General features: G+C 32.2%; 1 protein-coding gene across 1 annotated transcript; it reads right to left on the bottom strand.

The window, feature by feature from the left end:
* Positions 1-31,288: 31,288 nt before the first annotated feature.
* On the bottom strand, positions 31,289-41,249 carry LOC143049422 (uncharacterized). Its single transcript, XM_076223067.1, has 7 exons — positions 41,135-41,249; positions 38,637-39,020; positions 37,370-37,615; positions 35,964-36,212; positions 33,956-34,186; positions 33,070-33,157; positions 31,289-31,887 (listed from the first exon to the last, which is right to left on the bottom strand). Exons 1-7 carry the CDS (start codon positions 41,184-41,186, stop codon positions 31,644-31,646), a joined length of 1,494 nt encoding a protein of 497 aa, XP_076079182.1. The 5' UTR covers positions 41,187-41,249; the 3' UTR covers positions 31,289-31,643.
* Positions 41,250-72,089: the final 30,840 nt, after the last annotated feature.

Raw genomic sequence — 72,089 nt, 5'->3', positions numbered from 1 at the left:
TGTATATCTTTTATCAAGTCTTTTTATTACTATTTGCAAACGTATAAATTATTCTAAATCATAGGAATGTTCTGGTACCTAACAGAAAACCCTGGCCAATTTTGGCACAACTTTTTTGAACTTTTGGTCCACGATGCTGTTCAACTTTGTACTGGTTTTGGCTTTCAAACTTTTGTATCTCGGCGTCACTGGTAAGTCTTGTGTGGAAAAAAACGCACTTCTGGCGTATTAAATTTTAAACCTGGTGCCTTTTGTTAGCTATTATTCGTGTGTTTCTTTGTCAAGTGTGTTCTCCTTTTTATTTGTATTGTAGTCCTGTAATGTTGTGTTGTTATTATAATGTTATATTTAACATGACCATAAAAGAGGGAGGTTTGGCATGCCACAAAACAAGGTTCAACCCACCGTTTTCCTCTTTAAAAAATGTACTGTACCAAGTCAGGAATATGGTCATTGTTATATTATAGGCAGTTTCTGTGTGTGTTACATTTTCACGTTGTTTTTCTTTTGTGTCGTTTGTTTCCTCTTATATTTGAGTGTGAATTCACATTATTATAAGTCGTGTCACGGTACTTTTCTATCCCAAATTCATGTATTTGGTTCTGATGTTATATATGTTATTCTCATCGGATTTTGTCTAATGCTTAGTTCGTTTCTGTGTGTTTTACATATTAATGTTGTGCGTCATCCTCTTATATTCAATGCGTTTCCCTCGGTTTTGGTTTGTGACCCGGATTTGTTTTTTTTTTTCTATCGATTTATGAGTTTTGAACATCGGTATACTACTGTTGCCTTTATTTGTTGCATTTTTTTCAATAAATGTTTTTGGGGGGAAATGTCTGTAGCATTTCATATTACATATTAGAAATGTATATCAATATCTCATTTCAGATTTCTTATTTTAGAATCTACATTCCAAATTCCCATTTAATTTTTCCTTAGAAAGGCACAGGGCCTTTAATATAAGAAGCTATTGTAACATTCAAAGATCATTAAGAAGATAAAGAAAGAAATATTTTTCAAAGTCAATAGTCCAATTGTATGTACTTAAAATGGCTTTGTACTCTGAAATATTTACTACCTCAGCATGACATGTACGCAATTATAAATTAGAAACTCCAAAAGAAGCGAGACCGTGATGTCGAGATAGTAAGCGTCAGATGTTATCATTGCGTCATTCGGCATGCAAATCCAAATTCAGTCAACACGTAACATTGAAGATAAGACACGATGGGTAATTCCATAGACCAGACGGCAATTGTAGTTTCTAACGATTAAAAAACCGCATACGCATGTCACAGGTGAGAGTAGATGGTCTTGGAGTATTTAGGTTCTAACGTTGTCTATCATCTTGATTACGAGTTAATTTTTTTTTTAATTTGTATATGTGTCAACATTTACTAATAAAAGAGGGGCAAAATATACAAGAGGGACAGTCAAACTCCTAAATCGAAAATAAACTGGCTATGCCTTTTCTAAAAAAGAAAAGCGCACAGAATACACCATAGAAAAAATAAAGACTATGCAACACGAACCCAACCGAAAACTGGAGGTGATCTCAGGTGCTCCGGATGGGACAGCATATCCTGCTCCATATGTGGCACCCGTCGTGTTGCTCGTGTTATTAAAACCCGGTGATAAGTCTAACTGTGTTTACGATATGTGAAATACCCGAACGTATAAGAAGTCTGCATGTTGAGCTATATTTACGAATGATGTCCTTATACAGATGATAACATTTAGTAAATGTTTTGACAAGTTTGTGATATCGAAAACCGTGGTGTAATAATTTTTCAGTAATACATAAATTTGTCTCCTTAAAATCTAAAACATTGTTACATACACGAGCGAATCGTACAAGTAGAGATATATAAACACCGTAAGATGATGACAAGGGAACGTCACCATCTAAATATGGATAATTAACGATAGGAAATGAAAAATCATCTATTTTATCATAACTTTTAGTACTAAGCTTTCCGTTAATGATATAAATATCAAGATCGAGGAAAAGGCAGTGGTCATTGTTAGTATTATCCTTATTTAAAGTAAGTTCAACAGGATACATTTCTTTAGTAAACATACTGAAGTCGTCATTATTTAGAGCCAAAATAGCATCCAAATATCTAAAAGTATTATTAAATTTGTGTATCAGATGTTGTTTCGATTCGTCTTTGCTGATTTTTGTCATAAATTGTAACTCATAGCAATACAAAAACAGGTCCGCAATAAGTGGTGCATAGTTAGGTTTGTTTTGGTTACAAATTATTGTCAATATGATGGACTCGTATGCCACTGTCGTACAAGTGAGAGGTTTATTTATCTATAAAATCAGGTCAAATCACCATTTTTCTTACATATAAAGGACGTTTCGGTAAGAAGTCAGGAATATATCAGTTAAAATTGAGAAGGGAATTGAGGGATTGTTAATGAGACAACAATCCGACTTTATCATAGCTAGAAAATCCCGCCCTCAGAGGCGGTCTTAAGCTGTCCTTTTACAAAATTCTGTACTTGTTGAGTGGAAATGGACGTCAAAAATAATTCCAAAACATATTTTTTTTTAATGAACTTAAATTGAAATAACTTAAATTGCTTTTCACTATCTTGGTGTGTTTGAGATTTTCATTTTTTTCGTTTTGAATTTTGCATTGAGGTATTTTATTATTTCAATACTTTAGGACACATTCACGTCGTATCAGTCATCAAATATGTGATAACTACAGTAAAACGTAAGTTTAGTCGATTTCAATTGTTTTCGTTATTACTCTGTTTGCGAAGTGTTTCGAAAAGACTATTATTTGGTAAACGATGTCCAAATAGTGTGGATCGAGCTTTATTAATGACATAAATGTGTATTCAAAATTTATGTTACTTTTGAAACTTTTGAAATCAACAAATAGAAAATTAATAACATCACCTTCAACCCTATATAAACATATCAAGCCACTAAACCCTAGAGATATGTTGTCAATCAAAAGTTTGATATGATACCATCCTCGATATATTTGTTAAATGAAGACGCTTCTTTTGTCGTTCGTTTTAGGATTTTTATAACGTTTACGTGTCAAGTGAAAAAAGGATGTTTTTATTGTCAATTTTCTGTTGAGGAAGACGAGAAGGATGGATATTTTGATTTTATAAACTGTTTTGTTTATGATGTACATGTAAGCGTTTATGTGGGATCCCAAGTTTTGCTGCGAATTTCATCTTTTAAAGTTTTGCATTTCATGCATTTACGAAAAATACAATTCAATGCTTTGTCTGCAGGAGCAAAATTAGTTTTCTTGTAAATTGATTATAATGCATTCAAAACCTAGGGTTACTTGAATGGTAACACATCTTCTCTTGTCAAATTGTAGATGCATGACCGAACCGGGTTTATTTTCTTTCAGTTAAAGTGTCTTGTATAAAGTCATCTGTCTCGTTCCTCATAAATTTTCTGACATACAGCGGTTCAACTCCATCAATCAATAACATGAAGTTCTTCTTTAAGTTGATTGGCTAGATAATACAATATATTTGGCTATCAACATCAGTTATTCATTGTTCCTGGTTATATCATGTCCAGCGGCTATTAGTAATGAACAAAGCAATCAGGAAGTTTACATTTTACTTCCTTTTTATTATATTCAGATAAAAAGTTGATAACAAATATAGTGATATAAAAGTAATGCTAATCACCTTTTAAACAGACTCATGACATTGACATAGTAAACAAACATCATAGAATCAGGATCAATGCGATCCATTTAACAAATATGGGAAGACTTGCTGTGCAGTCGAAATAGCTTGTATCTGCTTTATATCTATCTGATGATTTTAGTTCTTTTCACCTTATTTCTATTGTTTGCTCTTATGTTGTACTGTTACACCACTGCTACAGGTTTTGAGGAGGGTTGACGCCTTCAAACTAGTTTAACCCCATCACATTATGTATGTGCCTGTCCCAAGATCGGAGCCTGTTGCTGTATATCTGTTATATTATTTTTCTTAGTTTTCTATTTTGTACATACATCAGGTCGTTAGTATTCTCGTTTGAAATGTTATATATTATATTCGTCAGGTCGTAGCCTTTTGAATCTACCTTCGAGGTATGGGTTCAACACTTTGCAGAATACCCTTTTTTAATTTCTGTTTTATTCAGTCTCCTATGGAGAGTTGTTTCTGGGAATAAGACCACATCTGCTTATTTTTATATAAAACTAATGGATGTTTTTGTTTGTAGAACTAAATACTAACACGTCCAACGGCAAATAACACTGTTCAAGCAATCATTTTTCAATATTGCTAGCACAATTAGGACGATTGCAAAACAATGGCTTATGGGACTAAGGTTATCACAAAACAAATTTAAAGTCCTACATATATTAGACTCAGATCGACGTCAGATCGACCTACATTTTGATCCTTTAATCGACGCCCAATGTGACGTCATGTATTGCAAAATATATCAATCATTAAGAAAACATCACCTGTCCAAAATGTAGATACTTTTTTTCATTCTGTCCAGTTATACATGTTATAATACAAACAGACTGGATAGGTAACGCATATGAAAACAAACACCACAAAACAAGAACCCTGTAGACGAACCACGAGTAACTGGACTATACTGACAAATAAGACATAATGTGAAATGTACCGAGAATACAGAATTAAAGCTACAATTAAAGTAAACTGTGAACATTCATCACAAGATAAAGATAAAAGGACAGAGTTGTGACTTTCTAATACTCAATTCTCTTTAAATGATGTAGATTTATATGTTAGAACTTTGTATATTATTGCTCGTCTATTCGTCGATTATCGTGTTTGATCGACTTCTATGATATCTTCTGCATTTTGTATATAATCTTTCTCATTTATCAAATAATACAAAACAAGATTAAGTGAGTTGATATAAACTGATCCTTAAGAAAAGATATACTGGTAACAATTCATTACAATCTTATCTGAACAAAACATTTGACATAGACTGAACAAAAAATAAACAAACGATATTACAAACACCTTTATACAAATGGAAAATTGTGTAAACAGCTGCAGGCAAAATGCAAATGATGAGATAGAATAGACCAAAAGCTTACCTGTCACAACTTTCTATTCTAGAAGTCGAAAAAGCTAACAAAGCCATGACAAAACCGAAAATCGTCAATCGGACGAACAAAAGCATACAAAGACTTATAAATGAAAACAATATGCAAACGGCAGAAAAAAATGCAAACGAGCTAGTATAGATCAAACGCTTACCTGATATAACAGTAAGTAACAAAATTCTTGACAACAAATATGTACAACTAGTAATCTTCATGTTAATTAATGATACAAACAACTATCTGCATTAATGAGGAAGTACACTGTGCAAAGATAGACTGTGTGTAAACTTTATACCAGTAATTGTGGGTGACACTTATAGGTCAAGTTTATCAGCGTTTAATCAACTAGTTTTCCCTACTTTAATTAACTGTAAGTAGTTTATATATAAGTATTTTCAAGTTATAAGTACATACATTTTATCAGTGTCTGAATAAAATTCATTTACATTGTTAATCTGGGTATGTACTTTAAGAGTTGATTTCAATTAAAACAAATATTTGATCATTAATATGGATGATTTGGATTATCAAATTAAAAGGAGACAATAAGAAACCACTTCTTGAAACATCAACAACCCGTCGAAAGAAGCGAAAACAGCCAACGGCAACCAATGTGTATTCAATACAGCGATGACATCCCGAACCCAGAGACGTGCTTTAGCTGGCCCTTAAACAAAAAAAGTGTACTTGTTTATTGACAATTAACGTAATACTAAATTCCGAAATATACAAAAGTAACTAAAATTAAAAATCATACAAGACTTGCAAAAGTGAGAGGCTCCTGATTCATAATGTGTTAAATATAGATAAGATAATGTAGTATGAGTGACAATAAGACAACTCTCTACGAAAGTCACAATGTATAAAAAGTTTACAATTGAAGGTCAAAGTACGGTATTCAACACGGAGTCTTGGCTCACAATAAACATAAAGCTATGAAGGAGTCAATCATCAATCAGGTGGATGTGTAAGTCAAATAATTCAGAAAAGTAAATGATAGTAAAAAAAAGGTTGTACGATTGTGTATTTTACAGTTTGAACCCTATCGTTTAAAATACAACTGTGGAGATACCTTTCATTTTTGTGTACTATTATTTTTCAAGATATTTCAGTCTTGCTTCTTTACTGATCAACAACTACCCTTATTCGATGCTGGTAAGAATAAATGTATTTACATTTTGAATATTTAGCTTAATTTTGCCTCCAAATGACCTTAGATCGACTCCGAATCACTTTTTAACTCAAGCATCAATCACTTTTTAATTCTGACGTCATATGATTTGAATTATGATGTCAAAGTTTAAAGGAACCTATGTGATTTTACGTAATGGCGAACAAATTGGGATACAAGTGTAAATACGTCTATTGTCCATAGGAGCATAAGGTTAACACAATTCGGTAGTCTTTTACTTCAGATTTTTTTTATAAAAGAAATTATCTGAATTAGCTCGCTTTGAATGGCTCACTTCAAATAATGTAACAAACAAACTATGAATTATGAAAAACTCATCGAATTTACCAATCTTATTTTTGCTGCATTAAACATTTCGTCAACGTACACGTCAGTTGTTCTTGAATCAAATAGTATGATTGCAAAAAAAAAGATTAGAACTAACAATCCTATTTGTTTTATCAATGAACGATTATAAACATAATGTATATGTGATTAAACGTTACTACTGAATTTTTGTGACTTTCAGGTGTTTTGGGCCTCTTAATTGAAATCCACAGAAATTTGTTTTACACATTTGTCAAAATAAAGCCTTTGTCATGCTTTTTTTTCAAAATATATAATACAAAGTATGGGTCGGTGGAACCTTTTTCACGCTACAGGCTGTGCAAATTTGTCAGGTTTTGTATAGAATATTCATGGCAAATCCGATTTTGTGTAATCAAAAGAAAACAACACCATAGGATGTTAAGATAAAATATTAGAAGATAAGATGAAGAAAAATGGGGTCAGCGGACTTGTTTTCTTGTTAAATGTTCAAAAAGGTTAATTCGAAACATTTACTATTATAGAATTACTTTATCTGAGTTATCCCCCCTTTTTTTTTAGAAAATACAGTCGTAAATATGTTATACATAATTTTCTATATTTACAGTAACAGTCTTACGCATGAATTACATACTACTCTAAAAATTTGCACATTTCATTAAAGATCTTGAACAATTGTAATCTGGTACTTCAAAATCCAAGATGGAGGGAGACACCCGAGCCACCTTAAGGGTAAATCATTGTATGCTATGCATCAAGTCTCCTACTTAGTCTAAATATTACGTTTAAATAATGCACACTTCGTTTTCGAAACAAATTGTTTTAATGCTGTTCCTTTTACGGTACTTTGTTGGACATTATTTTGAACGATTGATACTTAATATTGTTCTTTTTCATATGAACGCAGCAAATATGAAACAACATTTGATTAATCCGATGTATCAACGAAAATGATGGATTATTACGAAGGAGATATTCAAACCATCTTGCAAGAGACCATATGGTCCGATTAAACGACCATGACACCTTCCCGAAAAAGAAGAGATATATGTAAAATATGTTATATATGTTTACTTTCAAAACACAGAAATCTGAATAGAACAAATAACCAATAACCTTGGTTTTCAAAGCATTCGTTCATCGTCATGTTAATGCTCAAAAATCATTCATGAGGTTGGCGGCAACATTAATTTCAAATTAAAAACAAATCATTTTTTTTTTCACTAGCTTAAAATAATTTATTGTAATGCAATAAAAATGGTAAAAATAGTTTTGCTCAACGTAGTTAAAGAGTTGTCATTGTCCATAGTGATTTCCATTGCATTTGTAACCATCGAATTTCGTATTTTGCCATGGAATGGTCAAATCATGTTTGAGTTCTTATGTGCATTTGGTATCTTAAGTCTGTTTTATTTGTAATGAAATATATACCTTCGGTAGAGACAGAACGTTGTAATGGCAAAGAACGCCGTAAATTTGTAACCAACAGCCGCAACAATAATTACAGGTAAACTGGCATTATCATCATCTAAAAATTACAAATCAAACTAAAATCGTATCTAACTTGATAGCAGCTTCATTTCATTTGAACTAGAGTTGTGTAAACTGTGATCTCAACAGGAACTATCTACAGAGAAAGTATGTAAATAGAATAAAAAACCAATTGTTAAGAGAACAATTGAAGGTCTTTACACAAAAAGAAGCTAGTTCCGGTTTATTCAAAGTTGAAAATGGCATCCAATCTTATTAATTAGTTTCTTCATACTGATGGGATAAATAAGTGGGTTTTTTTTAAATATATATTCTTTTGAGTGAAATAAGGGAGATAATTTGCTACATCCGGTGAAGTAAATGTCCCTTCCGGTCTCATATGATAGCTTCTTTCACACCGATTCCAAAAATATATAGTTCTATATACCTTTACCTATAAACCAGGAAATATTTGGCCACTTCCAGTTTATCGAAAGTCACTTTTAGTTTATAGTGATAAGAAAATTTATTAATATTATAAAATATATGGATTCTGAGTACTTTTGCATGAAAAAAGTGCAAAAAATGCTACTTCCGGTTTTCAAAAGGTCACTTCTGGTTGTCATTTTTCAAGGTCATATGTCACCCAACCATTTTGTAAAAGGTCATATGGCTTTATGACAAATCTCATGTAATTCATGTTTTTACTAATCAGTTAAATTCTTACTTGAGTAATGTATACACCTACTTTGAGTGTCGACACAATGATTCTGTGAGCAAGTTGCATTAGATTTATAAGATACTGTTGTCGTCTTGTTGTAGACAAAGCAATAATTTTGTTGGTAATATACAGCTTCACAATCTTTATCAACCAGACAATATGTTCTACATTCATCAAAAGATGTGTGTTGTTTCCCATTTGTTTCTATCAAATCATCATCTGAACCGCCCTTTTCTACCTGGTCGTTCATTTTGCATGTATATATTGTTCGATCTGCAAACAAAATGTACATTCACATTTTCATTGGGGTTAAATCTAGGCAAAAGGTAATTATCAAAACACTAAACCAATTTACCTATAATGTGAGTTGTTTGTGTTCACACGTTGTTGTATGATAGTGGTTTGACAGCACAAGATGAGAACAAACTAAATATCTTTAGCCATTGCCTCAGCTTTAAAAATAGAACAACAAGCAACTTATTCCAAAAAAAAAAGACACTAAGCACCAATATAAGAGTCTTTGCAGTAACTGAATAAAATTGAGAATGGAAATGAAAACTAGTTCGAATCATTCCACCTAATAAATTAATCAATCTTCGTCAGAATCAATCATCCAACGGATTTAGCGTATATACGACTTGAACAGTCCATGAAATACATGACCTTGTGCGATGACCAAACAGGAATAACCGTATCGATATCTTGGATTTAGGATCATGAATACTTCTCATGAACTTGCATTGCCTCTCAGTAAGTCTGCTTAGTTTCTCTCTATCTTCTTTAGTTTTTGCTCACAACACAAAAAACCACCAATTTTAGGGCTATCACTCATATAACAAGTCTACTAACTGTATTGGTTAAATATGACTTTTTTGAAAATATTGCCATGCTATTTTTTTCCTAAGTTTAAGTGTTAATATATCTATAACATTTTCTATCATATAAACGCCAAACAAAATGGTATAAATCGGCATTAAAGGTCAATAACTCCAATAAGGAGTCGTCGCACGATTTCCTACATATTATTTTTGATTATAGATCTGGTCTTGCTGATCAGTTTTGCTTATTCACGGTTCTATTTTTATTTCTCATTTAATTTTATAGGCCAAAACTCAAACATTTGGCAAAAATCTTCATCAAAGGGCTATAGATCTTGAAAGAAGTCAAGCTATAAATACAGGTCATATGAGGTCCGTATCGAAGCTGCCTCTACTTATTCATTGTCTTTAAATGCATATGGCCAGGGAGATTAATAAATGTAACAGTAGTAAACTGCTGTTCAAAAGTCATAAATCGATTGAGAGAAAAAAATCAGGGTTACGAACTAAAATTATTAAAATGTACAGGAAAAAACTAAAACTTTAATAGAATACAAGTTTTGATCATATAAGTGCCATTGTGTTTATATTTGTCATTTTACAGTTCCCTCCAGCTACAAATCTATTGAAATGAAACACAATGCATATAACGACTTCTGTACTTTTGCCGTAATCATGTAATCATATATTTTCCCAAAATATTTACTACCAGTTTTAAAACTTACTAACTACTTAAATATAAATCAATATTTTTTTTCTGGTTATTCAGTGACTTATTAAATGCACTAACGATATTTTAGATAAAAGTAAGTATTTGGTGTCTTTGTTAATAAAAATGTTATTATCTGGTACATAGCATATATATTCGTAAATATATATTTAGATATTTACATACAGTATCCTCTAGGGTAGTCACTATCTATAATCCGTGATTTCAGTGTCAGACTTCCTGCAGATATTGCGCTCGCACCAGGCCCACTTGAACATTCAAACAACTGCAAAGATCGAATAGTATCCGTTGTATCCACATGCTCAATATTGACTGCAAGTCCACAATGTAGTCGGTCGTGTGTCGAATTGGTTGTTCCGTCTTGCTTAGAGATGTTTATAGTAACATTAGTAGCACTAGTCTCTAGATTAACATGACATTTACAGTTATTTTGTTGTTTCGTTATACGTAATAATATGCTGTCATCGGGTTTACTTCCATCGTCGCTCCTTTTTTTCACCGAATTGTCTGTGCAAATATCTGATGCTAAACCAAAATAAATCTATTATAATAGAAACATATTTTTTTTCTTACATACTTTATTTAAACATATGATAACTTTCCAAACCTACTATTCTTTATGAAATAAAGAATGCATCCCATTTTACTCTTCCTTAACTGAACATCGTCCAAAAATAGAATAATACAAAAAGAAGGGCCGACCCTCATTATTGATAGAAAATAAAAATTCTTTTGTGAACCGGAAATATTAAAAGCAAAGTAACAGCGACTATACTGATGTCCTCATTTCAAAATCACAGTGAGATCCATAACTATGTTTAATCCAACATTTCTACATAAAACAAATGCTTCTACCAAGTCAGGACTATGGCATTTGTTGTCCATTCGTTTGATGTGTTTGATCTAATTGGCAATTTGCTTAGGAACTTTCCATCCGGACCTCGGAACTTTTGTTATTTTACTTTTTTCAACAAGGTCTAGAATATTGTTCTTCGTTAAACCTTTTATTCTCTAAGGGGATTATATCATTTCTTTCTGTCTCATTTGCGTTTACATTTTTGTCAAGTTTAAAACGACATTTGCCCATTAGAAGTATTTCATTGTAATATGAAATTTATATTTCTGTTACTATATAATATATAATTAGTCAATAACTAATAGGATAAGAATTTAATCTCTTTATTCATTGAAGCAGAAAATTGAATTACTTAACCATGTTAAAAGTGTTATGCTTATATATGAGTAAGCAACATTTGTTCTCAGTTCATTCTAAATCATTGTTATACACAATATCTGTTTACACTTGGTTACTTTCCTTTATAAAATTTAAGACACCAGTTTATAGTAAAAATGGATAACAATTGCTATTTGTTCAGGTTTATTTGATGATATGTTTGGTTTTTTTTTTTTGTTTCGTTTACGTTTATATTTATTTTCGAATTTGGTGAATAAATCAAGGAAACGCAATGAAATTACAGTTAACTAAAAATTTTATACACCTTTATTGTCCTGATTCCTGGGACAAGGGTCTTAGAATTCAGCTGAATGTATAACTTCAAAATATGACAGGATAGAAAATGCATGAATTATAGATAATGAAACGCATTACAGTACACATATAGTCTTTGTTGAAAAGTAAAGCTCATATCCTGCTCTCTTCGAATATTTTAAGCAAGTTTCTTGTATTCCCCTCGTTTGACGTAAGACTTAACTATAACTGTTGATTTTGTGATCTGTTTCTGTTTTTTTCGAATGTCGTAAGCAAAGGTCATTTGTCAACATATCCATAACCTCATATACACTTAATTAAACGATCACATATAGATGGCTAGGCAAGTAATCAGGGTTCTCCCTACATTTCTAACAATGAGGGGTTATTTAATTCTGGCAGAAAACGTACATACTACTTAACCAGTTTGGGTCGATCCAGGATAAAACGACTTAGGGTGAACTGGGTATTAGTCAAACTTAATAAATATATTAAATTGAATTTGTGTTCTTAAATCAAACATAAACATTGCTTTACCCTAAAACTAACCAGATTTGATCAAATCATGTTTTCAGATCAAACTACATAATTATGGCGAGTTTATGTCAACTATTCATCGGAAATTACATTTTAGAATAAACAAAACATAATTTTCTTTTTAAAAAGATCGTTGAAGATCGAATACTTTATTATATGAAGCTTTTTATTACAAGTAATGCAAACTTCTTTGTTTGAACTTTTTAAAATGTTTGAATTGAGGTATATGTGATTAGTTTATTGACTGTGTTAAAGAGGCAATAGTTGTTACATTCATGTTTACCGATTAGACTCAAATTCTTGTAATTGATTAATCATCATATAACAATAGACTACTAACACAAAGGTTCCTGGTTCGATTCCCGTCTGGGATGAAAATTTCAGGAACTGAATTTTCGGTTCTCCCTTGACACCATTTGCGAGTATGGTCTCGCGGAAACGATGATAGTCCGTCGGAAGGGGACGATAAATGGCTGACCCGTGTTAAGAGAGACCCATATCTCTTGTACGTTAAAGACACCTTTGTAGATTTCGAAAAAGAGCAGGCTAATGCCGCTACAAGGCAGCACTCGCACCCGCAAAGTGGAAAGGGATTAATATAAGTTGCAAAACTTGTTTCCCAATCCACTATAAATAAATATGTTTAAACTGATAAAAAATTTAAAGGGCACTGGTTTGAAGCTTCATTTTGTGTGTTTTTTAGTCATGACATCTAATAACTATCAACTTGACCTCCGAAAACATCCGATATAAATATAAATGTAGATATAAATAGATAGTGCATTCGTGCAATTGGATTTTTCTAGGCCTGTTTTATTTTATATTATAGATTAAAAACATTTGTTGTGAATTGAATCAGTCAATCAAATGATTGACCTTTATTTCACTTTCAATATTCACATTTTCCCTTATAAAACCGAACACGCGCAGGAATACGGTTTCAATGCGGTCGTATTATTCCCTTATAATTGAATAATTCATTATCAATGGTTCATAGTTTCTTTTAACAAAATTGAACCATACTGGCTGCTAAAAGCGAATCATTATTTCGCTATCATACTTTCATTTATTATTTACAAAACAATTATACTTTAGATTTTTAATATCTAGTAGCTAGTGCCCTTTTAAGGTTTATTTTGTTTTAACTTCAAATTGGACAAATTGGCAGATTAGAACATAAAAAGGTGAATATTGATACAGCATTGTTTAAAACCATGCAAGGATTCAAAAATTATATATGACAAGTGTGATTAAGTGCATATATTCAATTTTATAAAAAAAAAAAAAAAAATTACTTCAAAATGAAGGCTTACGTTATAGTATGCTTGTTCCTAAAACGCACTTGACGAGTTGAGTTGCAGTCATGACTGATAATAATGAATATCATTAGTGTTGGGATAGTTGCAGTAAATCTTCAATTGTTACTTTGTTTTAATTACCAGTTAACATGGTTAAGGTATTTGTTTATCTCTATTACTACATAAAATAATTATTGTTTGCAAAAAGTGTCTCTTTGTATTTTTAAATTTCGGAGACTATGTTACAGATTCATTTCTTAGAAAAGGTACACTGTTTTTTGCTGCAATAAAAATGTTATAATACATATGCAAGAATTTACACATGATGATAAGCGACTCAGCTGGAAGTCAATAAAAAAGTCGAAATCAATTTTGTAGCATACTTTATTTCTGAACTATCACGAAGGTCTTATACATTTACAATAAGGTTAAGTTTAATTTATTTCTGAATAATGTAAATTTAAGTATAACACATTTTATTTTTACCAGAGTTACATTATTAGCATATTTTATGGTTTATGCACCAAAAATAAAGAAGATCAAAAAAATATCCATGTTAATTAATTGACAATCGGACAAATAATATCTATTTTATTCTCATCTTACCTTCAAAATTAGCAAATGAGAGATATACTATCAATGTGTAGAGGGATATTCTAAACTCCATTGCCAATTACTTTCTTACTACTTGAAATTATTGAGGAAGTTATCTCTCGAAAATGAACAGCCAAGCGTAAACAATGAACAGTTCAGTGATTTTTCATCCCCGCCTAATGTTTTATAAAATGTAATTTTTTTATAAGTTTTTTAACATAAAGTACTTCGGTTAATTTTATCATTTAATAAGTAGCGATACTCCAATTTTTTCTCGAACAGTTATTTTTTCATCAACGAATAATGAATTAAACCTACACCGTATGCGTTAAGGTAAATAGGAATTAAACAAAAAACGTTTAACGTCATGCTGTTTCTAAATTTCATAAATTCAAATGTGGCATAACGTTTGTGCCTTTTCGCCATCGTATGTGACGTCACATTTTTTTAATTACGTTGACGCCTGGACTGATTCGGGTGTGTCTATTCTGTGTTAAACTTTAATAGCATTATGTATTCGGGTTTAGTTTTCTGTAATTAGTTAATACTTCAGTTTCATTATGTATATCTCTTTCATATTCATTTGTTAAAATTTACTGTTTGCAATAGCATGAATTGTTCTATATAATAAGGATGTTCTTATCCCGGGCATAAAAACAATGCCGTATTTGGCAAAACCTTTTCAACTTTTTATCTTCAGTGCTGTACAACTTTGTACCTTTTTCACTTTCGATCTTTTATATCTGGGCGTCATGTATTCGGGTTTAGTTTTCTGTAATTAGTTAATACTTCAGTTTCTTTATGTATATCTTTTTCATATTCATTTGATAAAATTTACTGTTTGCAATAGCATAAATTGTTCTATATAATAAGAATGTTCTTATCCCGGGCATAAAAACAATGCCGTATTTGGCGAAACCTTTTCAACTTTTGATCTTCAGTGTTGTACAACTTTGTACTTTTTTCACTTTCGATCTTTTATATCTGGGCGTCACTTGTAAGTCTTGTGTGGACAAGGCGCGTTTTTGGCGTATTGAATTTTAAACCTGATGCTTTTTGTTATCTATTAATCATGTTTTTCTTTGTCTAATATGTTCTATTAATTTGTATTGTAGTCCTGTAATATTATGTTGTCATTTCAATGTTATATTTAACTTTGCCATTAAAGTGCGAGGTTTGGCATGCCACAAAACCAGGTTCAACCCACCACGTTTATTCCCCTTTAAAAGTGTCCTGTACCAAGTCAGGAAGATTGCCATTGTCATATTATTGTTCGTTTCTGTGTGTGTTGCATTTTAACGTTGAGTCGTTTGTGTTTTCTCTTATTTTTGAGAAATTGAGATAAGACGTGGCACGGTACTTGTCTATCCCAAATTCATGTATTTGGTTTTCTTGTTATATTTGTTATTCTCGTGGTGTTTTGTCTGATGCTTGGTCCATTTCTGTGTGTGTTAAGTTTCGGTGTTATGTCGTTGTTCTCCTCTTATATTTAATGCGTTTCCCTCGGTTTTAGTTTGTTACCCCGATTTTGTTTTTTGACCATGGATTTATGAGTTTTGAACAGCGGTATACTACTGTTGCCTTTATTTGACAATATAAAAGAAAGGCAAAAGACACCAGAGGGACATTCAAACTCATAAGAGGCTAAAACTAACAATGTCAGGTTACAAAAGAAAAGATCAAAACAAAAACAGAACATCATAAGACATAAAATACTCTCATATCAATTACTTCATGTGTAAATCAAAATAACCTCAATTACAAAAATAAAAACATATATCTCAAAATATGGTAGTTTGAGCTGAAATTTGTTCATGTCTCGTCCTCGTTTCGTTTACGTGGACCAAAAGTGACTTTTTATATACATCAATTGATGAAATAATAGCCATATGTATTGATATATATTATCATATATAATGACACTTCAAATTGTAATTCAAAATTTCTATCGATTACATTTTTTATCAGTAATAAAGGTAAATGAGGACAACTTTGATAATGATAAAAATTGATTTGACTCCTAGGTGATCTCTCATTCTCTAACTTCCAAATGCATCGTTCTAAATTTGGATGTACTAAATATATATCTTAACGAATAATATTTGACACGGATAGCAAACAAGAACATTTGGAGTGAAGTTGTTGTTTTGTTGTTGTTTTATTTGTAATTCATTAACGCATATACTTTTGTTTTATCTGGTGAAGAATCCACTGGTCCGGCCCTTCTACCATCCAAAATGCAAATCCAATGAGATGTTTGAGATACCACACCTTTTCCAGATAGTCGCAATCAGTAGTCACGAAACGTGGTTGGGTTAAATCAGATAAGCAAATGAATGGCCTTTTTGGTGTACCCTTTTGTATCACATATAGCCATACCAAAGTATAGCTGGCTCACAATACATTTTTTGTCTAATTTGGCCTACGTAACACCAGTTGAAGTATTCATCTATTACATATATTTTGGACAGTTAAGTCGGCCTCATATCTTGACTTACTTCTAGAAATTGACAATGAGGGTCGGTTGAAAACAAAACTTTACGACAAAAGAGATGATTTCAGTTTTCCAATTGTGAACTTTCCATTTCTAAGTAGCATTATTCCAGCAGCACCACCATACGGGATATATATATATATATATACCTCCCGATTGATACGATATTCCCGTGCTTTGTATTTCGAATCATGATTTTCTTGATAGGGGATTGCTGTTCACAAGGAAGCTATTAAACCAAGAGTTCCTAATAGTGAAGTTGAAATCATCCCTTTGTAAATTTTACGGACGCCATCACGAGTTGGTTGACCGTTATAGAATAACCGATTCACAGATGATTTCAGATATTGTTCCTTACGTCGTAACTACAATAACTTCCCTTTCATGAAATTGACCTACCGAATTAGACAATTTACCGCATTTGTTATAACATGAGCAACACGACGGGTGCCACATGCGGAGCAGGATCTGCTTACCTTTCCGGAGTAGCACTTGAAGAAACAAGCTTCTTTACACGAATAAACCATGCCTGAATTATATGTAAGCTAACATTAATCAAATGCCTTGTTTTAGTCAATTCATGTTAATTAAGGCAATAGTAGTATACCGCTTTTCAATGTAAGTCATACGTGTTAATACTGTTCAGCTCATGTTGTAACTGGTGAAAAATTAAGGGAATTGTAATTAGATGAAAGTCGTGATGCACTTAATTCCTCATACTGGTTGTTGGCATTTAGTTCCATATCAATGTTAGTTCGTGGTCTATTGTTTCTGAAATTAATTGATACATAGTAATTATTGTCAGTTGAAAAATTTAATATAAATAAATAATTAGTACCAATATGAATAAGAAGTTGTCATAATGGTCAACCAATGATATCTATGAAAAAAACAGCAATATCTTCAATATTGAAAAATAAACATTTGTCTGACTTGAAGATTGATAAGCGGGGTGTATTATAAACAAATTTATTCTTCCTTAAATAAAAACGCGAAAAACGATTTATTTGTACATAAAGATGATTGTTGGTCAACAAGATTAAAGAGCTGAACAACTGTAGTGCAGTCTAAATGATTATTTCTCCGAAGTGAGACTGTACTGGTTGATTCTAATGAAATTGGTATATATGAACCATTTGCATTAATTTTTTGATACAACTTATTGACATAATTTTGCTGCCGTTTTAATTACTGGAATTCATAACTGTTCGTTTGATACAATATACTGTAGGTAGGAGTTGTCGCCATAAGTTGATGTTTTGATGGTTGTAAATACAGATAAACGGGAAATCAACTACAGTACTGTTGTTCCTTAATTCTAAATTATGTTCAGTGACCTTGCTAGATGCTAACTGCTTAATAGGGGTCTCATTGGGGTTCTGATCCCGGATCCCGCTTATTGTTTTGTCAGATTGCCGTATCCCGCTTACACTATGTAAGTTAGCAATTCTCAGTATTTTGTAATTTCCCGTGTCCCGCTAGACTTCATTTTCCATTTTCACGGCACAATAATTTGACTTTCACGTGTCACGCTCACAAAAATGGGCAATCTCGCGTCACGCTTAGACCCCAATGAGACCCACCTCAATTACAAACAAGTGTTTTCTAGTGAGTTCTATTAGATTGTAGGTCACTATAGATTTACCGTTTATGTAAACAAAAAAAGATATACCTTCGGTACAGACAGAACGTTGTTGTTGCAAAAAGTACAGTAAAACACCAACCAACAACAGCAACAATAATTACTGGTAAACTGGCATTGCCATTATCTACAAATTAAATGTTAATAGACGAACTAGAGAAATGGAACTTAAATCAAATGCTGCCAAAAAAAGATAAGTTATACTAGATAAATACAGTTTTTTTTAAATAAGAAATGCCTGTACCCAGACAGGAATATGACACATTTTTTTTCTGTTAGTTTCATGTGTTGGAGATTTTAATTTTTCAGTTGTTAATGAATTTAAATTTTGCTTGGAGGTTGGTATATTTTTTATTTGACTTTTAATTGTAAAACGTAGATATCAGCCTCTTTGGAGCTGTTACTTTAGGTTGTGTAAAATGCAATGTATTGTTATAATTACTAGAGAGGATGTATGTAAATAGAGTAAAACAGGTAAATCTATAACAAATTTGTAATACAACAGGATATATTTTTATTTTCTAAAAAAAAAACGAAATTAGAAGTAACAACACTTTTGTCATAAATTATGAGTTTGAATATCATTTTCTTAACGTTCTCCTCTCTTGTAAATGAGGTATGTTTTGTATATTAAGACAATATTAGCGGACTTTAACTAATGCTGTTGTCTCAAATTTAACTTTTTATATGACAATTTTCATTGCAAAAAGTAGCTCCTTGTCAAATGGAAATGTTAAGTGTCAGTACTATGAAATAGTTTTATGAAATAAGGATAAACCTTGAAATTTAGTGATATTGAGACCCAGTAACACGCATGCATGATATGCAATTAACAAGTATACATTCTAAGTAAGGAATCTGATGTTCAGTGTATCTGTTTATGTGGTTCATAAGTGTTTCTCGTTTCTTGTTTGTTACACCGATTTTGTTTTTTGTCCATGGATTTATGAGTTTTGAACAGCGGTATACTACTGTTGCCTTTATTTATATAGATTAGATCTATGGTTTTCCCGTTTGAATTGTTTTTCACTAATAATTGTTTACTTTTTATAAATTGTTACTTGGATGGAGAGGTGTATCATTGGCACTCATACCACATATTCATATATCTATGTGTGTTTTATTGTCCTTAAATTCACAATAAAAATACAATTAATGTTATTGTGAAAGTACTAGTTAGACCATATAAAACAAAAACAATTTTAAATTCAAATAAGCCGTGTTTTAAATTCGTATAATTATTTGAATGAGTATAGATTTTATTTTTTTATTTGTCCATTTTTTAATAACCATTCATTAGATTTGGGTAACAAAAGTTGACTAATTTTCAATAAGATCAAACTAATCTAGGAAACAAAGAAATTCTGATATGGCCACTTGACCTCCAAAAGGTCAAGAACCAGGTACGTATTCATCGAAATGGTAAGCGTCTCCAGCTATACAAGCGGAACAAATACCCTTAGTGAAAATGCCACAGTCTGGAATATGACATAGTCGGTAATGTTACAAATCAGGCGACTGTTCTCGTATCTGAAGAATCAAGACTGCGGGCACATGTACTAAGTTGAAGAAAGACACATTAATTTAGTTAGCCAATACGTGATGGTGACCGTCAAACTTATTAACAACCATTTTCAGTTGTTCTTTCTTATGACTTTGTTGGAGCAGTCTTTGTGTAAGGAGCTAATGGATTCCGTTAGTATAAACTTGCAAAAACGTAAATAAATAATTGATACATGGAAAAGTCATACGAAGAAACAGAGGTTATTCAACTACTGCACAACGTTGCCTATAGGAAAGTTGAAATCATCAAATGTTTTGAATATCATATGATGCAGTACTTCTAGTTCCGGTTGCATTTTTAATATCAAATTCATTAACAAATCTAAAAGTGCAATCAAAGAATTTACAAGTCATTTTTAATACCTTTCGTAATTTCCTTTTCTCTCTTCATAGTTGTCTTATCGTTTTTGGTGATTTGTGGTGTCACTGTTTCCGTTTCTGATAAAGTATTGTCTTCAGTAGTAGTTGCTTGGCTTGTTTTAGTTGTTAATTCCGGAGTATAACACTTGATTTGCAATTCTGTAAATTTGATAGATGAACAGTTTTTTAGATATTGATTTCTTTTCTTTTAATATTACATGCACTCACCAATATCTCATAGTTTATGCATCAATCATGGATGAATGTAGACTTTACATACATCAACAAACGATATTGTTAAATTGCTGTTTTGTTTAATTTTAAAAACTTTTTTCTATCCTACAGTTTTTAAAGGGTGTAAAAATCTGGTGTAATGAAATAAACTCATCATAGACACCATGGTTTAAACTTTATATTTACGCCAGACGCGCGTTTCTTCTCCAAAAGACTCATCAGTGACACTCGAAAAAAACAATGTTAAAAAGGTCATTACGAAGTTGAAGAACATTGAAGATAGAAAATTCCTAAATGTTTTGCCAAATACAGCTAAGACAATTTCTCATTGTGTTGAAGACCAATAGGAGGCCTTCGGCAGTGTTCTTCACAGTTTGTATTGTTAATGACACCAGAATTTATTACTGTTAACCAACTTATTTTCTCGATTTTGAAATTCACTTGATGTATTTGCATAAGGAAAGATCAAAGTTTTAAAATTTCGAGACGATTTGTATTCGCGTTATTTTTTTACTCGCAAAAATTGCGAAAATAAATCGCCCGCGAAAATAAGTTTATTTATGGAACAGCTCAGCTCAGTTTTTTTTTCTTTTAAATTGTAGATATGTTTTTACAAACATAAGACCTGTCCAACATAAGGAATACCAAATGGAATATTGATAAATATATTCTAAATCATCGACACATTCATCTATCAAACTATTCTAAGTACTGACTTGGATGTAGATATATGATGAAACAGTCTGTGGGAGTGTTTGGAGGACTAGATAGATCTGTTGATTTATATATATATAGAAAGCAAACTGCTGAAATAGATAACAAAGTTGTCAAAACAAAACAATACAGTACACTTATACTACTGTGTTTGAAGATTTAAGAAGTATGAACTATAATGGCACTCAAACAACAACTAATAATACAAACTTCCTGGATTTACCAAGGGGATATTGATAGTTCGTTGGTGCATTATGAAAATGATGAAAATGAAGAAAGTACTTCACTGAAGGAAGATGAATTATCTCCCATTGTTTTCTCCAGACCAGAGAAGGACAGTGATAGTTGTGTTCTGTATCTAAAAAGTTGTTCAGGAAAAACAGTGTCAGTGAAATACCTAGAAATACTTAGTGATAGGAAAACAGTAGAGATTAACCATAAAAGTGAGGGTGATATGTTTTGTATAAGAGGACATTCTGTAGCTAGTGATCAAGGGGAGACAATCTATAGCTGTTCATCAAAAATGGATTTTACATGTGACATTACTACTGATTGAATTGTATAAGTACTATATTAGTATTATTTCAGGGTCATTTTTTGTTAGAATATTAACATCAATTCTGATGAAATAAAGAACCTAAGACCTATTAACGTGTTTGTGTTTATTTAAATACAAAGGAAACACGACTACATTTTTCTTACGACCTTCTTGCTGATCAGTCTTTTGTTTTCTTTACTATTGTTCGTTGTTTGTCTTTGTCGTTTTTAATCATGACGTTGTCAGTCTATTATCAATTTATGAGTTCGAATTGTCCTGGTATTTTTCACCTCCCTTTTATTGTAGAATTGAATTATTAGGTCGGTTATGGTTCCTCATCTCATTTGTCAATAACTATATAGCAGAACTGTAAACAACTGTCATACATGATGGAGGTTAAGATGGCTATAACACCAGGTTTAACCTACAATTTTCGACAGAAAATGCCTGTTAGAAATCAAGGTTATGACATTTGTTTTCACTCGTTTTGAATTTGTCAGTTCTTATGGACTTTCCTTTCTTTCGTCTTCAGTTTGATTTTGTTATACTTATCTCACCCTTGCATGATGAATAAACATACAACAGTATTTCACTGGAATGTTTACATCAAGTCTTATGTTATGTATAGAATGATCTCCAAGATTTTCGGATATTGAGGTAAAATTGCAAATGATCTATGAGATCTGCAAGTATCCTACGGTAAGGTACAAGTCAGACTCAATCTAACATCTCATATTCCAGTGTCAGCCAAAATGTTCCCTCATTTTTTGCGGTCGACACATCATGTTGTATTAATTATTGCATTGTTATATTCCTATATAGCTAGTTAAGACTGAAATAAGTGCCACTTGACGTAAAGCCAGCAATTTTAAACGATAATTTACTAAACTGAGTACTGAGTACTCTATGAATATGAACAAGACGGAAAAATATCGTAGCAATTTAGGAGCAACTTTATAAACTATAAGAGTTCTTTTGACCAAATAAATCTTAAACAAAAGGACACCGCCGTTGGGTTAAGGGGTATGTGTGTGTAATATATGGTTACTTATTCAGTGAAACCAGATTTTAGTAATATAAAAATTTGAATAGCTAAATTAAGTACAATATCCACCTACTTTGAGAGTCAACACAATGCTTATGTGAGTAAATTGAATTATCTTTTAGAAATGAGGCTGTCGTCTGGTTGTAAACAAAACAATAATTTTGTTCATAAGAAACAGCTACACACGTTTCAGTTTGCAGGCAGTATCTTTTACAGTCAACAAAAGATGCTAAGAGTAGGTATAGCACCCAGTCATCTGTGCCATGTGTATGCAGTAGGTCATTCATTTTGCAAGAAAGTATTGCTTTATCTGCAAAATATTATTTGTGTATATACATATATATTTTAATGCGGGATTTTCTTCATATGTTGAAGCCCCGCCTTTGTGTGTTTGTTTACTTTTTGACACATTTCTTATTTCTTATCTCAAATTCATTATATAGCACTGCATTGAATGTGATTCATCTGTTTTCCACCGTAGACATTTTAATTGTAAACTTTCAAAACCTAGGCTTGCATAAGATTTGGTGGTAAAATATCTTTATGTAATTGTCTGAACGGTTTTCAAACAAAGTCATTAGATATTCTGCAATAACATGTGTACGTTTAATGCAACGTCCTCAGTAATGTTCACATTTTTGTGTGGCGAAAATTAAAAAGCAAGCAAGATGATTTGACATCATAATTGAATTTTGACCAACGAAGAACTGAGATCAAACATACCACGCGTTGATTATGAGTTTGACTGTCCCTTTGGTATCTTTCGCCCCTCTTTGAAATGAAAATAATCAACAGAGTATAAGAAAAATAATCGGCTAAGAATTAGTGAAATTTATATACAAAGACAACGCCATCTTATAGAAATTACGTTTGATCGTAAATGACTGAATATAAACATGTCACATTTGTTTTTTGGAGGTTTAAAAGCCGGAAGAAACAAAGATAGCAATAGACTCTTAACCTGTATATGCACCAGTCTCACATTGCTGGAAGTTCATGTAATTCCATTAGTTGTATCAGTTTTCAATTAAATAACATCTCCTTGCATTTTATACAAAAGTTGAAAAGAAAATAAATAATCTAAGCCCTTTACTTTTTATAGTATTTAGTTTTAAAATTAAACTTTGTTTTTAATTTTTATGATCTTATACTTTTCCTTTCCTCGTAAAAAGTTGAAATCTGACAAATGATGAAACATCGTTTCTTATAAGTCGGTTATGCAAAGTATTTTATTGTGGAATCTGTTAGTGTGATCTTGGACAATGGTAACAGAAGGTATGTTACTGCATTAATGCCAATTTGAAATTTGCCACTATCACATTACAATAGGTTCCTGGTTATTTAGGAACTAAAATTGTTTTAAACCATTCTAAGTTTCAGATAAACAATAATCTTTTACACATTTGTATAAGACTGTTTTACGTGTATGTGGTTTCTAATACAGAGTGTATAAAACATGTCAAACGCCAGAATTATATATGAGCTACTAACTCTTTGTGTTTATACTAAAACAATTGCTTACCTCTTGATATCTGCATGCAATATCCTCTAGTGAAGACACCATCTATAATCCTTGATTTAAATTTCAGTTCTCTGTCATTCATCTCAAAAGACCTTATACTGGTACCACTGGTACATTCAATCGGCTGAATCGATCGCGTTGTATTCGATATATCGACATAATCAATATCTACTGCAAGTCCACAATTGGTTTGTACTGGGGCTGAATGGCTGAATCCTTCATATTTAGACATATACATAGTATAATTAGTCGCAGTAATATGTAAACTAACATGACATATACAGTTATTTTGTTGTTTCATAATACGTAATAAAACGCTGTCAACTGCTTTATATCCATCACTGTTCTCTTCTATTGTGGAATCGTCTGTACACATATCAGCCACTAAGATAAAACACATCTTTTATAATAGATACATCTCTGTTTCTTATGACTTAAAATAAACTATATGGTAACTTTCTATAGTAGTAAAATTTTATCATAACTCAAATATTGCTATCCGGTACTAATATTTTGGATAATTTAAGAAATTAAGATTTTAACTACTACAGGCAAAGTTGAACATGGCTTTCCTTTTTAAGTCTTAAGTTTTATCATATTGGTAAAAGCATTTCTGCAAATTTTCTTATCCGTTGATATCAAATTAGAGCGTTCACGTTAATAGGAATATGTACAACAGCAATTCGGGCGCACGAAATGTACACAGTTGTTTTTCATTTGAAACCTCGCACAATTCTATAAAGTTTATAGTAGAAAATTGGTACATTTGATATATTAGTCAATATTATCTATTATTACTGTGAATTTCGAGTTTTCTTGCATTTGTTATTCCATTAATTGAAGGAGAATTTTGAACTCACAAAAATAGCTTCCCCATTTACAATTGTATGTTACTTCTGGTTAACAGCGTTTGTTATAGATCCCTTGTGGGCTTATGTTAATATATTTATATTTCTTTTGGCGTTTTCAAACTGTCCTCTAAGATTATTTACGATACATAGTTTAATGTTCCAGATGCATATTTCGACACAAGTATATTCTTCGGTGATGCTCGGTACCAAAGTATTTGAAAGTCCAAAACATTAAGGAACTTATATATTTCAAAACAGTTTTCTACCAGAATTTTGTGCATTTAACAATTTTATTCTAATTTATTTTATCATCATTATACTTTGAAAACTATGTTTAAATTATTTGACACTTGTCAGAAGATATATTGAGTATGTGCAATGTATGATTCTAACTGAATTTCCATTTCTATATCTTCTCCAACGCAGAGGATTGACTGACTCTATAGTTGTTACTGTACTATAAAATCGCTTTTTTGTCAATGTATGCAACATGTCACTTTAAAACTGAAAGTGAATATGGCATATATTTTTAATTTACACTTCTTGAACGCCAGTCTCGAGAAGTTAGCTTTCATTTTCCAATTGTTGAAGTTTAATTTTTAAGACAGAATTATTTTATATCTATTCACTTGAGAACTGTTTAATATCTGATATAACTACAATACAATTAATGGTATATACCAATATGATCTAGTTCACGTGGACAAGGGTTGTCAGGTTCTGCTGCATGTATAACTACAAAACATGACAATATAATTACATTAGATGTATGTTTCATTATAATACGTTTTTCTCATTGGCTAACTAGCAATCTCGTGATATTCCTTAATCAATTGCATTACACAATGCAACTTTTCATTCGTGATGACACGAGGTCCCACAATAAAGTACACAGGTAAATGAAATAAAAACTTGATAAAAGGCGTGTTTTCATGATCCTATAGGTAAAATGTAATTATAAGTATTGAATGCCTTTTTGTAACTTTATATGGTTGTAAAAGCGTTGACCGTGCGCACATTTTTAGTATGAAGCGCTTCCGCGCTTCATACAAAATGTACTTCGGTCAACGCTTTTACATCCCAATAAATTTACAAAAAAGAGCATTCAATTCTTAAATTAAAGATATACGAATATTGTTTTAAACGAGAGACCGACATCTATATTAAGGCCATCACATTCATCTCTCTGCGTATGTTTTTTTATGTATATTTCTTTATTTTTCTCCGTTATGCATAATACAGCGTACAGTCAGATCATACAGTTGTATCTTGTCAGGAATATCAGAGTTATTTTGATTTCGATCCATTTGTTTATGTTGCCACAAGTTTGACCTTGACGGATTTTTTTAACTTCTTCTGTTTATAATCTACCTATACTGTAGAACACCAGTCAAAAATATTAACGAAATGCATAGTTAAAAGGTAAAGGTAAATTATCAACACTTTCTCTACTTTATCACGATCAGTAGACAAACAAAGGACTCACATTAAAAAAATGTATTAAATATACCTCGTGTTCGCTAAGTGATATCACTTCAGCTCCATAATTTCTGTATTGAACATTGCATAGCCGATTTTCTAAAGCAACAATACGGGTGTGATTTTAGACCATATATAATTTTCGTATTTGTTTAATGATGCATACTGGTAGCATCTAAAGGAAATTGATTTCATGTATCATGTCAGTGCCAGAGAACTTACTACTTTATGATACAATTAGGTCTTATTTCTGCTGTGTCCCTTTTATTCATATGACTCCTCATTTTGTTTGTTGAAGTTAAATCTAGAAACGCTCTTTGGAAGCTCTAAGTCTTGAGAAAGTATCTTTTATTTTGTAACCTTTTTTTATTCTCATGCAATCAGTGTTAAGGATATTTCAACTAACTAAATCTTTACAGGGCCAACATTGGAAAATATACTGAAAGGAAATATAGATTTGGTCACAAGTTTTCGTTTATGTTTTTGTCAGTTTTAGTGTACTTCTCTTCTTTATAGGTATGCAGGATTATCCGGACAATGAAGGATAACTCAGCTGAATTGCATTATAGGAGTCAAACTACGAAAAACACCTGTTTGTCATAAATGAACTTCATTTATAATTTAACACGAAATTGGGCTTTATTTACAATATGTTTAGAGGTTTTTGTTAATAAGGTTAAGGTAAAGTTTGTCAATATAATCGCTAAAGTGTTACATTATTAAGGCATGACAATCTATACACCAACAACAAATAAAACAATGCCGTGACAAAAGGGTCTAAATTATTGAATTGACAATAAATCTACAACACATTTACTTGATCATTGTCTTACCTTTATGAATAACAAGTAATAGAACTATTACCGATGTCTTAAGCTTCATTTTTTCTACGTGATTGAGGAAGTAAGCTCCGTTAAATGTAAATCGGTTTGTAAATATTTTACAGTCTAGTAATTTTCTGCCACACATATTGCATTTAATAGACGAAAAAGACATTTATTGTATAGCTAGTCGGGTAATTGTTATCATTTTATTAGAAAAATACCCTATTTACAAAACAAATGTGAATAATTAAGACGACTGTATTTTATCGTTAAGTTACCTCTATCTACTGAAACAATGCAAAGATCATACAAGTGTAGCTTAAAACCCTCAAATACCCTTTTTTAAATGCATTAAAATTGAGAAAGGAAATGGGGAATATGTCAAAGCGACAATAACCCGACCATAGAGCAGAAAACAGCCGAAGCCCACAAATGGGTCTTCAATGTGGTGAGAAACTCCCGCACCCGTAAGCGTCCTTCAGCTGGCCCCTTTTAGATATGTATACTAGTACAGTGATAATGGACGTCATACTAAACTCCGAATTATACACACAAAAATAAAAATAAAAATCATACAAGACTAACAAAGGCCAGAGGCTCCTGACTTTGGACAGGCGCAAAATTGCGGCGGGGTAAACATGTTTATGAGATCTCAACCCTCCACCTATACCTCTAGCCAATGTAGAAAAGTAAACTTATAACAATACGCAAATTAAATTTCAGTTCAAGAAAAGTCCGAGTCCGATGTCAGAAGATGTAACAAAGAAAATTAATAAAATGACAATAGTACATAAATAACAATAGACTACTAGCAGTTAACTGACATGCCAGCTCCAAACCTCAATTAAACTGAAGATTATGTCCTCATCATATGAATATCAGGCACAATCCCTCCCGTTAGGGGTTTAGTATCATACTATCATAAAATATATGAGAAGAACAAAACCTGTGTCATGCCAATAACTGTTTATAAATAAATGTTTTAGTTCCGATGCAAAGACCCTATAAGTGAATCAATATTAAAGCCAAAATATGCAATCTTGAATGACCTGACAACAGTATCGTAACTGTATCCCTTCTTAATTTTTACCTTGTAATAGAAGGTTAAGAAACCAACACGTTAAAAATGTAATGCGTTCTAAGCGCTTTGTCTGATTTACTGTTACAATTATGCTTACCCTTTACAAAATTTAAACTATGAATGGATGAATAATTTAAAATTGCGTACTGCTTTACCAAAATGTACCATAACGAAATGGCCAAATCCACTCAGATAAATTTTATAAAAAGAAGTTTGAAGTTTTTTGATAATTTTGAATTTTTTTTTCTGAATTTTTTCAAAACCCTGTTATACATACTAATGAGATGATGATACCATCAACCCAGTGTTACAAAAATGTAAATAAGAAGCATGTTTGGAACCTTTTTCTTTAAAATAATCATACATTTGTCAATATAAACGGTAAACTTGAGATTAAGACTATTACATAAAGCAGACGGTCTGTTTCATATCTTAATCGTTTCTTCTAGTATTTACACGGATGAACTACTTTAGAAATTTATGAGGAATAATGACTGTAATCGACACTACATATATTAAGTTGTTAGGTAATTTTTACGAATTGGTTGAGATTTAATGTCATTTTGTATTCCTTTAATGACATAGTTGTTTGTTTTTTTTTTCTGACTAATATTATAACACAATGTTGACTGCTGTATCCCAATTTTCGATATAGTTACCTTTTATGTATGTTTGTTTTGCTTACATATTTTTTTCAATATAATGGAATATTCTATGAAACTGCCAAACAAGTGATAGAGATTAAGTTTGCTATAGAACCAGGATTAATCCACCATTTTATACATAATGAAATGCCTGTACCGAGTTAGTAATATCACAGTTGCTTTTCGTTCATTTGATGTGTTAGGCATTTCCTTGGAGTTACGTGTTTTTGTTAATTAGATGTGGACAGATACGATATGATATATGTCTCAAATGCATATCTACATGTTTTCGCGCTCTTGAAACTTAAAATACCAGTAATGATGTCGTATCTTAATGTTTAAATGTTGACATACTTACTTTAATAAACAACCCAAATAGTATAACAACTTTATGAAGATATGACTTTCTTTTTACGTAATTCATTGAATTTTCATTATTCTGGACAACATTACGGATTTGTTAACCCTTCATCTAGATTCTAGGAAACTGTTGTTGAAATGTTTGTATTCAAATTACCATGTTTAGAATTTGTCTGCATAAATCTTATTTTATTTTTTTGCAGAAATTTTCCTCTTCTGCTTTGACTAACGCCCAGATTTTGAATTCACAAGAATTTATGTCTGTTATTGACACTTTGACAGCCATAAAAGTGATTGAAATACACATTTAGCAAATAAGAGCAATTGAATTGTCTTTTTTTATTAACCAAATTCCAAAAAAAAGCAATTTAAAAGTATTTTTTGTGCATTTATAGAGCATGAAACAAACAGTAAACGAACATCATGTTTATACTTCTAAGTTTGAATTGTAGTCTTGGTCAAAGCACAGACAGAAAACTTTTCATATTTATTAAGCTGGTTATTTCATATCATTCTTTTACAAAACTAAATGTACGGACTATAGGACAAAATTGTCGGGTTATTTTCTCTCAAAAGTAGCAAATCATGAAATTGAGAACGGTAATAGGGAATGTATTTAGGTGACTGAAGTAAAAGGGAATGTATTAAGGTGACTAAACACCGAACAAAGACCAGAAATCATATATTCTGAGGAGTCAGAATCGTGTATTAAATTGAATTAAATTTCACAGTGAAATCAACAAATGGTGAATGAACAATAAAACTTCTCGTATAAGATGAATCAGTAAATACATATATGTCAAGAATCTCTCATTTAGTAGAAAACTTTCTTTATTACATTGACCACATGTGCTTCATTGATTTGTAGATAATGTTTGTAATGAATACCTTAAGATAAGATGGAACAGACCTTAGAAACATCAATTTTAGAAGAAAAAAAAAGAGCACTCTGACACCGTGCATATTTCATCTGTAATAGGTTCTTTAGATTTTCATTGATAAAAATCTTTCAGGAATCAAGGCTTGAATGCGCTTTCGATGCAATTTTTCACATAATTAATATTTCTCAGGGGCAAAACTCTAATCGGCAAACGTTTTAGAAACTGTACAAGATATTGCTGATAGTAACATTTGGAGAAAATTTTACTATAATTTGACTAGAATTGTACAGTTAAGAGCAAAAACAATGCACTTTTCTATACGATAAATATTATTAAGTACATGCATGTAATTCTTTATGAAATACTTGATCAGCACTAATTTCCCAACTTGACATGTACCTTTGATTTACTTTATAAAAATGTGACAAGAATTGACATTGAGTGAGAATGCACGAATTGCAAATATCATAAAATTAGTAATCCCAATGAAATCGATATTTTGTAAGTAGCTATTGAAAACAGTTTACCTAACTTACAAGACTTTGTTCCTTTAAAGCTCTAATTTGAGAACATGAGCTTAAGACTGAACGGACTGACGAACGTATGGACTGACTCCTGGTATTGCTGTGTCCCACGACACTGTAACCGGGTTACAAAACAATAATGCTGAGTAGACTAATTCTTTTACTATTTGTTTGAAAAGTAATGGGGTCCTCATATAAATTTAGTGCGAATCTAGTTTTTGAAAACAATGTCTATGTGAATGGCTAATACATGCTTTTAATTGATGCAAAAGACAAAACTACGTGTGTAATTTAATAAATGATATTTAAAAACCTCTGATTTTGGTAAGGTACACCTGGAATAAATTTAATTCACATTCAATGGTTTGTGATGAATTCATTGGTGATTTATTGCCAATTCTAAAAATTGAACAAATGCCTGCTACTTGAACTTCGAATCGATAGAGATTACCTTAATTATACACACATACTCAATTTTAATGTCATCTCTCAAACTGTGTTATTAGACGACCATACATAGGCAATTATCATTTATGAGACTGCAAGATACGTTAGATTGAAAGACATACGAATTACCAGCAAGGTTTACCATCTACTTGCCACTATACATTATGAACTGTGTTACATCCTAGATTAAACTGTCTGATTATATTTGAGGCTAACGTTTTCATATGAGTTTTGTTTCTGTTGAATAACTGGCTCGGATGTGCTTTGTGACATATCCTTGTTGCTGTCAATGTTGCTGGATTTTATTTTAAGAGTAATATAATCCCCATTCAATTCATCATATTCGTTATCGGATTCGTTCTTGTCATTGTGAGTTTGCATCGATATTTCGTACTGATTTTGTGTTTGATATGTCTGATGGGAATATTTCCTTAAAAAAAGTCAAAATGATTATAATAAACTGACAAATTAAATGAGTCACACTATAAATCAAATATAGGAGACCAATATACATTGTTTAATCAGATAATACAAAAGAGCGTAGGTTGGTGCTGCTTGTATATATATCACCCGAGAATCAAAATTACTAAATATGTATCTGAATTATTTGGGAATGTGTGTGCAAATGCTACAAAGCTTATAAGACGTTTAAAAACCTTTCCATTGGAATTATCAGAAAACACATGTAAACATCTTCTAGCTTTTTATTTTTATCATAGAGAATTATTAATGTTTTGCAATAGCAGCGATAAATCTTTCTCTTTATTTTAAAATATGTATGTAAAAACTCATTAAGGATGACTTATTTCAGTCTGGAGTCAAAACTGCAATCTGCATTATAACATGAATAATATAAGGATCGATGATATTGCAAGTATTTTAACATGAACATTCAAGTTCTTAAATGATGGCATTAAATTTAGATACGATGAAAAGTAAAATCACAAATACTGAACTCCGAAGAAAAACGGAAAGTATCTAATCAAATGGCAAAATCGAAAGCTCAAACAACTCAAAGGAATGGATAACAACTGTCATATTCCTGACTTGGTACAGGCATTTTCTTATGTAGATAATGGTGGATTAAACCTTGATTTGTAGCTAGCTAAACCTTCCACTTATATACCAGTCGTTTAAATAATATTATATTGACAACAACGTGTGAAAAAAGCAAACAGACATAAGACGTCACCAGAGTCTCTCAAGAGCCTGCGTCAATCACCTTGTTGTATCCGCATATTAGGCAAAGGACACACATTAAAAATCATGACAAAATTCATCGTTTTGGTGATGATGACGAATGCAATCTACCGTGTGAGGCCATCACGTGTGGACAATGTCATTTAAACTCCCAACAGCAGAAGTAATCTTCGTAGTAGTCATAGAGTTATGCAGTGCAAATGCACACAATTACATTACATGAATACATGTGTATGTTCATGACAATATAATCATACACTTAAGAAGACAGTCAGTATGAATGATAGTTATCAAAGGTACCAGGATTATAATTTAGTACTCCAGACGCGCGTTTCGTCTGCATAAGACTCATCAGTGACGCTCATATCAAAATATTTACAGTATTTATATTTATGAAACTATTATAAATTACCTAATAAAGACAATAATCAGGCCAATCATTAATAGTAATGGCACTCCAGTTGCAGCTCCAATATAAACGTACAAATCTGAAATCAGGTCTGAAAGAAAAATATGTTTGCTTAAAATCCATATTTATACAATAAGCAAGATTACCAGGACTTCATTCGATTACACTGATGTGATATTCTGTATAAAATGATGTTTTTATTGGTTTAAACAACGACTTGTGAGTGAATTTGGATGAAGAGTTGTCTCATTGGCACACATACCACATCTACCTATATTTATCTATTATTATACATCAAATATCATTTTTTTTTATATAAAAAGTACACAGTACGTGTATTTTCAATTTGCAAGCGAGAAACTGGTCAGTAGTTTCCAACTTAACTGCAACCGTTATCATATTTGTGGAATTTCAACTAAACCACGGGATCGACTAGCTGGTTTTAACTATGCATTTGGGACTATCGGAACTCATCGGAGTTATTAACATCGATTTCCGAATAATTCGACCACACACAAGGTCGCATTAGATTTATTCTATTGTTTTGAACACAATAAATGAAGCTTTAACTTACACTTTCTAGCTTGTTATTGGTTACCATATTTACAAATACTATTAATTACAGAGCATTGTGACGTGTATTTGTTATGACAATACAATTACCATTCCACGAATATCCAGTCAGTAATTGTTTCATTACACATGTTACACAAGAAGAGACAACATGTAGCAATTTGTGAAACAAATTGTCTCGAAAAGATCGGAAGTATCCGTTATCAAAAGTTTACCTGGATATATGAGATGCAAGCACTCATAAAAAGTGGAAATTTGGTGACAGGATATCATAAATAAATCTGAAAGTGAAATTAGAGAGTTTCATTTTAAATACCTTTTTTGGTTTTCTTCTTCATCATTATAGTTGAATAATAATTTGTCATAGTAATTTCGCTGTTGGATGTTGTCACTATTTCCATTTTTGTTGAACGATTGTCCACAAAGGTAGTGTTCTGATGTGTTTGGGTTGTCACTGCCTCCGTTTTTGTTGAAGGATTAGCATCAATAGTAGTGTCCTGGTCAGTTTGTGTTGTTAATTCAGGTGGGAAACACCTTATTTGCAATTCTGTAAATGTTTTAGAATAATTATTTATATCTAGAAAAATGCAGTTTTTGGCTTCATCTTAATAGTTATCAAAGGTACCAGGATTATAATTTAGTACGCCAGACGCGCGTTTCGTCTTCATAAGACTCATCAGTGATGCTCATATCAAAATATTTATAAAGCCAAACAAGTACAAAGTTGAAGAGCATTGAGGATCCAAAATTCCAAAAAACTGTGCCAAATACGGCCAAGGTAATCTATGCCTTGGATAAGAAAATCATTAGTTTTTCGAGAAATTCAGGTTTGTAAACAGGAAACTTAAAAACTTTTAAAACACTAAAACAGTTCCAAAACAGATTCACATGGTTATCAGGATAAAGTCATCTTTCATTTTGAAGTTATGACCCTTGAAATGTATTTTATTGAAGTCTTGTTTTTTACAAAAAAAAGAAACAGTTTGAGTATATCTAATTTGTAACTTTCAAAAAACGGCGGGCAATTCTTTATTGAATTATTTGCCTGTATTATATTATTTTTTTTAAATATAATATTTAAACTATTAAGATAAATACATGGTTGTTGCTGACAAGGAACTTCTTAAAACTAAGCGTTTCCAGTGGTAAAGTTGAAAGAATCCCTTTATGAACGATATGTTTACCGTTATGGAATATCTGTTTCAGAGATGACCACGGATTATGTTCCAATTTTCATTACCTACATCCGCGACCTCGTATTTCATATTTTGTCATATCGGCTAAGTCTTTTCACCGGATTTATACAAACATGAACTACACTATCAATTCTACTTGTGAAGCAATATCTGCTACCCTTTCAGAGAATCCGGATATTTAATGTGATTTGTATTACTATATCTGTTTAATTTGATGTTTAGTTGCATGTCTTTCGGTCTGTTTTTGTCAAAATACATTACTTTCGCCTCTTTATGTAGAATATGGCAATTGTTTATAAATTGTCCATTTCTATGTATCTAAGCGTTTGTTTTTTGTAGCAGATCAGTGTTTATGTTATCTCGTTGTTTTCCTTTTATAGTTGTTGTTATTCTTTTGATTTTGGTTTCTCACACTGATTTATTTTAGCTTGATTGATTTATGACTATTATACAGCGTTATACTACTATTTCCTTTTTTGTTATAGTTTATGGGCGGACAGATTAATTTTTATCCATTTTTATAGAAACTGTAATAGATAAAAAGAAACCGTTCAAGCAAAAATTGTTTTTTAAAATATGAACATGTTAACTGACATTATTTATTTTTGTGCCTGTCTCAAGTCAGGAGCCTGAAATTCAGTGGTTGTCGTTTGTTTATGTGTAACATATTTGTGTTTCGTTCATTTTTTTACTTGAATAAGGCCATTAGTTTTCTCGTTTGTTTGAATTGCTTTACATTGTCATTTCGGGGCCTTTTATAGTTGACCAAGCGGTATGGGCTTTGTTCGTTGTTGAAGGCCGTACTGTGACCTATAGTTTTTAATTTCTGTGTCATTTTGGTCTCTTGTGGAGAGTTGTCTCATTGGAAATCATACCACGTCTTCTTTTTGACATGAACTAAATCTGCATTTAAGCACTAAATATACTTGATAATAATTAAAAAATATGGTAGGTATTCAAAAACAGTTTTATATACTATAGAGTTCAGTTTTTGAAAATATGTTATTATATATGTAGACAAAACATAAAAAGTACAATATATGTGGGCTATATAGATGTTTCATTAGGATTTTGGTTCTTGTCCCTTTATCATTTTTTTGTTAAAATTAGTAATATATATCTTCTTACTTTGGTTGTCTACACAATGCTTTTGTGAATAAGTTGCATCATCTTTAGGGGAAATTGTCGTCTTCTTGTTGTATACAAAACAATAGTTTGACTCATAGTGAACAGCTTGGCAAGCCTCTGTTTGCAGGCAGTATCTTTCACAGTCATCATATGATGTATGTTGTGTACCTTGTGTTTCTATCCAGTCACCATCTGTTCCTGCTGTATGATGTTGGGGGTCAATCATATCACAGGAAAATGTTGTTTGATCTACAAAATCATGTTTTACTTTTACTGCAAATAATATATAAATTTCCATGATAAACAATGCCATCTAGTTCAACTAAACAAAGTCATCATCATCGAAATAAAATGTTTGTTTATTGATTTGTTGATACGTATAGAGATAGTTCAACCAAAGAATTGTCACTTACCGTGTTTGTGCGCCCGGTCGCAATTCTTTTGAGTTCGTGCCATTTCCGCAGCTTTTCTTGTTAACCTTGGTATGTCCCTTTTTATCAATGTAAAGATTTAACATTTGTGTATGTTTGTTATGAACCAGGCAATCAGCTATCGTATGAATTGTTTGATGTTTTCTCATGTTACGGCCTTCAAACGTTTTCTATGTGGTATACGTTTTGTTCATTTTTAAAGACCGGTAACAACCTACAGTTACTTACATTGCCATCAGTTGATAGTTGTATCATATGCAATCATCCAGCATTTGATGATTATACAAATGGTAAAAATTTCTCAAATCATATTGGTTTTTAAATGTCAGCATATCGTTCCGGTTTTCGGTTGCTAATATAGTGTTTTTTTCTCTTATATATTTTCATAAACGAGCAAAATCATCAAACGTGCTTTTTGAGCCGACGGAGTAACTATCATCTATAAGAAGTTACATATTAAGAAAACGACAAATACTCAATAAAGACTGTTACATTTTGTATTGAGATTTTTTAACAGATCGATTCAAACCACAGGTGTATGGTGGAGTGTTCCTTCCACATGTTCCAGTGAATTAATGATGATATGGTTCAAAGTCAATCAAAAAGTTGAAAATAGTCTTGTCAAAGGTTGTAAGTTTATAGCTGCATTACCGTAATATTAAGTTATATATTAATTTACTGAGAAAAAGAAATATTTAGGTTAAATTATGAAATAAATAACCAAGGTCAATCATTGAGTCGAGTGTACACGTCCTCCATTGATATATTTTATAATTTCATTTGAAATTTTAACATATTTGAAATGAAATCGTGAAATGCACACTTTATTTTATTTAATATTTGTTTTAAATTCAGTAAAAGTACAGAACATATACTAAAATGTTTTCTTGATCATTGTATGTAAGATTGTGTTATTACTAGTATTAAGTTTAACTAATCACTTAAATGTTTATATTAAGTACAATATCTACCTACTTTGGGTGTCTACACAATGCTTCTGTGAATAAGTTGCATCATCTTTTCGTGAAACTGTTGTATTCTTGTAGTATACAAAACAATAGTTACTTTCATAATGAACAGCTACACAAGCTGCTTCTTGCAAGCAGTATCTTTCACATTCACTAAATGTTGTATGTTGGGTTCCATGTGTTTGTATCCAATCATCGTCTCTACCTACGAGGTTATCTCGCGCATTCATTTGACAAGGATTTGTTGATTGATCTGCAAAAGTAAGGTTTCAGTTGCACAGCCAAAAAATACATTCACATTTGCCATCTCATGTGCACTTAACAAAACGTTCATAATGAAATTAATTCATGTTCTCACTATTTCGTTGTATTCGTAGATAGAAATTAATTCTTGATTAGGGTTATGTTTTTGGTAATATAAATTATCATATATTTTTCTTTTGATAAATACTAAACGTCTTATAATTTGAGAAGTTATTAAGTTTTTATTCTGTGTAATTGCAAAAATTACAAATGTGGATCTTCGGTATGGGGTGAATTAGATTTATAGGAAATAAGTTGTACCTTTCTATAAAACATGTAAAAAAAAAATTTATCAATTCACCTTCTGGTGCAGGAACATAAAATTTACTTTAATAAGTCAAAAGGTGGAAAACAAAATTTAACTTTATTTATTTAACTAGAGCTTGATATTTGGCAATCAGCCTAGGCAGTGATATAATTCGAAATTGGGTCTCCCTGAATGATGCCAGTTAAAACGGAGGAAGTAAACTTCAGTTTTTATGACTAATACATAACAAAGGTAACGTCTGCAAATGAAGATTACATGGTATGTCCAGGAACACTGTATGTTGTAGAATAGCAAGAGTTTTGAAATGTTCTGTCAACAATGTGTTTAACTTTAAGGTTTTTAAAATAAGGCAAGATATAAAGATGCTAAATTTTACAAAACGCTCACTGCATTGTTATCACATTTGATAGTTCATATGCCTAAGAGGTCTTCTTGTTTTGCCATTAGAACAATGTATTATCTGTGTTTCTAGTAAAACAAAAGGAAATGCTTTTATTTTTACCCACAGTTTTTGTTTGTTACCCAAATTTGTTTCCGCTTAATCGAGTTATGTCTGCTGAACAATGGCTTACTACTATTGCCGTATTTTTTCATTAACGATTGAATGATGTACGCCATTAAGATTTATAAATATCAAAACTTATGTACCATATTGAGTTTAACAATTGGTACTAAATTCATATATTAATAAACAAGTACTTACTTCTGAATATTTGCATACAGTATCCCCTGGTGAAGGTTCCGCCAATGGTTCTCGTTTTGAATCTCAGTTTATTGCCATCCAAACTGAAAGACCTTATATCAGTCCCTCTGGTACATTCAATCGGAGGAAGCGATCGAGTAGTATTCGATGTATCTACATAATCAACTTCGACTGCAAGTCCACAATTTTGTTGTTCCGGGCCAGCACTTCTTTGACCTTCGTATTTAGAAATGAATATGGTATAATTTGTCGCATTATTTTGAAGACTAACATGACATAAACAATTGTTTTGTTGTTTAGTTATGCGTAATAATACGCTGTCAATACTGCTACTTCCATTGAAGTTCTCTTCGGTTGCATAATCGTCTGTACACATGTCTGCAACTAAGTGTAAAGCTAATATAAATGCATATACTAAAATGAGATAAATATTCCCTTTCTTTACCCGCTGATATATTCATTGAAATGTATTTCATGTTTTTACTTGAAGATCGATTATGATCGTGCATTTGTAACAATAATATTTTAACATGACTGAAATCGTTGATTTATGCCTTAAAAATGATAATAAAAAAAAAACATTGGAAGATTGTTTTCCTCTATTTTGTTATATTTTGTTCAAAACCCTAACAGATAAAAATCCAATAGACAAAATAGCAGTTAAAGATGTTTCGGACAAAAGGTCTACGAATAGGTCGACATGGCTGAATTGATAACCGAGGTTATTTCTCCGAATGATGATATTTATTAATGTTAATATTTTATGTGTATATTAGATAAACAAACGTTTGAGAAAATTTTTGACGTAAATAAAGGCAACAGTAGTATACCGCTGTTCAAAACTCATAAATCCATGGACAAAAAACAAAATCGGGGTAACAAACCAAAACCGAGCGAAACGCATTAAATATAAGAGGAGAACAACGACACAACACCGAAACGCAACACACACAGAAACAGACCAATCATCAAAACCGATTAGAAAAATAACATCCACATGTTAGACAAAATGACCTTCACGTCCGACTCTTACTATGATTAATTGCCCTAAAATGTCGTTTTTACTCATTTTGTCAATTCGAAATGTTATAAAAAGGTATAAACTGAATTTTGTAGATTTTTTTTATCAGTTGAAGATGTACAAAATTATCACCAAAGTATATGTAAAATAAGTAAAACTAACATATCTATCTGACGATATCGGGATATGGGTATTTAGTCGGATCTTAACATGTAATTGTGAATTGTTTACAAACCGGTTTTGATAAAAAAAAAAAAAAAAAAACAAACAAACAAATGTCGAAATGTTCAGGACTTAATTAAATCTGTTTTTAGGTAAGATGATGCAAGCATACGATTTGTATTGTATCTTACAAATTGAGAAGCAAATAATTTTTAACTACTTTATTAAAATATCGTGTAAAACGTTAATTATGAGCTATGAAAGTCATGTGGGTCGAGCATTGTTTTGAGGAAGTTCTAAAAATCTTTAAAGAAATATTTTTTATAGTTGGTTAGCTTACATTAGTCTTCATTATCTTATAGATTGACATCTTTTGGTTATATTTATAATTTAGAATCTTCATTGAAGGTGGAGCACGAATGCACAGTTAGTTAATTATATTGATGCGCCATTTGTATGCAAGAGTGACAGTCCTTTGTATTATGTGCCGATTCGAAAAAAGGTTATGCGAGTATTGTCTCCCTTTAACAGGTTCATTATTTTATAATCAAGTATAGGTTTCTGATTTGATTTGGAATAATTACAAAATGTATCAGTTCAATAACTTTCAGTTTTTGTTATTGGTGTATCAAAGACATTGGTGTACGAATATAAGTTCATAAATTTGAAACATTTAAAATGATTACATACTAATATAAAGAATCATTCATCATTTTTGAAAAAGACTATAAATGAAAGCCGATTATTTATCTCCCCTTCATGATAGATTTATTGGTTATCTAATATTAATCACAGAGCGGGACTAGCAAGCAATTTCGTAATTGTAGTTTCTTTAACGTTAAAACAATTGTCCACTATAATTGAATGTCACTTTATACAAATATAAGGACTTTGTTAGCTAAATCTACAAATTTTATTAGATATTATGAATTTTTATTACAATCGATTAACATGCTAGTAAACATGATTGCAATAAAGACGAGACCAAATCCAAGATCAAAACGGCATAATGTTACCAGATTAGTAATAAGCGCCTTTCGATCTCCCCGACTGGATTCACATTCATCAGTGTTCACGGCGTTACCACAATTGAAATGAGAGTTGCTATATTCCAATTTTAAATTTTCCTCACTGTCTCTTATGTTTAAGAAACAATCTAATGAAGAGTTAAACTATAACTTGTCAATATTTCAAGTCTATTCTATTAGAATGTCATTTCTTTTCAAATTGGTTTACATTATATCAGTTTTATTTTTTTATGTGACAATAACGAAGTGCAATCAACTTATAGCTTATTTAATGTTATGTCATGTACCTATATGACCCAGTTCACTTGGACAAGGGTCTTCAGGGTCTGATGCATACATTACTACAAAATATAAAAGTGTAAAAGATTCATTAGTACAAAATGTCTTCAACGGTAAGCTAAAATCTACAATCCTTACTTTTCTGTATCGATTTGTTTTAGGTTTTTTTTTTGTCACTCATTTGTCTAGCATACTTAACATAGAAAGCACTAGCAGACAGTTGAAACAGTTTCTTAAGTTTTATAACATCTCCATCGATTTTAGTGTTGTTTTGATTTTTTTTAGAAAATCTGCTAGATTAAAAGAAGCGGATTATGCTTTCTGTATGTAATTAAGACTACTTTATTGAAATATTTTTAACAGGGTTGCTAAGGAATGGTAAGTAGATCTTGCTGTACTGTAGTGATTGGACGTGCTGCTCATTGCAATGAGTTATTGGACAGATGACCCTCAGGTTACAGTTGTAGAAAATTGCGTTCCACATGTTCACAAAACGTTGAATTTTAAGTCAGAGGACTATTTCCATATAGTAGAGCGTGTAATATGATGCAGTTGCTAGCCTAATTTTCAGTCTTATTTAGAAGCTTTATTTTTTACAATTCCACATATAATGAAGGAAATGTTTACCTTTGTGACCCTTTTATTATTTTACGTCAATAAACGGAAATTTGTGATTTAAAATATTTCAATTTATAAGAACACTTGTGCATTGAAAACGGGAGATTTGATGACAGCAAGAAAAAAGTGAAATTATAACAAAATTACTTTACTTCAAGGAAAATTCAAAATGTCAAGTCCTTATGCACAATTTCCTCCAATTTCATATGCTTTCTTTTCTTTTTTTGACATAACTGATCTATAGAATTTAGAAAATAAAAGAGTTATTTTTTTTTTTCCATTTAAATTCAACAAGACAAAGTTATTTGTAATTTTTTTACCAAAATCTGTGACATTTTATAATTGAAGTACCTTGACCTTAATACAAACCTATATCGCAGATCAAATTTATTCGTTCATAGTGTGTTAATTTAAGTTTTTTGATTGAGTGAAACCTTGCAATTGGTATTTTTTGGTGTGTTTTTTTATGTTGTGATGTTATACTATTGTTTCAGAAAAAGAGAGAAGGTTTGGTAGCATTAAAACGTTAAATCCCGCTGCAAATGTTTGCACCTGTCCTAAGTCAAGAATCTGATGTACAGTAGTTGTCGTTTGTTTATGTAATTTATACGTGGTTCTCGTTTCTCGTTATTTATATAGACTAGATCGTTGGTTTTCCCGTTTAAATGGTTTAACACTAGTAATTTCGGGGCCCTTTATAGCTTGTTGTTCGTTGTGAGCCAAGGCTCCGTGTTAAAGGCCGTACATTGACCTATAATGTTTTACTTTTATCAATTGTTATTTGGATGGAGATTTGTCTCATTGGCACTCACGCCAAATCTTCCTATATCTTTCTATAGGTGATATGCATGATTGGTCACATAATAATTAATAATAATTTCCTCAGCTGAATATACATTAAAGAATCAAATTACGGACAAAGTCTTTGTTTTATACTACATGTACATAAATCTTTTTAAAAATTACAAAATGTTTAAAATAGTATACTTAGCAAAAGATGTTTATTTAAAACTTTTGATAAAACCAGAGAAACACGACATAAAAATGATGAAATAAAAAAAAGTTTATATCTTTATAAACAATACCATGAAAACATGGTACAAATTGTGGAACTAAAACTTAAACTAAGAAATAACATTTACTAAATGCTCATCATACCTTTAAGAACAGTAAGTACATGCAACGTTAGAACTACCGATGTAAAGAAAGGAATCTTGAACTCCATTGTTAATTACTTATAAACTTCTCCATATGATTGAGGAAGTAACCTCCGGAAATAATCAAAAGTCAAGTGATTCTTTTGCCGCGCTTAACATTCTTTATTTATGAAGTAACAATAGATACATTATACTTTCAGATCATAACATTTCCGCAAATTTTGTCATTTTAAAGGTTACAAAAACTCAACTTTTCACAAACAATTGAATTGCAATATTGACTATATTTTACAATTAACGAACACCTACCAAAGAAAGCAAACTCAAAATAATAAACGTATGGTTTTAAAAATTACACATAATTTTGACATTGATTTAATTCGTCTTTTTCCGTATCAATAACATATAATGAAAATAGATTTAATAGATTTGGAGAGTCAGGAGAAAGGTAAAAGACATGAAAGGGATCTTCACTCTCATAAATTGAAAAACAAACTGACGATGTCATATGAAAAATGAAAACGACAAAACACAAACAACAGCACACGAAACACAACATAGAAAACGAAGATGTACCTTTACAATAAATGCTCAAACAAGAAACCATTTAAACCAAGGGTGTATCAATAATTACACATTTGAGGAACTTTTTAACTAAATGAATAACTAAATGATATATGATATTTGTCCAAAGGAGTTGGAACCTTTATTTTAATTTCATCAAATTGGGATTTGCAAAAGATGTGTCTAAAGGCGTCAGTGTCGTAATGCTAAGCTGATGGTATAAAGTGGAATAGCAGTTCGCCCATGAGAAGATCGAACCAATGCTAGAGATTTTACAACTAAATACTGGTATACATATATTCTTAATAATTTATCAATTTATCAAGGAAAAACGAGACTAACGTTAATCCACCCCTATGTTTTGGGACACTTTTTGGTTTTAATTGTATTAGACTTCAACTTATTTTTCGACTTAATGTTACAGGTGATACTTGTTTTGAATAATCTCATCGTAGTTATTAACAGACTAATATTGTCATTAACTTTAAGTTGCAGGTGAAAGCAATTCAGATTGAAAAAATCATTTTAATATATAAATTATATGGCTTGTTCATAATGAAATCAATAACACGTATCAGATATATTATGGAATCAAAAACATAAATCAAATATAAATATTATGGAATCAAAAACATATATTAAATAAGATAATAATATAATTTTCAAATGGTAACTGGGCCTCCCTGTGTGTGTCGGTTGTTAAAATATATGAAAGAGCAAATGATGGCTTTAGGCTGCTTTGTGTGCTCTTTGGTTTGGTTTTTTTGTTGTCGCCTTGAAATATTATACGTTTACTTTCTCTTTTATATTGTAACTTGTCAATATTTTCAAAAATGCAGTTGTCTTTAATTACCATTAACATGTGAGTAGATAAATAAAGCTGTATTGCTTTTACTTGACAACATTGTACATTTCGGCAAAGTGAATCTACAAGTTGTAGGTATTTATATGGGCACCAATTGCGTGCCTCTAATATCCTTCGTGTACAGTTATTAATTACAGTGTATTGCCAAACTCAGTAAAGACTAGATTTATTTCCATTTAATTTTCAACAACTTTTACCGTTATCTAGTGATGTGTTTTCGCTTCATTATCAAGTTGTCTAAAAGGGTTTTTATTTTAATCATACAAGTGTTTAGAAAGAACCTTTTCCATAATCTAACAAACAATACTAGTAACAGAAATTGGACGATAGTTAGGAGCTGAATGTTGATTCCCGTTTCCTTTGAAAATATGATTAACTTGCGCAATTTGCCATAACATAAAACTGAAAGAGACATATTGAATAATTTAGTTAACGGTACAAAATATAAACCAGGCAACCACTTTTAAAATTCTAGGACTGATACTGTCATGTTTAGCTGATTTATATATTTTTAAAATTTTAACTGATCCAAATTTTCTTTCTTAGGGATGACGAATTGGTTACAATGACAAAGAGAAGGCTTGTTATTATCTGGAATTTCTAGTTTCCTTTTAATATTAGCTGTAATGTTTTATTGTAACATGCATGCTTTTTTAATATAGCACCGTTAAAACTTGTTACAAATATTGAGAATGAAATATGGTTTTGAATTTTTCATATTATTTATTGCTTTTTTTTTTGCAACAATCTGTTATACCATAAAACATAAATTGAGATGACTCCATTTATTTTTGAGCGTTATTTAAGCGACAATCAAAATTACAGGTAGAAATGAAACTGCAATCGCTATGGCTTAAAATTAACAAGAGTGACAAACAATAGTTTAAAAAAAAACATTGAGGGTGATCTCAGGTGTTCCTGAAGGATAAGCAGATCATCCTCCACTTGTGGCACCCATCGTGTTGCTCATATACGTTTGAACACGGTAATAAGTCGTAAGATATCACCCGAATTTACATTTTATACATCTTACTAAATAAAAACAACATGAAAATTCTGTTCGAACAAATTCAACAAATAAGTAATTGGGTTACTTTTAAGGTCCAATCTTGCCTCACTTATAAATAAATGACTTGATATTTGACAAAATATTTGGTAAGTAACGTTTTATGTTATTAATATATCATTACGATATACAATGCACGTGTTAATTTCTATCATTGACTGTCTCATACTGTTCATTCACAACTTGATTATTGATAGCGCTGTAGTCGGATACATTCCTCGCAACATTTAAGTCGACATAATTAGCATTTGACGCTAACGGAGTATTCTGTTTACGCAGTTGTCTGAAAATATGATAATACATATTTAATTATTACAATCGTGAATTCGAAGGAATGACATATTTAATATAATGATATGATTTATGATGTATTGTTTGTAATCGGTTTTATTTTATTTGCATATTTCAATATGTATTTTAGTCTCAAACATTTTACACTATTATCTTTCATAGGATATTTTATAGTGTATGCTTTTTATAACCCATATCTGTTGTTGAAGCTGTATTTTTGATTGTCATTATAATAATCATTCGAATGTAAAACTCTGGCCGTTTCAACGTACATATCTTTTAAATGTTGAATATTTCAGCACATCACTTTGTTATAATCAAGATTTAAATATGATCAGTGAGAAACATCTTATTAAATCTTCATAAAACCTGATATATGGCTTAGAGAATAAGTGAATGTCTCTCTGGTATCTTTCGCCCTAAATGCAAAGTAAAGAAAAATGTTTAAAGAGGGGCGAAATGAAGCTATAAAAATGATAAACAAATCAAACCAGATAATGGCAGATAAAATAAAAAATAAAAGAGGTATACGCTACAAAAGCACCATAGAACCCCAGCCCACATTAGTTTTGATATTTATAATTTGCTTACAACAGCAGACGCTGCTATATAAAGATATGCTACATATTAGCTAAAATATATCGTTCACTACCTTTTGTAATACACAGTTGTACCAGCAAAGATGACAGCAACGGCGCAACCGATAATAGCAATAACTAATGCCACCAGGAATGAAGGATATGTATCTGAAAAGAATGATTTTTACGAAAAGGCGACTGTCAAGTGTTTCTCTAGAAAATCATGGACAACTCAATAAAATTTAGGTTGATGTTAGATTTGCATAAATAAATGACGATTTCAGGAAAATAGGAAAAATAATCTGAATTAACTCTGAAAAGATTCTATAAAATCAGGCAGATGATATTTAAAAACAGGTAAAATAACAAAATACGGAACTCCGAAAATATCATAACAGAAAGTCCCTACCCAAATGGCGAAAAAAAATAAAAGCTCAAACACATCATTAAAATGTTTAATATTTGTATGAAGAAACAGTAATACAACATTTTCGAGTAGAAGAACAAACAAGAAACTTTATAATCAATTACACAGCAACTACAAATTTGACACCGACAACAAACCCCCACTAATTAATCAAGTTTGAAGGAAAACACGTTCAATCAAAATACGTCGGTTCAGAATAGTTGTCTCATTATAATTCAAGGACTTGGTATCATGTTATTAAAAAGAGAGTGTAAGGCAAGGACACGTTATTTCATATATATAAGTAAGGTATGGACAATCTTTGTATTTCGATTCAGTAATATCTATTTTAAACCATAAGAGGATCTGATCAGAAAATAGTAAACGACTTCCGATTCAAAAGTATTTTTTTTGTAGTGAATGGATTGCAACCTAACCTCCAGATGAAAATGAAAGTAAAACTTGTATAAAACATTAAGACTTGAACACTGATGGACTATCAAAAAAGGCTAAGTTCATATTGATCATTATGACAGCGTTCATTCCAAAGTTATGTCTCTAAATTATGTAACAAGTTGGGAATTTACAAGTGGACAAATATGCAACAATTACCATTAACAAATTGTTGAAGATATTTCAAAACATATAAACTTCAATCATGACCTTGAAACACACATGAAGTTTGATTTTGAATGCTCAAAGTAATTTAAAGTTATACCAAACAGATTACCTGGAGACTGTGTGACACTTTATGGTTCCTGTCAAATGTAAGTACTCCATAGACAGCTTTATCGTTTGTATCATTCCTACTAGAAAATGTTATTTGCATTTTCCTGTTTTAAGAAAATGCATATAAGCATAATAAATGTATATCTTGTTTGCTGTCTAACCTGTATAAAATAGTTTATAGTGAAAGAACGTTATTTGCCAAACTTTCCAATATATTTCAAACAAAAGTTCATAAATTTATAAACTTACAAATAAAAGAAATTTTAAACTTTCTTCGTTTGTATCCATACACTTATGTTTACCTTTATATATGCTATTTTCCTTTTCTCTTTCAATAGTTGTCTTAGTAGTTGAATTTGTCATGTGATTATGGCTTATCTGTTTTGTAACTGTTGTTGTAAAGGTTTCGTCTATCGAAGTTACCTGGTCTGTTTGTGTTGTTGATTCTGGAGGGTAACATCTAACTTTCAATTCTGGAATTTTGAAATAGTTAAGGTTATACTTTAAAACACTGGTTACTTTCATTTTGATTTACATGAAAAAAAATCACTGATTAGTGTCTGCTGTTTCCTTGGTTTTGTTTTGTTCTTTGATTTTAATATATAAATAATGGAAAAATTTTCAGCAATCGTAGTACCATTATATTACTGTTGCCTGGTGCATACAAATTGACGTAAACGAAGGCAAACGTAAGTGGTATTGTATTCTTTTACAGTTGTCTTTTTATTCTCAAATCCTTACCTTTATTTGTAGAATTTGATAATGCATTTTTCGATGTTTCCCATATTTTAAACATCAATCGAGGCATCAATTCATTAAGAGGTGTCACAAGTACTAAAAGTCACAACTGTCTGGCATTTCGATTTATTAATGCTCCTGAACTTCGTTTCTAATTTGGGCATTCACTTGTTGAGATTCGAGTTTATGTTGACGAAACGCACGTTAGGCGTACAAAAGTTTAACCCAGTTATATTTGATGAGTGTTTACATCAACTTAGTTGATAGCATTGCCTTTGGACGTTTCGTACGCAAAGATATAACAAGCCGAGTAGTCAGTTCTTTTTGCTGACATGTATTTTTACTTACATAAATTATCATTGATTTATTCCTTTTATTGAAAATTTCCTGATACAATAGGCTAAATACATATAAAAGAGTCACTCGAACTCATTAGTTGAAAATAAACTGTCAACACCACGTAAAAAACAACAGCACACACACACACATCAGATGAAAATAAATGCTGAGCAATTTGAATCAAAAACCGGAGGTAACCTTAGGTGCTCCGGGAGGATGAATTGATCCTGCTTCATATGTGCTACCCATCGTCATGCTTAAAATGTTAAATCGTTATTTTTATGTCATTCTCCATAGCTGGGATTTGTATTGGGTTTTTTTATCTTAAATAATGCTGTTTTCTATGGTATTTAAGTATACTTATACAATTAAGTTTTCAGAAATTTATATTTCCATGGGAAATGATGGTATATTGGATAAGAGCAGAAACTTAGCCTAGTAACAGTCACCTACAGCCTCCTTTGAGGTCTCTATTCTGACTTAACGTGTCTGCAAATTTGTACATACCTCACAGCCTTGTAAATTGAGAATTCCACTTAGCAAACATACTGATTACTGCATTGGATAAAATCATCCAAATTTCCTTATTTTCCATTTTTATCATTTTCGTCACGATAAAGAATCGGAACCAATGAGAAATAATAAAGATGTTTTGTCATTTAGAAATACTGTTAAGAATTAAATAGATACAATAAAAATCCGGCAGGGTTTTTAAATTTTTACTTTTACTTTCGATTTTAGTAAAAAAAAAAAAAAAAAAAAACAACAACAACAGTGTACTATATTATTTCCTTAATGATTCTAATGCAATTGTTGCCTTTTAATATTGAATTCGTTTTTCCACATTTAACCAGTTTTAATTATCAAACAATAAACTAGAAGATGTCATTCTGTTAGTTTCTATTATAAGTGTATGCTTAAACTGAGTACTTTAAATACCTACTTTGAGTGTCGATACAATGCTTCTGTGAGTATATTGAATCATCTTTGCGCACTAATATGGTCGTCGTGTTGTAATAAAAACAAAAATAATTTTGCTCATAATGAACACCTAGACAGTCTTCATTTTGCATGCAGTATCGTTTACATGCATCTAATGATGTGTGTTGTGTTCCACTTTTAAATATCCAATCATCATCTAAACCTGCCATGCCTAACTGGTCTGTCATTGTGCAAGAAAATAGTGATTCATCTGCAAAAATGTATTTTTATTTTAAAAGCAATAAAAAAGTCTTACTTCCTTAATTGCACGGTTTACTCCCTTGTTTTTTCTCACTAACTTAATATGGTGGCGCTACAATTATTGGCAACCACAAAAAGTCCGCGAAATCAACCGGCTGCAATAAACTTATTAATTTCACTTGCCTTGCTGATATGATAATTGATTTAAAAAGTGTGTAGCTTTTGTGAACAGCGTAATTAGAATACTACATAGACATCGTGATTATAAATTTCAACAAAGTCTCGACACAGGTATTCATTGATAACGATGTTATGTTTTTTCGTATATTTTTGTGTTTTTTAATCCAAAACCGTAAACAATTGTTTTGCTTTTTCAGAAAAAAAGTAAAATATAACGAAAAGTTACCGAGTTGCCCGGTAAGTGCAATGCTATGAAGAAAAAATATTTCATAAACACCCACCCGCTGTTTTCTCTATTGAAAGCGTGTAACTCTCTATTGGAAGCGTGTGAAGAATGCCACACTACAGATAGTCGATCTACGAAGTATAAAATGGTTTCCATGATAATGGATATTGCTAACCATAGATTATTCAGACCCGTTTTTTAACATTCGGAGGAACTGCAAAAACGTTCATTCTTCAATTTGAAGTTCACAAACAAGGGTATTGATGCTATAAATATAAGTAATATTCTTCACCATAAAATAGTAAAAAGCCACATTCCTTCTTACTTTGAAGATCAATCTTCTCCTATAGTATCGTATTCCTACACCAACCCTGTTGCATCTAAAAAAAATAATCACAAAAAAAGTGTTGCAAAATCTAAATATTGATGACATCAAAGCTAAACCACCTGATTGTGCTGGCCTGGAATTGCTTGAGACCTACACATAGTCAATAACTACAAGTGGAGACAACTTTTGTCCAAGGGTCCGAAATACAGAGAGCCACAGCCAATCCATTGGAAGCAGAACTTCAAACTACTTATGGATTCTTTAGAGGGTTATGCAAAAGACTTGGCAAACATTTAAGAGAAAAGGTTGAGGTTGAAACTCTTTCGAAATGGGTAAAATCAGTGAGGTCATTGATTCAGATAAGAGTAAGTAAGCTTACAGGATCAATGAGCTCCAAAGCTCCTTCCATTTTTAAAGACCCTCAGGTCATAGAGGAGTTGTCTTGTCTCCATGACAAATATGTTGTCGTTCAAGCTGACAACGCCTCAAACAATATTGGGGGTTTTTTTTTGCAAGAAACACTACATCGACTGCCTGATTAAGGAACTGTGGATAAATAACACACTTTGAAATCCTACATATGCACTAAGTACGCTTACGAAGCAGGAGATCCTGGAAAACCACAAATCGGTTCTAATCTCCTTTGGTGTTAATCCAAAGGATGAAGACCAGGATCTGCCATCCTTATATTGAATTCCTAAGCTTCACAAGAATCCTTATAAGGAAAGGTATATTGGAGGTTCTTCCAAGTATAAATCCCTTTCTAAAGTTCTTACTGCCATACTCACTGTAGTCACAGAAGGACTTCAGAAATATTCCGAAACGGCATATTCAAGAAGTGGTGTTAATCAGACGTGGATACTGAAGAATTCAAAAGAGTTATTGGTGAATTTACAATCTCAATCATTAAAACATTGTACCAACATTAAAACCTTTGATTTTTCAACTCTAAATACCACTATTCCACATACTAAACTTAAAGCTCGACTGAAAGAACTCGTCAGCTTATGTTTCTTTAACAAAAAGGGCACTAGACGTTTTAAATATCTAGTTGTGGGCTGGAATTCAGCTTACTTTGTGAAAAATCATACAGAGTCAAGGAATAAATATACCAAAGAGGATATCACTGCCATGCTGGACTTTTAATTGACAACATATTTGTGGAATTTGGAGGTTTGGTCTTCCAACAGACTATTGTTATCCTAATGGGTACCAATTGCGCTCCTATACTTGCAGATTTTTTTTGATATTCCTATGAAGCAGAATTTATCCAAGGGCTTGTACAGAAAGGAGAAAAGAAATTAGCCCAGGCTTTTAATTTCACCTTTCGGTATATTGATGATCTACTGGCTCTTAATAATAGATTCAGTGATCACTTACATTAAATATATATCCAAGTGTACTGGAAATTAAAGATACTATCGACACAGATAAATTTGCTTCATATTTAGACCTTTTTCTCGAAATCACTACTGATTGTAGGGTGAATACCAAAATTTATGACAAAAGCGATGATTTTAATTTTCCTATAGTCAACTTTCAATTTCTGTGTAGCATTATCCCAGCGGCAGTAGCATGTGGAGTATATGTGTCTCAATTGATACGTTACTCTAGAGCTTGCTCAAAGTAAGTTGATTTTGTTGAACGTGGAATACTGCTTTCTCAAAGGTTGCTAAGACAGGGCTATGAATCAATCAAATTAAGGTCATCACTCAAGAACTTTTACGTTCACCATAATGAGCTGATTGGCCATTATGACAAAATGTGTCAGAAATCATATCTGATATTCTTCCTCAGTCTTAATAACCTTCCATCATTACCGAACTGAACAAAATAATAACACGACTGGTGCCGTATACGGTGCAGGAAATGCTTACCCTTCCGGAGCACCTGATTTCACTCCCGGTTTTTAGTGGAGTTCGTGTTGTTTCTTATTTATTATTAATAACTGTTGATGTAAATGTCCTTTGGTTTTGTGATTTTTTGTTTACTCCTTGGTTTTGATTGTTATTGTCTTCCTCTTTCTCTTTTTTTAAAGGAATATGTATGTCTATGCAAAAACATTAAATATTGTCAACGTGCTTCTTAGTTGGTCGACCTTTCCTAACAAAAACAAATTTAGCCAACGACAATGGCAATTTTTGTCATGTCTCGTGTAAAATTTATTTAATGATGTTTTACAATTCTATCATACTCCGTACATTTGCATCATTTCCAACGATGATAATACTATGTGTAATATTTAATCTATACAAATTATCATATACATTTTTATAACCCCATTATTCAACTAAAGAAAACTTCATAGGAGTTATTCCTTTTTTTTTGGGAACGACGTTTGATAATTTACACTTTGAGACGACCAAAGCTTTATATGCTACCTCTTAGTGAAATTGTAATCCTTATCGTAGGTGTATGACAGTTTCTGCAAATGTCTATTACTTAACATTCATCAATTGTGATATTTTACAAGTGTACCAGCTCATATCGCAAACGCCTACGTCATTTTTGAAATTTGAAAATTATACAAGAGTTGTTCGATGTTTCATAGTATACCTACTCCAGTAATGATTTTTTAGCTAAATCAAAATATTTCGATATGACTTAATTGTTAGACCTTTATCTCGAATTTGCCGTAAGCGGTCATATCCGTACCAACATCTATGAGAAACGAGACGATTATAATTTTGAAATTATCAATTTCTTCCACTTTAAAAGTACCAAAATACCAACTTGACCTACATATCGGATAATCACTCCTCAACATCTTCGGTATTCAAGACCCTGTAGCTGCTACTCATACTTTATCAAACGCAAGTTGATTAACCAGGTTCAAGTAAAACTTCTCGTCCTTTTTTCCTAAAATGAATCTTCGGAAGATACCAAGACCTTGTTGATACATATTTCGTATTAAATTTACAAAGAGAATATTATGATTTTGTAGTTTATATTCTAGGAACTGACAATGTTTGTCATCTTAATTTCGTGTTATGTCATTCAAACAAACCTACCATCAGCTTTTTATAGTATAGGTTTTACACATTAAAGGATATCCCGATCAGATTTTTAAATATCATTAATGATTGAATGACACAGGGAAATCCCATAAAGATATGATTTACAAATATCAAACTAATTATTCGAGTATAATTGAATTCAAATAAAATTAATTAATGATACCCATCATTTAACTAATGACACCGTTAATCCTTACACTAAATGGCTATTTTCAAATGATTTATCTTAAAACAGAATCCCTTACTCACTAAAGTATATCTTTATTCGTTACTGATTTCATATAGGTTTCCCAAATTATTACTTAAAGTTTTAAATACTTCGTCGTGTTCATTTGTTGATGGATATCCTTTAAGAAAAATTCATAAAATTAAATAGTCTACCAAATAGAAATTTTAGTATAATGTCAAAAAAACGACTCAATTATATCTGAAAAATATTACCTTATGCTGCCTAAAAAAAAATAGGCATTGCTATATCAGGAAGATGATAACACGTCCATTGTTTCAAAATTAAGAGTTTTAAAGTTGTCGAATAGACATGCAAAATAGAGGCATAGAGAATTCTTGTCCAACATTTCTTAAAATGCTTTGACATTTATACTCCAAATAGGTCATAAGAAGAACTTGTAGTGTGAGTTGACAAAATTGTTTGAAAGATAACCACATTTAGACCTAAGAAACAAAGGGCGCACAGTTTGTCAAACCAGATATAAACCTTAGATAAGTATTTATTATGACAAACGTAATTTTAAAAGATCTTTCTAGTCCATGCATTCATTGTATATACCTGGTGTTAAAAACCAAAAGAAATTTAGTAGAACATTTTTGATTTGCTTGTTAGTAACTGAATATAATAAATTTGAGGTACCAAATTGAAATTATCTTACATAATATCTTACTTCTAAATACTTGCATACAGTATCCTCTTGTGAAGTCACCTTCTGTAATCCTTGATTTAAATATAAGATTACTGCCTCCAAATGTAATTGACCTCATGCTAGTTCCACTTGTACATAGAATCGACTGAAGAGATCGAGGTTTATCCGATGTATCTAAATATTCAACATCGATTGCAAGTCCACATTTCTGTGTTTCCGGGGCTGAACTCTTCAGGTCGTTGTATTTAGACATATATATAGTATAGTTAGTAACAGTACTATGAAGACTAACATGACATATACAGTTGTTTTGTTTTTTCGTTATACGTAATAATACACTGTCAACGGCTTTACTTCCATAAACACTTTCTTCTACTACAGAATCGTCTGTACACATGTCTGCCACTAAGTGAAAAACATAAATTATAAAAGATACATCTGCTCATTTTCATACATTCTGCTCTTTGGTCGGGTTGTTGTCTCTTTAACACATTCCCATTTCCGTTCTCAAATGTATCTATCATGTAATAAAAAAGTGAAAAAGTACATTTAAACAAAACGCCTTTCACTATCAGGTCAAACAACTGATGTTCTTAAACCCTGCTGACTGCCATTGGCGATTGCCAAATAAAATTGATCACAAGATGTAACCAAATGGATCTTAATATAAATTTAATACTAAACAGAAAACAATTAACTTGTGGCCACGATGTTATGCCACAAATATAAGGTGTTAATATTTATATATATGGCCTTCCAAATACCGTTTCGATACCTAACATCACTGAAGAGACATTTATTGTCGAAATCCAGATCTGGTGTACAAACAAATATTTACACCTTATGTTTGTGGCATAACATGGTGGCCACAAGTTAATTGTTTTCTGTTTAGTATTAAATTCAAGTTAGACTCGTATATATATATACAACTCGTCTAAACATCAACCCAACAATGTTAGAACTGTAAATTTGCTTTCGCAAATTTTTTGTTCTTCCCTTGTCGGGATTCGAACGTATGCTACTGAGATATCGTGACACCTAATCGCCTGCACTTTACTATATATATATATACATATGTATATACAACTCGTCTAAACATCAACCCAACAATGTTAAGTCTGTAAATTTGCTTTCGCAAATTTTTGGTTCTTCCCTCGCCGGGATTCGAACCCATGCTACTGTGATATCGTGACACCAAATCGCCTGCACTTCAGCTGTCCCGCTAGACCACACGACCACCTGGGCTCTCAAAAAAAAGAGCTTTCGCTGGCCGTGTGTTATATATATATATAAGTACGTCTGAGTCAGTGACAACTCTACAACAGATGTATCCATCGGATCGCCATCAATGATGGTGATACATTGCTGTGTACATAATGTATATACAACTCGTCTAAACATCAACCCAACAATGTAAGATCTGTAAATTTGCTTTTGCAAATATTTGGTTCTTCCCTCGCCGAGATTCGAACCCATGCTACTGTGATATCGTGACACCAAATCGCCTGCACTGCAGCCGTCCCGCTAGACCACACGACCACCTGGGCTCTAAAAAAAAAGAGCTTTTGCTGGCCGTGTGTTACCTTTCCTCGTCAGTTTTAATCTAGCGGCGTACTACAGTAAATGATATATAAGGCATGAAGATGTTATTGTTACAGATGAGCTAAATTATCTATAGTAAAGGATCCAACAAATTAATGTAATATACAGTCACAGAAAATAATTATATTTATAAGTACGTCTGAGTCAGTGACAACTCTACAACAGATGTATCCATCGGATCGCCATCAATGATGGTGATACATGGCTGTGTACATAATGTATATACAACTCGTCTAAACATCAACCCAACAATGTTAGATCTGTAAATTTGCTTTCGCAAATTTTTGGTTCTTCCCTCGCCGGGATTCGAACCCATGCTACTGTGATATCGTGACACCAAATCGCCTGCACTGCAGCCGTCCCGCTAGACCACACGACCACCTGGGCTCTAAAAAAAAAAGAGCTTTCGCTGGCCGTGTGTTACCTTTCCTCGTCAGTTTTAATCTAGCGGCGTACTACAGTACATGATATATAAGGCATGACGATGTTATTGTTACAGATCAGCTAAATTATCTATAGTAAAGGATCTTACAAATTAATGTAATATACAGTCACAGAAAATAATTATATTTATAGGTACGTCTGAGTCAGTGACAACTCTACAACAGATGTATTAATCGGATCGCCATCAATGATGGTGATACATGGCTGTGTACATAATGTATCTACAACTCATTCGATTTGGTGTCACGATATCACAATAGCATGGGTTCGAATCCCGGCGAGGGAAGAACCAAAAATTTGCGAAAGCAAATTTACAGATCTAACATTGTTGGGTTGATGTTTAGACGAGTTGTATATACATTATGTACACAGCCATGTATCACCATTATTGATGGCGATCCGATGGATACATCTGTTGTAGAGTTGTCACTGACTCAGACGTACTTATAAATATAATTATTTTCTGTGACTGTATATTACATTAATTTGTAGGATCCTTAACTATAGATAGTTTAGCCGATCTGTAACAATAACATCTTCATGCCTTATATATCATGTACTGTAGTACGCCGCTAGATTAAAACTGACGAGGAAAGGTAACACACGGCCAGCGAAAGCTCTTTTTTTTGAGAGCCCAGGTGGTCGTGTGGTCTAGCGGGACGGCTGCAGTGCAGGCGATTTGGTGTCACGATATCACAGTAGCATGGGTTCGAATCCCGGCGAGGGAAGAACCAAAAATTTGCGAAAGCAAATTTACAGATCTAACATTGTTAGGTTGATGTTTAGACGAGTTGTATATACATTATGTACACAGCCATGTATCACCATCATTGATGGCGATCCGATGGATACATCTGTTGTAGAGTTGTCACTGACTCAGACGTACTTATAAATATAATTATTTTCTGTGACTGTATATTACATTAATTTGTAGGATCCTTTACTTTAGATAATTTAGCTGATCTGTAACAATAACATCTTCATGCCTTATATATCATGTACTGTAGTACGCCGCTAGATTAAAACTGACGAGGAAAGGTAACACACGGCCAGCGAAAGCTCTTTTTTTAAAGAGCCCAGGTGGTCGTGTGGTCTAGCGGGACGGCTGCAGTGCAGGCGATTTGGTGTCACGATATCACAGTAGCATGGGTTCGAATCCCGGCGAGGGAAGAACCAAAAATTTGCGCAAATTTACAGATCTAACATTGTTGGGTTGATGTTTAGACGAGTTGTATATATATATATTCTACCACTTCATCAAGTGTGATACGATATTTATCAACTCGAGACAGTTAATTGTGATTTACAATGCGAGTGTGAATAAATATAAATTATTTATATTTAGTGAAGGAATCTGTTTCTATAATGATTCAAAGACGATATATCAACAATCTCAATCCTTTTTTTTTCAAATGAAATGCAAAAAGATGTGTACTTCCGAAGTGACATCATTTGGCTGGTTGTATTCTTTCCTGGCGGCACAATAGAACACTCAGAAGAGAGTAAGAAAGTTTTACGGCATAAACGAATTTTGGCCAATTAAGAACTGAGATCAAATGAATCTCACGTTGTTAAAATGTTCAAAATGTTAGGGAAGTGATAAATCGGGTAAGAATACGAGAATTTTAAAAATGATTCATTTAAACTTTCGAAGAATACAGTACATAATACAAAAGGCTTATCATCAGCCCAGATTCCATTGTTTCTGTTGTGGATTTATTCATAACATACTTTGCAAATATTCGTCATTTCTAAATGAAGTTATCATCTATAAACTAATGGTCAACACCCCCAGGCACCCCAGGCAAAGTGGACAAAGAATTTCGCTGTGAACTTTATGTTCTTTATTTGTCACGGAGCTCATAATGTGAAGTAAAGTCACAAAACTACTGACCCAAGGTAAATTCAAAACGGAAATCCGTAGCCAAAGGGCAAAAATCAAAAGCTCAAACACATCAAACTAATTGATAACAACTGTCATATTCCTAACTTAGTTTAGTCATTTTCTTATGTATAAAGAAGTGGATTGAACCTGGTTTTATAGCTTGCTATATATAGCTAAACCTCTCACTAGTACGACAGTCTCATCAATTTCACTATAATGACAATAATGTGTGAGCATATAAACAGACATAATAGGTAAACACGTCATAAATAGGGGTTTAGTAGTCAACATTGTGTTATCATCTTAATTATTATAAAAATAAACGTATTAGTACATCCCAGTCTTTCAAATGTTTAGCTTTAAACGTTTCTCATGAACCAATATACGGAACATATCTAGGGACACATGACATTTTTATTAAGTGATAACATTTTATACCTCACATTTCATTTGATTAATATTTCATTTTATAGTTTATAATTTTTTTCTTATGTCATTTTCGTGCTTTTAATTTTTTTAAGCTTGATTTAATACCTATAATAACTTTTAAGACAACAATTTATGACAAATTTTCCAATGTTTAATAGGAGTGTTTTTTCAACACAATTAGTGACGTCTAATTATTTGATTAATCACTTATATATAGGCAATATAGTTACACTTAACTTAATGTTATATACCTATATGGTCCAACTCCCTCGGACAAGTGTTTTCGGTTTCTACTGCTTGTAGTACTACAAAATATGACAGTATAAAAGACACACGAATAACCATTTATAAACAAAAAGTCATAATCTACAAAGGAAATACGGCATTCATATTTTTTTCTCTGATTTTTAACTTTAACTTGATATGTAACTTATCATGGTTAACTCACATACCAAAAATCAGCCCAACATATGAAGGAGTTTAGAAAAAAAAGTCCGTTTAACTGTGATTTTCAACAATTAATCAAAGTCACAAGCCCGTAATTTCACCAAAAATTAACGGAGCGGAACGAAACTTAAACTTGATCTGTAACTCATCATGGTTAACTCAAAAACCAAAAATCAGCCCAACATATAAAGGAGTTTAGAAAAAAGTCCGTTGAACTGTGATTTCCAAAATTAATCAAAGTCCAAAGCCCAGAATTTCGGCAAAAATTAGAGGAGCTGAACGAAACTTAAACTTGATCTGTAACTCATCATGGTTAACTTACATACCAAAAGTCAGCCCAACATATGAAAGAGTTTATATAAAAAAACTCCGTGTAATAGTTTGTTGCGGAATGACGGAATGACGGAATTACGGAATTACAGAATTTTGGAATTACGGATAAGGGTAAAACTATATGCCACCGACAACTTCGTTGCGGGTCCATAAAAAGTAAAATCTTTTTCTAATAGTATTCGTATTGTTAACAGAAAGAAACTGGGAATTCACTGAATAATGAATTTTTTTAACACCATTCATAAAAACAGCACAGTTTTTTTTTTTAAACTGAGCAAACCTGATCACAAAACTCTACTAAATGAAGCTTGTTTTGTCTCGAAACATTTGGAATAAACGTTATAAATAAATTGTCAATACAACAAATCAGGAAACAAGAAGATGACAGTTTCAGAGAGCTCATGTTTTAACTAGAGAACGTTTATTTTTTTTTAAGTATATATTTCAATCTTTGTGTCAGTTTGAAATACTAAAATATTTGTGTAAAGAGTAAACTGTTAAGTATCGATCTTATCTTACTTTTTCCTATCATATGATTATCATATATTCTTATAAGTACACTTTTCGAAGAAATCGTTTTTGTTTCCATAAAAAGAGAGAAAGAACAGGATAGTCTAAAATCGAACTAACAATGTCATGAAAAAAACTGTTCCATCACATAGCCACGCATGAACTTTGATAAGTTAAAAGATGACTATATTTCATCATTGTTAGTATTTTAAATGATTGCAAAAAAATTAAAAAAACAAAAATACCGAACTCTAAATAACAACGATGTGTGAACCAAACAAACTGACAGAAGAGGTAAAAATGTCAAAAATATGGATACAGCAGTCAACATTGTGTTATAATCTTAACTACTATAATAAACAAACAAATGTGTCAACAAAGAAAAAGAGAAAGGCATATAGAAAAAACACATAAGCAAAACAAGTCTAAAATTGAGACAGCAGAAGCCGTGTCTGTTGTTTCTTCAAATCCTAGTTCTGGATGTTATATGAATGAAACCCGATCAGAAAAGTTTGGATAGTTAATGAAAAGAACACCATCAATATATCTTCATGTGAAATAACATGATCTGCCTTATTTGATCTTCATGTTTTAACAAGTGTCTGAGGGAACTCCGACTCATATCAAGATAAGAAGATGTCGACAATGAGAGGCGCACAGTTCATTCCCATAGTAATGTTGACAATTTGTTGAAAAAAATTACCTTCAAATTCGAAAAATATCATTAAACAAAATAAGAACCTCCAGCAAACTGATCATTTGTTTCTCTGTGTATCATGTTTTTTTTTTTTTTTTTCTTTTTATTGTTCCCTAATACACAAAAATGCCGTATAGAATTCAAAAGAACTACATTTTTATGTTGAAAAGCTATGTGGATTATTTCTTTTTACACGATTTTTCAATTTCACCTGGGGGATTGTGGTATACAGGGTAGAAAAATCAATAGTTTTGATAAAAATATTCTATACAAAAAATTGTGAATCATTAAGTGTGTGCTTGTTAAAGCTTGCTTTGGAAAATGTCTGAACCCAGTTTTTCCATTATTTGGGGATGTTCGCTCCTCGTGTTCTGAATTATTGTCATATAGTCGGAATCCTCTAGATTTAACCGTGCAGTACAAGGAAGAAAATATTCCCTGTTAACCTTTTCTTTTCTTTTCCTTATTTTATTACACATAGTCTTAAAAGCCGTATTTGAAAAAGCTATAAAATCCATTATATTTTTACATCAATTTTGAAAGAATAAGGGTGCTAATGTTAAATGTATGCAAAATCTAAAGCTCCTTTTTTCCCGCCAAATTTTCAATGGAATTAATCTAAAAAATAACAAGCAAACGGACCCTTTCGGTTTTCGGCTGTTTTTTTTTTTATATACTATCAACTTATTACAGTCTTTAAAAAGCTTGTCATAAAAAAACAGAGTAGCGAACATCATTAATATAATCGACTGTTTATTAATGTTTATTTGTTAACTATATCACGAATACGAACGGTTCAAGTAAAGGTACACTGTTCGTTTCCTTTAAAACTTTCCAGCAGCACCTGTAAACGGAGTATATATCTCCCAATTGATACGATATTCCCGGGCTTGTATTTCCTATCATGGTTTCCTTGATAGAGGATTGCTACTCACAGGGAAGCCATTAAACCAAGAGTTCCAAATGGTGAAGTTTAAATCATCCGTTCGTAAAATTACTGACGCAATCACGAGTTGGTTGACCGTTATGGAATAACCGTTTCACATATGATATCGGATATTATCCTTATAAAATTGAGAATGGAAATGTGGAATGTGTCAAAGAGACAACAACCCGACCATAGAAAAAACAACAGCAGAAGGTCACTAACAGGTCTTCAATGTAGCTAGACATTCCCGCACCCAGAGGCGTCCTTCAGCTGGCCCGTAAACAAATATATACTAGTTCAGTGATAATGAACGCCATACTAATTTCCGAATTGTACACAAGAAACTAAAAAAATACAAGACTAACAAAGACCAGAGGCTCCTGACTTGGGACAGGCGCAAAAATGCGGCGGGGTTAAACATGTTTATGAGATCTCAACCCTCCCCCTATACCTCTAGTCAATGTAGAAAAGTAAATGCATAACAATACGCACATTTAAAATTCAATTCAAGAGAAGTCCGAGTCTGATGTCAGAAGATGTAACCAAAGAAAATAAACAAAATGACAATAATACATAAATAACAACAGACTACTAGCAGTTAACTGACATGCCAGCTCCAGACTTCAATTAAACTGATTGAAAGATTATGATTTCATCATATGAATATCAGGCACAATCCTTCCCGTTAGGGGTTTAGTATCATACCATCATAACATATATGAGAAGAACATAACCCGTGTCATGCCAACAACTGGTTTTTTAATAAATGTGTTTGGTTCCGATGCAAAGACCCTATAAGTAAATCAATATTAACGCCAAAATAAGCAATCTTTAGTGACCTGACAACAGTATCGTAACTATATCCCTTCTTGATAAGTCTATTTAAAGGTTTTGTTAGTTTCTGAGGTGAATACTGACATTTTTGTGCTTTATAAAGAATATTTCTATAAAAAATTGAATGTGAAATTACCTGAACGTATAAGAAGTCTGCATGTTGAGCTATATTTACGAATGATGTTCTTATACCGATGATAAAATTTAGTAAATGTTTTGACTAGTTTGTGATATCGAAAACCCTGGTGTAATAATTTTTCAGTAACACATAAATTGCTCTCTTTAAAATCTAAAACATTGTTACATACACGAGCGAATCGTACAAGTTGAAATATATAAACACCGTAAGATGGTGACAATGGAACGTCACCATCTAAAAATGGATAATTAACTATAGAAAATGAAAAATCATCTCTTTTATCATAAATTTTAGTATTAAGCTTTCCGTTAGTGATATAGATATCAAGATCGAGGAAAGGGCAGTGGTCATTGTTAGTATTAGCTTTATCTAAAGTAAGTTCAACAGGGTAAATTTCTTTAGTATACATACTGAAGTCGTCATTATTGTGAGCCAAAATGTCATCCAAATATCTAAAAGTATTATTAAATTTGTTTATGAGATGTTTTTTCGATGTGTCTTTGCTGATTTTTGTCATAAATTGTAACTCATAGCAATACAAAAACAGGTTCGCAATAAGTGGTGCACAGTTAGTCCCCATTGGAATTCCAATAACCTGACGATATATAGAATCTCCAAAGCGAACAAAAATGTTATCTAGTAAAAATTGAAGGGCATATATCGTATCAAAGCATGTCCAATTGACATAGTTTTTTTGTTTATTGCTACTAAAAATTAACTTAAAGAGTTTGAACATATATATTCACATTCTGACTTTTTAAATGCGCATTTAATTAGGTGGGTGATTTTTTTCTTACTGAGAATGTGAGGCAATGTAGTATACAGGGTAGAAAAATCAAAACTTTGAACAGATTCAAAATCACCAATATAAGCATGCAATTTGTCAAGTTTTTCCAACGAGTTCTTGACACTCCAAAAGTAATTAATTCCACTATTTTCGAAGGCCTTATTTGAACAATTTATTATCAGGTTTTTTATTGTACCAAGTGTACTGGTAAGAAGAATAGACAATTTAGTAGTGGAACAATGGCTTGAAGACGAAATAAATCTATATTTGTAAGGTGTTTTGTGTAGCTTCGGAAGCCAATACATAGTAGGGACTTTCATTGTATTCGGTTCTGCTTGTAAAGCGGTAGCTAAAAGTTTATGTTTGTTACAGATGTCAATTTCTGAAAATGGAGTCAGTTGGAATGTTGGTGAATTTCAGAACCTCAATGTAAAATTTACGTCAAACAATAATAATATTATTAGCAGCTTTATCGGCCGGACAAAAACAAATTCCTTGGCTAGTTCTTTTAGTTTATGTTTGATACGAGAAATAGGTTTATTGTGGTTTTTGTTAATAATAAAATGTTCTTTAAAATGTTGAATACGTATATCAACTATGTTCATTACTGAATTAAAGAAAGAGTCCAAAGATTTTTTGTCAGCTTTTTCCCGTTTTATCCATTTCAAACAGTAAGTACGGAGTGAGTCGTGGATGATATTACGACACTCATTCCATTTAATAACTGACGGGGACGATTTTTAGGTCCTTTACTAAGGAATGATTTTAACTCTCGGTCTTGAACGATGTTAAGATCACCTGTTATAACATGGGAAATGGGTCCATAAATGTATGCGGAATTACTGCAATTACATGAAGTAGATGTATTTTCACTGATATAAGCATCTTTACACACTTGGTTATAATTAAACACAAATTTCCGGATAGATTTCTTGTAAATATAACAAATAAGAGGGAGCTCAGTATTGTCAAAATATCCAGGAATTTGTTCTTCAACAGAATGGTCGTTAAATATACCGGCAATATTTACAAAATCAAAACCTTTATTGACATACTTTATTTTAATAAAATGCTTTTTATGATCTTCAGGGCGATCAATTATGCCTTTCACTTTTCAATAATGTGACCTACCGAATTAGAATATTTACCAGATTTGTAATAACATAGGCAACACGACGGGTGCCACGTGTGGAGCAGGATCTGCTTACCCATCCGGAGCACCTGAGATCACCTGGTGGGGTTCGTGTTGCCAAGTCGTTAGTTTTCTATGGTGTGTCTTCTGTATTATTTGTCTGTTTGTCTTTTTATTTTTAGGTCATGGCGTTGTCAGTTTATTTTCGATCTATGCGTTTGACTCTCCCTCTGGTATCTTTCGTTCCTCCTTTGAAACAATTCCATAATACGCAATTTGGTTAGTTATTCAGCAGAATATCAATATGAGAGTCAACTTACGTAAAAAAACAACCTTGAGTCATACTTTATTGTTAAGCTGTCACGAAAAACTTAATTTTTTTGCAAGAAGTTAAATGTTGCATTTTTTCCCTAGTAAAGCCCCAGTCCGACTAGACCACGATCGCACCACGCTCACCGCGATCTAAAATAAATTCAGATCGTGGTGAGGTCGCGGTATGAGCGGCATGAAAGAGTAAATTTTCGTTGCTTTCACGATGCTACTACGTCCTCATTTCGCTTCTACAACGATCCCGCTACGATTATACCACGTTCTCACCGCGCTTATTCTGCGACCTCACTACGCTTATCAAGATCTTTCTACCCTCATCACGTTCTCACTACGACCGTACCACGATTTATCTGATTGCAACACGATCCTACCACACTTCTACTGCGATTAAAGCACGTTCTTACCACGATTATATTACGTTCATACCGCGATCTTACTACGTTATAGGTAATAACGCCAACATAATAGTGTTCCATATCAATACAGTCCCATTCCTTCTATTTCTGATTAATACGTAGATTTCTCGAACACAATACAGTCATGTCACCACAATCTACTAGAACAAGTGGACATGGTGGCAGGGGTTGATGTAGAGCCAGAGAGAGCTCTGATAGTAACAAATCCTGACCAAGCAGAGATGTCTGACCGACCAATCCATCCTAAATTATAACCTATTGATGGTCCATAAAGCTCAAATTACAATATTTTAGTGAACGATAGCAGAGATGACACAGATGTGTCAATAGATATAGGAAGATGTGGTGTGAGTGCCAATGAGACAACTCTCCATCCAAGTAACAATTTATAAAAGGAAAACATTATAGCCCAAGGTACGGCCTTCAACAAGGAGCCTTGGCCCACACCAAACAGCAAGCTACAAAGTGCTTTAAAAATTACTAGTATAAAACCATTCAAACTGGAAAACCAACGGTAAACTATATAACAACGTGAAGCATGTTTGAGAAAATGGACAAGAAGTCCTAATTACATACAGACAAACAAAACCTAGAGAGATTTAATATGTTTTATGTGAAAATGACAATGAGAATTATGGTCGTAGTATGAACATAGTCAGGTCGTATGAAGAGCGTGGTGAGGACGGCAAGGGCGTGCTAGAATCGTACTATGGTCGTGAACAGCATGGTATAGTCGTAGCGGAAGCACGTGGTGGTCGTAGTGAGGTCGTAATAACGTCGCTGCGAGATCGTAGCGCAGTCTCTCCGAATAGAATGACGCTTTCGCTACGATGGTACAGAGACCTTTGCGATCTTAAACCCCAGTCCCACTAGGCCACGATCGCACTACGATCTGTGAAAAAAATGCAAATTTTGATGATCGTAGTGAGATCGTGTAGATCGCAGTAAGGTCGTATCACGGTCTTGGTGAGGTCTTCAAGATCGTGAAGAGCGTGGCCAACTTTGAACATGTTCAAAACAATCGTGGTGCGGTCGTGGCGAAATCAGGTCGTAGTAGAAGCGTAGTGAGAGCGCACTAAGATCGTAGTAAGATCGCAAAGGTCGCTGTACAATCGTAGCGAGAACGTAGCGAAAGCGTGATTCTATTCGTAGAGACTGCGCTACGATCACAGAAAGACGTTATCACGACCTCACTACGACCATCACGTTCTCACTGCGACCAAACTACGCTTCCACTACGACTATACCATGCTGTTCACGACCATAGTACGATTCTAGCACGCCCTTGCCGTCCTCATCACGCTCTTCTTACGACCTGACTACGTTCACACTACGACCATCATTCTCATTGTCATTTGCACATAAAATATATAAAAAGCTCCCTAGATTTTGTTTGTTTGAATGTAATTATCCATTTGCTCTAACGGCTCAACCATGTTTCTCGTTTTTATATAGATTAGACCGTTGGTTTTCCCGTTAAATGGTTTAACACTAGTAATATTTTAGGTCCTTTATAGCGTGCTGATTGATGTGAGCCAAGGCTCCGTGTTGAAGGCCGTACCTTGGCCTATAATGGTTTACTTTCATAAATTGTTACTTGGATGGAGAGTTGTCTCATTGGCACTCATACCACATCTTCTTAGATATATTGATACATCTATGTCATCTCTGCTATCGTTCACTAAAATATCGTCATTAAGCTTTATTGACCAGCAATAGGTTGTAAGTTAGGTTGGATTGGTCGGTCCGACATCTCTGCTTGATCAGAATTCGTTACTTTGCTCCCTCTGCCTCTACATCATCTCCTACCACTATGCCCACGTGTTCTGGTAGATTTTGGTGGCATAACTGTATTGTTTCCGAGAAATCTACGATTTAATCAGAAATAGAAGGAATTGAACTGTATTGATATGACATATTGATATCGATGTTGACGTTATTGCTGAAAACGTAGTAAGATCGCGCTATGAACGTAGTATAATCGTGGTAAGAACGTGTTATAATCGCAGTAAGATCGTGTTGCAATCGGATAACTCGTAGTATGGTCGTAGTGAGAACGTGAAGAGCGTAGAAAGATCTTGATAAGCGTAGTGAGGTCGCAGAATAAGCGCGGTGAGAACGTGGTATAATCGTAGCAGGCTCTTTGTAGAAGCGTAGAGAGGACGTAGTAGCATCGTGAAAGCAACGAAAATTTACATTTTCTTGCCGCTCATACCGCGACCTCACCACGATCTAAATTTATTTTAGATCGTGGTGAGCGTGGTGCGGTCGTGGTCTAGTGGGACTGGGGCTTTACTACGACTCTAGTGCGCTCTCACTACGCTTCTACGACCTGATTTTGCCACGATCGCACCACGATTGTTTTGAACATGTTCAAAGTTGGCCACGCTCACCACGATCTTGAAGACCTCACCACGACCGTGATACGAGCTTACTGCGATCTACACGATCGTACTACGATCATCAAAATTTGAATGTTTATCACAGATCTTAGTGCGATCGTGCCCTAGTGGGACTGCGGTATTAGATTTTCATATTTAAGTATTTTAAAAGCATGTTGATGTCACCATACTTAGATGATATTAGTTTAAAATAAAAAATCTAAGTACCAACAATAACGAATATCTTCTGGAACACCTGAGATCACCCCTAGTTTTTGATTGGGTTCGTGTTGCTCTTTCTTTAGTTTTCTATGTTGTTTCTTGTGTACTATTATTTGTCTGTTTGTCTTTTTCAATTTTAGCCATGGCGTTGTCAGCTTATTTTCGATTTATGAGTTTGACTGTTCCTCTGGTATCTTTCCCCCCTCTTTTATCAACATGGAACAAATCGACAATCGAACTATCTACACCTTTACTAACTCATCATCTTACCTTTAGACAAAGCAAATAATAGAATGGCTTCCAATATGAAGGAAGAAATCTGTAACTTCATTGTAAGCTATTTTGTGAAAGCTCCATATGATTGAGGAAGTAATCTTTAGTAAACCATAGTGTAAACTAAACACTTAACAGTTCAGTGATTTATGTACATAAAGTATTAATAGATGAATACGTTTTTCGGCATAAGCATGTGATAACATTTTGTGGGGGAATTCGATGCTTTCTATACCACGGTTCATTTGAACCGACTTTATGAAAATACCACCGTACCAATCAGAATAGAAAAAATGTGCAGTGTTTTAAAAATGATTTTACTTTGTATCTACATAGTATTTTTGAAATATTCAATGTTTAAAAGGACGAATTTTCTGTTTAAAGTCAATTATTATGTAGACTTTTGAAGCCCAATCTTTATATTGCTCATTTTACGCAAATGAAAGATCCGAAAACTATACGAATACAGAACGATATGTTTTAAACTATAGCAAAACGTTGAGTTGAATTTTTATTCGTTATTGCAAAAATAGTTATCAAAGGTACCAGGATTATAATTTAATACGCAAGACGAGCGTTTTGTCTACATAAGACTCATCAGTGAAGCTCAGATCAAAATAGTTATAAAGCCAAACAAGTACAAAGTTGAAGAACATTGAGGACCCAAAGTTCTAAAACGTTGTGCCAAATACGGCTAAGGTAATTTATTTCTGGGATAAGAAAGTCCTTAGTTTTTCGAAAAATTCAAAATTTTATAAACAGGAAATTCATAAAAATGACCATATAATTGATATTCATGTCAACACCGAAGTGCTGACTACTGGGTTGGTGATACCCTCGGGAACGAAACGCCGGTCAGCCGTAATATCGACCCAGTGGAGTAAATAGTTATCAAATTACCAGGATAATAATTTTATACGCTACGCGTTTCGTCTACATAAGACTCATCAATGTAAAAACAAAACTTAAAATATTTGTAATTTTCTCCATACACAGTTTACCCCTATTATTTATTATGATGTGGACCTCTCGTTGTTATTAAACATTACCCAATTTAATTGGATTAAGCTGTTATTAATTTACTTTCCATTTTTTTATGCTTTTCATACATGTATATTGATCAGAACGTGCATGAAAGTGACAGTAACTTAAGTGACCTTCAAAATGTCCCTACACGAGTCCATATTATGTTTTAGCAATAAAACTAAAGGTATGAAAGGTAAGAATTACCACTTCATGCATTTTTTTAACGTTTTCCACATACACTGTAGATAAATTATTTTGGAATAGCCTATTGGAGAGAAAAAAGAGAAAGTTTACAAACAATACGTTTTATTCCTTTAAACAAGACATTTTTCGAAGAGAAATGCAGAAATACATTTAACGCACGGCTATTCCAGGTAAACTTATTGTTTATCTTAACCAAAAATCAAATCTTTCAGTTTACTTTGAATTTTATAATTACAGTTAATACCAAACAAAAGTAGTCAGTAAATAAAGTCCTAATATATCCCATCTGCCTATTTTTGGGGACACCAAAAGTCAATACGGTCGTTTTAAAGTCAGATTCGTCGACCTCACAAACTCTATCATCTTATAAGTGACAATACTTCTATTATTTACAAATAATTAAAGAACAATGTCGACTATGTCTTACCGTTTGTTTACTTCTACCTATACTAATAAAGCGCAAAAGAGGATAAATGTATAGTTGTAAAGCCCTTAAATAACCATTTTGAGTTATTTATTTTTTCTATTTAATAACGTAAACTTTGTTCGCGGGAAGCTTTTTTTTTTATTCATTATATTTTCAATTAAAGTTCAAAACAAAACAAAACTTTCTATTTTTCATATTTGGACATTATTAAGGATAGATATTACCTAAATAGACCATTTGATATTTTTACTGAGTGTAAATTCACATGATTGGTGATGAACTTACCCTTCTGACCCATGCCATTTAATCAGGTTTTGTTTTTGTATTGTTTTTTATCTTTTCCTTATCGATTTACAATATTTTAGCATCAGTAAACTATTGCTGCTTTAATTTTATACATATAATGAATTTTATCTTAATTGGGCTATCAACTTTTTGTTATTGGAAACTTATGGTATTTAAAATGTTATAAGATATGGGCTGCTATTCTTTTTTTGTAAGACTGAAATTCTCTGATGATGTTTGTTCTAAAAGATTACCATCGCAATAAACCTGACGTTTTTAAAGGTCAAGAACAATTCAAAAATCGTTTCCCCATATGCACTCCTCACGTTAACGCACTTCAAATCATGATAGGTGTAGTTCACCAATTTCTACATAAGAAAATGGCTGTACCTAAAACAGGAATATGACAGTTGTTATCCATTCGTTTGATGTGTTAAAGCTTTTGATTTGATTTGATTAGGGACTGTCCGTTTTTAATTTTCATCAGGGTTCAGTATTTTGGTGATTTTGTGAAGTATCAGGAATTGACGGTGTTCCATAGTCCTGTTACCCCCATGTCATTTTTCCCGTTGACTAATTGGCATGATCCGACTTTTTCCCCTTAGTATGATCAGGGAAACCACGTTCAGGCATAGTTCCTCTCTTAGACGAACGGAAGTTAATGTTTCCCCTTGAAGTAACATCAGCGACCTTAGATGGACATTTTTTGTCCACTTTCTCATCTGTTCTCATCCGTGAACACTGGGTATGTGTTAAGTGCTTTTCTATGTAAAAGTGAGAAGATATGGTATGATTGCCAATAAGACAAAATTTAAACGAGTAAAGCCATCAGCGTTTACAGGAAGTGGTAGTAAGTAATTATATGCCACAGTTATGAATTCATCAACGAAACAAAACCATTCCGAGTAGTCGGCTATAAAAGTTCAAACCAATGTTCTCACTAGCTCACATGACAAAAGAATTTGGCTGGATTGTACCAGTTGTTGTACGAATATTTAAAACATAATATAGGTAACAACCTTTTGCTTATTAGTCAAGATGATGACATCTAAGAAATATTTTAAGGTCTACATGTTTGATTGTGTTTGCTTTTGAATAAATTATGACAAACAGTCTCAATTTTTTAAACTTTAAATGATACATGCAAGATTATCTCAGTATTTGTCGAAATGGTTCAGTCTGTATTCAACTACTACATTCATAAATGTGAAGTGTAAAGTTTTTTCTTCTCTATTCCATATTTCAGTATCATTCAAGTACAAAGACCTTTAAAGAATAAAGTGACTTTGATGCAATATATACTAACGGAACCAATTGTGAATAGTCTTATACAAACATTTATTCAAATAGAAAACTATCTAATATCATTTTATCTCACATTAATACTCATTTATCAGAATTATAGCCTTAAAGAAATCACTGTGTATACTCTAAGTTTTTCTTTACTGTACATTTTATACTCCCTCCCCTGTTTCAATTTTTTAAAGAATTTGAACACAAGACTTAAATTACTGCGAGCTTACCCTATTTGCATATTTTCTGATTTAAAATGCCTAGAACCTGTTTAAAACTGTTTTGATAACATATTGAAAGCATATCAGAATACTATAAATGAAATGTTTAGCAGTCAATCAATACAACATTCAAGATTATATAAAATATCTCTGTCTCCAGTCCACATCTTACTGTATGCCTATTTGTCAATTAAAGTTCACATTTTCTGCCTCAAATGGTCAATTTAGAATTATTGTCACAACAGTATCATCTGTAACCATATATCTGACATATTTTAGCTAATATATATACTAGAAGAGTTCAAACAAAGCCATATTTGCAATAGTTGTATGTATTCAGATACCAGTTTGAGATATAAAATCACGTAAATTGTTATAGAAATGACTGCTAACATCTGATTATTGCATAACTTCCAAGCATAGTTATTGTTTTCTATATCAAAAACTTTAAAATCATAAAATCATAGCATTTACAAGTTAAATTATTTGTTTTATGACCAAGGAGTGGCAATTTTCTATGTTTTTTTGCCCCTGGGGCCTCAAGTTTCCTAAATTA

This window comes from Mytilus galloprovincialis, chromosome 10 (genome assembly GCF_965363235.1).
Source record: "Mytilus galloprovincialis chromosome 10, xbMytGall1.hap1.1, whole genome shotgun sequence".
NCBI lineage: Eukaryota > Metazoa > Mollusca > Bivalvia > Mytilida > Mytilidae > Mytilus > Mytilus galloprovincialis.
This window is presented reverse-complemented; position numbering and strand designations above follow the sequence as displayed.

Coding starts and splice junctions, on each gene's coding strand:
- LOC143049422 (XM_076223067.1), bottom strand. CDS start 41,186: ATGTATGCATCAGACCCTGAAGACCCTTGTCCAAGTGAACTGGGTCAT. Junction 37,616..38,636: donor CTGTATGCAAATATTCAGAA/GTAAGTACTTGT, acceptor TTACTTTTGCAG/ATCAATCAACAAATCCTTGT. Junction 33,158..33,955: donor GAAGAAGAAAACCAAAAAAG/GTATTTAAAATG, acceptor TTTTTCTTTCAG/ACCTGATTTCAGATTTGTAC.